Source organism: Athene noctua, chromosome 11, assembly GCF_965140245.1.
Source record: "Athene noctua chromosome 11, bAthNoc1.hap1.1, whole genome shotgun sequence".
NCBI lineage: Eukaryota > Metazoa > Chordata > Aves > Strigiformes > Strigidae > Athene > Athene noctua.
The window spans coordinates 11,721,113-11,792,639 of record NC_134047.1 but is presented as its reverse complement, the minus strand read 5'-3'; the positions used below and the strand labels follow the sequence as shown (position 1 = coordinate 11,792,639).

The 71,527-nt window shown below is 40.6% G+C and overlaps 2 protein-coding genes across 3 annotated transcripts; one reads left to right on the top strand and one right to left on the bottom strand.

Annotated features, from left to right (window-relative positions):
• Positions 1-11,585: 11,585 nt before the first annotated feature.
• LOC141964531 (ras-like protein family member 11A-like) lies at positions 11,586-22,581 on the bottom strand. The gene is made up of 4 exons (XM_074915064.1): positions 22,161-22,581; positions 20,673-20,729; positions 18,203-18,285; positions 11,586-14,269 (listed from the first exon to the last, which is right to left on the bottom strand). The coding sequence occupies exons 1-4, from the start codon at positions 22,303-22,305 to the stop codon at positions 13,802-13,804; spliced, it is 753 nt and encodes a 250-aa protein (XP_074771165.1). The 5' UTR covers positions 22,306-22,581; the 3' UTR covers positions 11,586-13,801.
• Positions 22,582-28,395: 5,814 nt separating this feature from the next.
• On the top strand, positions 28,396-61,224 carry LOC141964598 (ubiquitin carboxyl-terminal hydrolase 12-like). Of its 2 annotated transcripts, none has more exons than XM_074915188.1 (9): positions 28,396-28,516; positions 42,328-42,408; positions 46,515-46,728; positions 47,691-47,917; positions 49,171-49,247; positions 50,174-50,257; positions 50,845-51,042; positions 53,052-53,130; positions 58,241-61,224. In XM_074915188.1, the coding sequence occupies exons 1-9, from the start codon at positions 28,469-28,471 to the stop codon at positions 58,340-58,342; spliced, it is 1,110 nt and encodes a 369-aa protein (XP_074771289.1). In that variant the 5' UTR covers positions 28,396-28,468; the 3' UTR covers positions 58,343-61,224. The 2 variants fall into 2 exon arrangements, with proteins under 2 accessions (XP_074771289.1, XP_074771290.1); XM_074915189.1 differs by having other exon boundaries at positions 28,400-28,516; positions 46,655-46,728.
• Positions 61,225-71,527: the final 10,303 nt, after the last annotated feature.

The following is a 71,527-nucleotide window of genomic DNA, read 5'->3' as shown; positions in this document are numbered from 1 at the left end:
CAAGAAGAAAGAAAGGCCTTGTTCTCCTGTCTTACACATTGTGTGGTTGATCTGTCTTGAGATATGTGAGTGAAAAGTGCTGATAAACAATAGTGGCATAATTCGTACTGCATTGCAAAGGTACAAAATGGAGAGAAATGGCCAAGAATTTTTATTTGTTTAGAGAAATGTGCTGTGCTTCGCTACACATTTTACTGTATTCTGTGACAGAGATTGTTGGAACTTTTTGCTTTCTATGTGCCAGGTCCCTGTAAGGGACCTCCTTGGACACTTACAACTCTTGCAAAACTGTCTTGTACAGTCCCTAAGGGGCAAAATTCCTCTTAAAACCAGTTAAAGTATTCCCCACTGGAAGGCTCTTCCAGAACATCACCTGCTCCCATGCATAGAAACCATCTTCTAATTCCCAGACTACTGGGAATTCATGGCCACTTTCTTCAGTAATTCCTGCTCAATGTTGTTCATTAGCTCACATTTTTTTTTTTTACTGCTCTAATGGGTATGTAGCCAGTCATTTTTTCTCTTCTCAGCATACTTTCTGCAAGCCCAAATAGGGCGCCTTTGTGAAGGCCTGCCTCTACGATGAAATGCAATTTTGTTAAGATTCCCAAGTCACCATTGACTGAGAAAATCTCAGATTTCAAAGAAGTCCAGACCTATTTGACTGTCTAGAGACTTGATCTTGAAAAATGACCTTTTTATTGTTCTTTGGGGGGGATCAGTTTTCTGACTCTGTTTCCAGGTGACTGCAGAAATGTCTGTATCAGCACGATGGAGAGAAGCAGCTTTTGGGGGTAAGAACAAGATGGAGGCTCCATCAGGGGCAGAGGAACTGTGTGTGCAGCCCTACCATGAAACATCCAACCACATCTGAGCTAATATTTCTGTGTGCAATGTGCTATGCCATGTGGACATAAAAACAAATTTGTAACCTGCTCCAGGATCTTTGGAGGTCAGAGAGATAAAAGTATCATCACAGCTTCAGCCTCCTTGGGTATGTCAGGTTTCCTACACTCAGTAATTCCTCTGCCTACACCTGTCCTATAATGAGTATGGGTAGCCAGGGCTGTGCACAGTACTCAGGGGAAGGTCTCAGGCAGCAGTGTACAGTGCCACTCATACGCCCAGCCTTTGCTGTAATTATTTTGCCCAACACATCCTCAGATCACATTTCTTGTTTCATAGCTGCACATTGATATCCATAAATGCTACTGTAATATACTTCGGCCTTTCTCCTCCTGTGTTGCTTCTGACTGATTAGAGAAGTTCTTGTTCTCGGTCCCTAGGCGTTTGCTCTTGCATCCTATTACTGTGATTCAATTCTCCAGAGGAATGTCATTCTTCCTGTAGGGCACTCTGATCCTTCTGTATATTGCTGGTGCCTCCCAGCTTTACATCATCAGCAAGTTTTACTCGCATATTCTGACAGTTTGTGCCACGGTCATTCATTAAAATATTTAACAAGCCTTGTTCCAAGTCTGATTCCTCAGAAATTCTAGTATTTGGCCCACACCAGTCCAATCCTTTTCAGTTCATTCTATTATCATTTCTCTTTTAAATAGTTTTCTATTATCTACAGCGAAATCCTTATACCAAGACTTGTTTTCTGTGGTTTAACTATGAATTTCCCAGGTGATATTTTGCTGAATTCTACACTGATGTCCATATAGCCTAGGTCAATTATCTGTCCTCAGACCTCTGATGAACAGCTATTCTCTTTCATTAAATCCCCAGATACTTATTTGGATGCCTGAGTGGGAGCAGCTAAAGCACATAGTTTTGGGAACTTGGAAAATGTTGGCCCTAAATTCTGATATAAAGCATACCCCTGCACACAGCCCTTCTGTCACTCAGAAATGGTACGATATAAAACTGAGTTTTTAATGACACGTAAGTGCCTCCATAGAGTATGTAGAGAGGATGTTAAAGAAATGAGGTAGAAATGAAGAACTGAGAATAATCATTTATTCTCATATGTATACAATATATTAACTAGCTTAGTAGAATGCAAAAATACCTTGCTGTTATCCTTCCTTTAAAACCTAATCTAGCCTAAGCTACAAGTGCCCAGAACTTGTGGGGCTATAGAGTGCTGTTAGCCATAAAGAAATGGCTGCAGATTGCCATGCACCTGCCCAGCATTTTCAGTTGAAAATTTGAAAAAGACAATGTGGTTTTGTGGGGCAACTACAAGTCTTTTATCATGGCCTTGTAAACCATCAGTGATCTGGGAACCACAGCTATAGCACTAGACAGTGTTCAAGTTCCTTTTTCCTGCTTCTTAGAATTGAGGTTAAAATATCTTCCTTAAAAGAGGCTAGAATTTCAATGCAAAAAGTTATTTAACAAGCTGATTCACTGAAATCAAATGAAAAATCTCATGCATAGAGAAGTACTAGTAATAGAAAAACAGGTTTAGAGTGGCAAGGCTATTTTTTTTCCTCTACATTTGCTTAAAATATGCTGGTACTAAATTTCTGTTTAATTTTTAAAATTTTTGGACTTCATAAAACTCACATAATGGGCCTAGGCCAAGTGGCTCCTTTTATTCATTTTACTTCCTGCTCCTTACTTTACAGGTAGTGATGACATCTTCACTGAGGCATCTGGACTTACTGGAACATTGAAAGGTAAATTGGGCATTGATAGTCCGAAAAACACTCAAAGATCTTGATGCTTATGTAGCTGCCATCATCATTAGAAACAACAGTAGGGAAACAACAGGGAGGGAAACACACTGAAGAAGGAATATAACCATAAAACTGAATTTAAATAGTATGACCTAAATTTTCCATGACTGGTTTTCTCAGTATCTCTTTAATTGCTTTTATGCCCTGCTAAATAACCAGATGAGAGAGTCCTGTTTAATTTTATGTGATAGCTCTTTCTTAGACCTGGATTTCTGGGCATGCACTGCAGTGGCATAGCTACTGCCACCATTGATGTTATAATAAATTGACATGCTTTGGTGAGCTTAGATGTTTACAGAACACTGTGTCTGTCACATCTCCAGTTCACAGCACAGTAAGTGTGCAGCAATTGTAAAGGCTGCTCATACCATAGAGAATTTATTAAACACTACTTGAACTTTAAAGGCAAGGAGATGATACTGCTGATGAATTTAGGCTTTGTTTTGCTCACTGAATTCTTGTGGTAAGATTATTTACCTTTTTGTGCTATTCAAAAGCAGTGGGGAGATAATTCTTTTTCTGTGTATTTCTCCAATGATGTTGAGCAGTGCTGTATGATTATATGGGTGTGCTTTGTTAATTATGACCACTTAGAAAAAAAATCACATTGCATTGTTTCTGTGCCGAGTGGGTGAGCGTACGGGCATTTCCAGAACAAATATCCAGCTGTATAACTCTAAGGGCATGTCCACATCACACAATAGAGTGTGGGGCAGTGAGTTCTCAGTTAATGCCGACCAAACCAGCTCCAAAACTGGAAGCAGCAGGTCTGTGTTAGCATAGTGCTACATTTTTGCAGTTAAGCAGGGATTATTAGCTAGAATCCAGCTTTGTGCTAACAGAGCTATGCTGCTTTCAGGTCTGGATCTGGCATTGCTGCGGGAGCAATTGCTCTGCTATCTGGATGTACTGGCATGGCCAGTGGTAGCTCATGACCTTCTGCACCATGCTGGTACATAAATAAACAATCTATATGGTTGTTCCTGTAATATCATATTCGGTTTATGTTAGTCCAGTAACCCACAGGTGAATCAGGACTCCCACATCCATCATAGTACTCTCATGCTGCACAACAGAGTAACTGATATCCTGAAGACATCAAGCCTAGTCACTAGGAACTCTTGTGCCAGGATGAATCTCACTGAATCTCACTGGCTATTCCTGGAAAGTGAATGTCAAATATGCGTGAGGAGTTTAAAGCAAATCAGAGAGCCACTAAACACGCAGAGCTTTTGTTTACACAACTCTCAAAACTTTTTCCATGTAACTTAATGGAGACAACCAGTAAACACAACTACTACCTCGCAATTGCAGAGGGCTTTGAAAAGATAGCTGCCCTACTTTCTCTACCACCTTCCTAGCCTCAGAAATGGTTTTTGCTGTGGGTGATTTTTAGGCTGGGTTGAATCCTCAGCTAATAAAAACTGACAGCTGGATTTCTTTTGATCCGTAATACTCTCATGGTGCTATGGCAATTTACACCACTTGAAAATGTGGCTTAGGCACATATAAAAAAAAAAATCTCAGCTGCTTGATGTGGAGCCTGCACAGACCATTTGCAACAGGAAACCCTGTGTCAAAACAGTTATGTTCCAGATCCGTCCCTTGGAGAATATTCACAAGGTGAAGAGGAGGCAGGCTGCCAAGCCTGCCCTTGTTTTAATTCAGCTCCCTGTGAGACATCAATCTGGGTTTCTACTTCTGGGATTCACTTTCCTTAGAAATAGTTGTTCATTCCTAGGTTTACCCAGAAGTTACAGAGCTCTTGTAGCTTTTGTTTGTAATTAGAGAGCAAAGTTTAATCCCTATTTCCTGCTCTATTAATAACAAACCATAAACTCTTCTCCACACAAGGGAGCAGCAATAGAATATTGAAAACAGTATGACACCTGGTTTACACACAGGAGTTTTAATCAATAGATCTCAAAACACTTTACAAAGGAAGGAAGTATAATTTTAATTTTATTGGAACTGAAACACAGGGGTAAAACAACCTGAGCAACACCCTGCAGTGTTCTTGGTCCCTTAGATTACATTATGTCTTGCACTAGCAGGAAAACATGCCCAAGAGACAGGGAGTCTGAAGATATGGGACTAGAGGAACTGGTAGTGTCCCACAAAGGATGTTCCAAAATACACATAGTAGCATTAAAAAGGAGACTTAAATTAGAATCTTTCAGTTTGAAGGCTGAAACTGCATGCTGTAAACTGGTAGGTCTGACCAAGGGAATTTTCATGTGACCTGTTTTAGAAATAAAATGTTTGGAGCTGTGGGCAGGAGTTTGACCTTTTCCTAAATCATATGAAATTGTTTTCATGCAGAACTCCTAAAAAGAGTTCTAGAGTCTTCCTCCTTGGAGAAACTTGCATCTTTATCCTGAAAGCATTAGAACCCACGTTTGCCTGATAGCCTTAAAATAGGATTTGTACCTATCAGCCCACAGAAAGTCTCGCTGACCAGCTTTTCTGGCTGTATCATTCACTGGTCAAAATCTACTGTTAGCAGCTCTGTTATTTAAATCTTTCTGAATCCTGGTGACAAACTGGCCTGAGGATTTCCTGCCATGAAAGGAGTTTGTTTTCTTCATGCAGCTTAGAGGCCAGTGGTGTTGAGCAAGAGGATTTGTCAGCTGATTCCCTTCAGACATTTGTTATCATTTGGTGGGAAGATGCAGAATTTATTATTCTCAGCAGTAGGCTGATCTACCAAATCTCTTTGTGTTCCTGCCATTATTTGGGGAGGGGGGTGTCCTTATCTTTTCTACTTAGGAGGAGTAAATATAAGTTGTGGGGTTTACTGCACTGATGTGTAAGCACCCAGTTAGTGCATGCCAGGGGCTGCAGAGGTGACCCATGGAGGAGATGACCATGAAGTTCCACGAGCTTGTCTCCAGCAGCTCTGACACTCATGTAACACCCCATTGCGTGCCAAAACATCAGCCTGCCAAAGGAGCATGTGGTCCCCTTGCTCAGATATATTTAAGAGAAAGAGATATGTTTAAGAAAGGGAAGTAAGCAATTGGGGTGGACTGAGTGTAACCCAGGGTGAAAACAGGGAGGTCAAGACTGTTGTGTTTGGTTTAAGGGGGAGGGATAACAAAATGTGTTTACTTAAGTATTTGTGTAATAGTTTATGTTTTCTTTTTTTCTCATCCCTGTATCAGTGCTTAGAAGTTTATGTTAATTGGCAAGAAATTAAATAAGTAAAAATTCCCCAAATGGAAACTTTTGCCCCTGGCAAAGGAGGTGAAAACTGACAAGGGAAACAGACAAACATGTGATGCACTGAGCTGTAGAAATACATTTTGACATTGTGATAGTCATGAATGAGTGATTATTTTGTCCTTGTAGGAAGGCCTGCAAATGAAATCAAACCAGGCCAGTCTCTCTTTGTATAAGGAGTGACCTGTGATCAGGCTGGTCCAAAAAAATCAAATTAATTTGAAATCTGATGAGTTTTTAAATTAAAGTTGATGCACTGGGTAGAGCCCTTTGGTGTACAAAACAGATCTGGTAACATAGGAAAAGATCCACACAGGCAGGAAAAATAAATACAGCAAGCAGTACCCCCAAAGGAGTCCCACCTCCTGAATTTGCAGGGTGCAGGAAGGACTGGAGCTGCAGTTTGGGTCTGGGCAGAGATACTGTGAGAAACTCAAGGCGCATTTTGCAATGAAGCGTGGGAACTGTGCCCAGAGCAGAAGCACGCACACATGGGAGAAGCAGAGGCAGCCCGGAGCAGGAAGCCCTTAAAGTCATACACACTTTGCCTATGGCTCCACCACAGCTCTTCCAGATGGGTTGAAGTTGCTTGAGAAACCATCCTTCTTATTTCTCTGTGTCTGTGTGTTTGTCTGGATTTACTAGCTCACTACTCCATGCTCCCCCTCTTTTCTCCTCATCTCTCCCACACTTTGACCTCACACCATGAAACTGTCAGAGTGAGGAAACAGTTTGAGCTGAAACATTCATTCCACATTACGTGATTCTAGATTAAAGGCAAGGAAACATTTAACCCTTTGACAGCCTTCTCCCCTCATCCTGTGAAGCCTCCGTTTCAAAGCTCCTTGCAAACCATGTGTAGATAGGTGGTGAGCACTGATGCTTTCTCAATGTATGTTCTTGTCTTACCAGTGGATCTTACCAGTAGCCACAGCACAAGGATTGAGGAGTGTCTGGGATTTGCAAACTGAATGTATTCTTTCAGCCCTATTCATGAGTCTTGGTTTTTCCAATGTGGAGAAATATTTGCAGCGTGGGGAAAATGTGCATTGCCAAACATATGAAGAGATGAACATTTGGCTCCATTTGTTTCACTTCATTCCTCAGTGCGAGGTTCGTAAGTGCAAATGGCTAAAATTAAAAATACAAAAATAGATAAAATGAGGAGTCTCAATGATTAGCACTCAGGATTTAGAAACAAAACTTCTTGCTTTTTCCAAAGCTGCCTAATAAATAATGCTAGCAGAATAGCACTTACATATAAAATGTATCATTTCACAGTCCTGACACAAATATGTATTCTGGGTTTTAAAAGCTGCTCTTTTGGCAGATTATGACTCTCCTGAGAGCCAGTTACTGCTCTCCAGCACAGACTGATGAACACTAGTCAGATATATTTGGTATTTGGTACTAGCTCTTGGACTCTGGTCTTCATAGGTGGTCTTGGCAGTTAAAAGGGCAGATAAGAATGGCAACTCAAACCCTCCGTTCATTGCTGGAGCTGTACTCCAGCAATACTACTGTAGTCCTGTAGAAGTGGCTTTGACATAGGCATAATGTAACCACGTGGGCTGAAATGTGACGAAGATGTGGGGTTTTCACCAGGGCTCTGAAAGGATGTAGATGGGAAATGCTAATGACTCTTCAAGGCCTGGATTCTGGGTTTCCATTTCAGCAGAGCACCTCCAGATATGTAGTTCACAGAAATGACACTTTGGTTCTGCCTCAGAGAAGCCATGGCTTCCCAGTAATCCCTTTTTGTGCACTTGGGAGGTTCTCACAAATGTTGACCTCCCCCACTGTCCCCAAATGGAGTACTTACTCTTGAGCCAGAATTGTCATCACCGCTTTCTATTCAGCACTGCCACCAGCCTACTACCTCTCCCAGTGCTTGAAGGAGAATCAGTCTCTCTTACCGAAAATCAAATGCACACAAGAGCATAATTTAGAGATTTTGTGCCTCTTTTATTCCCCTGTCTGACTGCTTTTCACTGACAGTCACAGAACTGCTGAGGTGTACAGCAATATACCTTGTTCTGCTAGTTAAATAATGAAAAGATTTGTTCATTTGAAATGAACACCATTGCTTATAGAGCAAGAGTTCTAGCCTCCAACAAATGTAAAACCAGCTCAGACACCCATGATCTTCATCAAAAATAGGGAGGCAAGAGAACAGGCTGTTGCACTTCAGTGCAATGTTCCAAAGTTGTTTCACTATTTCATCATGGCATAGGAAAATATTGAGAGTTTTGAAGTGAAATATACAATGCAGAACACTATGAAGAGGGGTGGCTCCTGCAAGCATCTGGAAACCTGGATCACAGTCAAAAAGTGACATAATTCAACTCTCTTTGCGAGAGTTCAAAGGCTGCATCAGAAAAAGCTCAACCCCTGCTTATCTGGTGAGCTTTCTAACCAGCAGAGAAGGTACAGTGTGTCTCCAGATTCAGCAAACAAAATTAATATCTTTTCAAAATGACCAGTTGCTGATTGCTAGCATTCTGCATTATTGCCCAGAAAGAAGAAAAACATTATCCTTAGGAACAGTCTCCACAATCATCCATAATAACAGCACAAGGCATGCATACTTTCACCCATCATATTTAGAAAATGTGCAGCTTCCCCTTGACCTGCTACAGAGAAGACAGTAAGTGTCTGTGTGATGAGATCCAGAGGCTGTGTCTTGAAACCCATTTGGATAAAATGGAAAATGTAAAAAATGTATCTTCTAAAGAAAAGAAGACTGGTATGACAGCTCCTGAATGAATTGGATCCTAGGGTTTACAGAGCCTATCAACTCATCTCTCTGCTTCATATTTGGTGTTTTTTCCATCTGTAGGAACCTGTGCTGAAACACTATCATTTAGGATAAACTTTGTCCACTATGTGATGGATAAAATTATTGTCACTAAAGAAGGCTGACAGATGAAGGGAGACTAGAACTGGGTTTGCTGCATCACTTTAAATGCTCCTGTTTATACCAAAATCTTCAATAAAGGGCAAAAATCTCACAGAGCAGAAAATCACCAGCTTCACTTGCACAGCTGCTTAGAGAACTTGCTTGATTAAATGGAAGAGATTTCAGAGAAGAGCAGAAAAACTTTACAGGAACTAAACAGGTTTAAGTAAGCAATGGCTACGCAACACAAATGAGCTCAACATTGTAAGCACAAAACAAGGGAAGGGAATATTGGACTAAACCAATGAGAGCACTTGGGGAGAGATGGCATGAATTCAAAGGTTCGACTAAATACAGAGCTGTACCGACTTCATTTAGATGTGCTTTAAAATGCTTTAGGTAAATAAGGTCAAAAGGCTAAGTAGACACTCTTCTTTTTCTATAAACCATGTTTGGAAAATAAGTATTTGGAAATAAATTTTAAACTAAGCAGCAAAAAATATATTTCTAAGACTATGGAAGAACAATTGCAGGAGTTTTTGCTTGCAAAATTACATGAGAACAAGGGCATGAATTGAGAGGGATAAAAAATGGCAGAGCCAGTGAGAACAGGGGTAAAAAATTATCAAAGGAAGAGTTTTGCTTTGTCTCCAGAGGTAATAGATTGGATTGTCTTTTCTAGCACCGTTGTTCCTGCTTTTGAGATTTTTAGAGTGAAACTGGAGATCTTTTTAAACTTTTAATTGCATGGCCTTCCTGTGTTAGCCCCAAAGGAGATAAGGACAGCTCCTAAGAACTCAGAAAATACATGAAGAGATGAATGCTAGCAAATACGTCATGTTCTGCTGCTTCAGGGTCATGTGCTGGCTCTGCAAACAGCTGCAGCTCTAGCAGAGTCAGTGTGATTTTGACCCAAAGTCTTCTAGCTTGCCAGTGGGCAGGGGGAAATCCAGCAGTAACAATAAACCGGCAGCCTTCCAGTTTGCCTTGTAAAACAATTAGACAACTGTTTTCTGGTACAGATTAAGTTTCTTTCGATGTTTCAGAAAGTTACTTTTTCCTCTTCATTTGTACACCTGACGTAAATCCTGTGAGTAGCCAGGTACCCTGGATACAAATATTTCTGTCTGAGCTGTTCCTTGAAATCAAGATCAGAATTTTCCGTTTTTTTTCCTATGTTTCAGTTGTAAATATGGGATCCAAACAACTCTGAGTTTAAGGAATCCAGAATCAAGATCTAAATTCAGATGTTAAGATTTAAGCCATCCCTACTGCAAATGTGGACAATTCCTTTATTTCTCATTAGTGATTCCCTTCCCTGGATGCTGAAGTGCCTGGCAAATATGTGTGAATATCCTTCCTCTTACTTACAGACACAGTAACTTCAATTAAGAGGTCTGGCCAAGATCATCAAGCAAGTGACAGGAAAAATTAAAAATGGAGCCTGATTTTCCCATCTCCCAAGTCACACTGTATTTCCATGGGGAACCCCTGGAAAGGTGTGAGAAATGCAACTGACAGAAATACTGCAGAAAATAACCATTTACAAATATCTTCAATAACTCATAAGTCAGTCTTGGTATTACTATAATTGTGCATGGTCCCAGCATGTCAGTAATACTTTGCTCCATCAGTTCCTAACAGAGTTTGCAATTTAAGTAACTTTTTCCAACTTTTAATTACATTTTTGTGTAATACGACTCACTGTGCTTTGTGCATACCTTGAGGGAGGTAGTATGGTCTGGTAGTTGTTGTAAAGAGTTGGGAATTAATTACAAAGGACACAGTTTTTGAGTTCCTCTCAACTACTTGCTCAGCTGTGTAACCCTGGGGCAAATCACTCAACTGCTTTGTGACCAGGTAAACCCAGCTGTAAACCATCTTGAAAACCAGATGGTGCACAAGATTTAAACTGCTCAGGAGAATGAAGAGGGGGGGAAAAAAGGTGAATTCTACAGCTTGTTGCTTCCAAGTGAGTTAATCTGAATTTAACCACTATAACTGAGGATTTAACTTGATATATATATATATATAAACCAAAAAAAACCCCAACCAAACAAAGAACCAAAAAAACAACAAAACCCACTCAAATCTTTGCTTCCTTTTCTCTCTTGACTTTATGTCAAGTACCTTCTCTCTAGAAGCTTAATTTTAAACCTTCAGTAGACTATATGTTTTTCCCTGGCAGCCTGAAGATTCTAATTCAGGATCAGGTTCTACATGACTAATCTTTGATATTTTACATTATTATTTTTAGGCACTTAATTCTATAGCATGCTCTTCTCTCTGCTTTTCATGCTACTATTCTCCTTCCTTAGTCTTGCTTAGCTTCAGTGGCACAGCCATGTGTTCTGGTGCTTAAGTACTGCTAATAAAAATGCTGAGGTCTATTGTCTTCTGTAGATGGTATGTCCTGGCTTAAAACCAGTATCAAAGCTATTACAGGATTTGTATTGCTGGTCAATGAACAAAGGAAATACTGTACTCAAGTTTCTGTAGCAGAATAAATGTTTGCCACATGTTAGTATTTAGGAGAAGACTTAAATGTTTCAGTATTTTTTGGCCTTAGCTAAAATGTAGACCTTTTTTTTTCCCACGAGTGCCACAGGAATGTGAGAATACTTACGTAGGAGTACAAATGTAGGAATATTTGTGTATACTTCCAAAGCAGGGTGTATTAGGTTATAAGAAGGGAAAAAAAATATATTTTTAGTCTAGTATAAACAAGGAACATTTAAAGATGTGAGACATGAAGGAGCCATTTTATATGCTACTCAGGAAAGACCTTGCATGTTTTTATTACTCATTATTGAAAATAAAACATTGACAAGTTTGAAATTTATTGAACTTTCTTCCCAAATAAGAAAGGATTAGAGCTGAGAGAGTAAGTTACAAACAAATGTAACAAGCTAGAGCACCTAATGTCTTCAGCAAATTTAGCCCTTGTTATACAGTACTGGGATGGTAAAATATTTAACTGCTATTCACAATTGGTGATAATTTTTCCACTTTAAACAATTTTCAGTGTGTGTGTGTCTTACAAACTGTTTACTCTGTTTCATGTTGTTGAATCTTTCGACTTGGTATTTGATCTATGCTATCAGTAATTTAAGATATTGAAATTCTGTGCTAATAAGCACCATACCAAAAATGCCTGCAATGAATAATGACACTGCTCAAATACCAAACTGTTAATTAACTATAAGCTAAAGTAGAAATCCTATTACTGTTTGAGTTGCTACTTGGATGGTCTAGCTTTCCTTTTCCCTTCATACTACCACTTGAAACTAATTTAAAAAAAAAAAAAAAAAAAGAAGAAAAAGGTGCAGTTCTTGTATGCGAATAAAAGAATTTTAAATTAATCAGAACATGAGACATTCTCAGATGACCAGCTGCGGAAAATAATAAATAAAACAGAAAGTGAGCTGTAGATAGAGCAAATAGAGCAAATCCAGGTGATAAGGAAAATCATGACTAGAGTTGTCTAATATAGGGACAAGAAAAATATAAAATACATTTTCAAGTCCTGAGCTATATAAATAATCATCAGACTCAATTTACATTTTTGCTGCTCAAAATGAGTAAAAGGTTGATTTAGCTCAGTATTGCCAGCTGAAACTGCAGCTGGGAGTGTTTTTCTATATCCACTAAACTAGGGTTTTCCCCTCTGTGTTCCTGAGTGTAAATCATTTCATGGTCCTGTGACCTCATATGGTCTGTGTCAAGAAAAGATTTTTGCATCATGACTTTAACATGGTCCAACCCAGTTTCTTTCCACTCTCACTGAGAATAGAATGATGGATGCTTCTTGTTGTTGTTATTGCTACCATAAAACGGGCCGGTTTACAGCATACAGCTTCAAATCCCTTTGTACTTGCTGAGACAGAATGCAGTGAGATGCTGCCAGTGAAATACATATTGATAGACTGGTGATTTTGATGTGTTGCGAGGTATTAAGTAAAGTCTAGTCTTAAGGCAAATAATGATGAATTCCCAAAGCCAGAAATTTCAGGCATCATAAAACCTTTTCTTCTTTAAAAAAAAGGAATATAATTAATTAAATATAATTTATGTGAAGACCTTGTTTCTTTAAAACAGTATTTTGAAGTTAAAATCTAACTAGTTTGGGAAAAAAAAGTTAAATAGTTTTAGATCACCTCCTTGCTCATGATTAATAGAGTCCATTTTTTTGCAGGTTTTAAACCACACTGTGCTATTTGTCCCTCTCATTGCCATGTAGGAAACCTACAGAAAAATGAGAAGTATGCCACTGAGAAACTGACTACAAAATGTTGGTACAGGTATGTCTTTTGCCTATATAATCACTTTCAGAAACAGTTGGCATGCATTCAAAGGAAGATAATCTGAAAAAATAGTGATTTTTATAAAATCTCCTTCTAAAGAGACACTGTAAGGCTAAAGCTTGCATATGAACACATCTCTCCCCAAGTTGCTAAGAACACTTTCTAAACTGCAGTTTAAAAGCTTTCAATTACTACTTTTCACTATTTACGCTCTTCTTTTACTTTTTGCCTTTATTTTCCAGTCTTGTGACTAAGCAAATGTGGTAAATTTTGCTTGCTCAGTATAGCTCACCTCACTCTCCTCATGTCTTGCTGTAGCTTATTGCCTATGTTTGGGAATACAACCATCCCCGGGATAAGACACTTCTCTTAAAAGTAGGATTTATTATCTTTATTAATAAAATCCACATTTTAAGCCTAAACTATTTGACTGTGTCCCTTTCAAAAAGGAAATAATTTGGGACAATCTATTTTTTAAATCACAGTTTCTAAATTCTTTTGCCCCAAAGAGAAAATTCTGTAAATTCCTTTGCTGAATGAGGATGGGATTTTTAAGGAAGATGTAAAGACAAAATGAAAGACCCTCTCACACAACCTGATTGCTGAATTTCAGAGATGCCCCTTATTACCAGCTTATTTTCTTGCCTTTTTTTCAGGGCTGTGGAAAACAATTTCTGTCAGCTACATCAAAGCGTAGTGGCAGATTTCCCTTTGGAAGTCAGAGCCTGTTTCAAACGTCTCTTTAAGTCCTGCATATTTGGAGACTTCGGTCGGACAAGGTGGAGGCCTCTTCGTTTCTCTCCATTGCAGCTCCCAATCATCCTGCTGACCTCCTGGCAAAGCTGCTGGAAGGCTTCATGCACTCCCTCACAGTTCTCCCGGGCTGAGACTTCATAGTAAGTACCTCCCAGTTCACTGGCCAGCTGCAGCCCTTCTTTGGAGGACACCTGCCTGGCTCGCAGGAGGTCTCCTTTGTTCGCCATCAGGAGCAGGGGAATGTTGGCATTCGGGTGAATCTTTCGGATGTGCTGGTGTAGGGGACGGATGACTCGGTAGCTCTCGTAGTCTGTGATGGAGTAAACAAAAACGAAGCCATCTGCCCAGTAGATTGAGCGGTTTATCTGCTCTTGGCAGCATATGCTGTCAGTGTCATCCTGCCGTCAAAACCAAGAGGTGTGAGATTAGAAAACTGAGAATAGGGAGCAGACAGAGCAAACAGTCATACAGCACTGTTAGCTACTCAGAGCTTTGTTTTAATGTGTGGCTGTTTCTCAGTGTACAGGCAGAAACCTCTCTGACTGCCAGGGAATGTACCAGGGACAGGAGAAACTTCTGCTGTGTCAGTAACACGTTACAGGTAAGCAGTAATGTGGAGTGGGGAGGGGTCAGAGCAAACTGGTTGAAAACAAGAGAACAGCCAAAATACTGATACTGAAAAGTTTGTCCCGTATTCTATTGTACTAAACCAGCGTGACAGAAACCCGCTCTTTTATTGTTGGATAAAATTGTGATGGGCACAGTAAGAATGTTATCAAATTCAGCAGTCTAGTCACACTAGTGCAAGTGAGCCAGTTGTCCCCCAAGGTGTTTTTTTAGGGCTTTTTCCAATTCTGTATTCAGTGTCTCCATGGGTGAGGGTTCTCAGTAATTCTGTTTGGTGAAGCCTGATAGGTTTTTCTACCATGTAAATCTCCAGATAGTCAAAGGCAAAGTTACTTCAAAAAAGCAATTGGTTACAAATAACTAACTGCCGGAATTGAAAATGAGGTGAAACCTCACTGCTCATTTGTAGAGCAACAATGGATTTGTATTATTGCTTTGCTGGTCACACATTTGTTCAGTCCACCACCACTCCTACTCAGACAGCCGTAACAATCACCAGCATTGGGAATATAAAGCTGAATACAATACTGTGGGGCTTGAAAAGAGATCAGCTCACTTTTCAAGATGAAGCTATTTTCAGCTAATCCTCTACTCTTTGTTATCCGTGCTGGCGGGTAGCCCAACCAGATAGGAAGATCACTGCTGCAGTTACTGCCAGTGTGCTTGGTTTGTAAAAACTGACATTAATATTACAGGCTTTCTGGAACTCTGTAATTTCTTTCATATCCAACAAGCACTACGAGTATTCAGTATTCAGCTCTTGATGAAGTTGGTAGGAATTAGAGGCTTTTGTGTATTTTAGGGGGAGTTCAACATCACGAATACAAAGCCCAAACTCTTATTATTGTTATTGCTAAATTCCATTCAAGAAATCTTCATCAACTTCAGTAAGACTATTAGAGCATATGTTCCATTATCTATTTATCTATATAATATATATCTGCCATTCACATTAATTTTAACAGAGTTTACATGTGCTCAGCCGTCTCCCAAAACAGATTACTTTTGTTTAGACACCTAAATATGAATTATAAAGCCTAACTTCAGGAAGAAGAGGTGGAGAAGAACGAAAGTAGACAGTAAAAAAAGGACTAATTCTGTGAGAAGAAGGAAGCAGAATTTCTGAAGGCTCAGAGTATAAATTAGACTTACAACTTTCAACAGGAGTTCTGATAACTAATTGCCCTTTGTAAATATATCAATATTGCCAATAGAGACACTGGCTCATCATACCTAGTAGTTCTTTGCCCTTGCCAGCTCACAGTAACACTAAATCCTGTTAGCAGTGAAACTGTTTAACAGATGCTCTTACCACTCCTCTCTCCCCCCAAAATCCTCAAATCCAAAAACCCAACAGAAGTGCACATGGAATGCAGAAGGATCCTCACTAGCAGCCTTGTTTAAAAGGTCAGTGAGTGTGAACTTAGGCCAGGACAGGGCAGGCTGTGGGAAGAAGGGCAATTTTCACTGTTGGTGTCTGGTTTGTAGCCAATCTGTAGATAATTAGCCACCCTTCAAGTCCTGCTAGCCTCTTTTCACCAGCAAACTCCTTTCATGGGGAAAAAGAACTAATTGCTCTGGCAAGCGTTTGAAAATGTTTTTTGGAGAAGGTGTACATTCAGAGAGCCCTAATGAGCAGAAATTCTCAGTTACTGCAGCTAGGCCCACCCAGTAGTGAGATGGATGGATAATCCCCAACGGAATGCTTTATTCAGGAAAATCAAAGGGTAATGGGCTACTTTTTAAATGGAAATCTCTGCTCCAGAATGAATTTTGAAACACAGTCATTTGCCATGTATAGACCAAGCAGCAATGAATCACCTAACAAAACCAGTTATCTGTTTGCTTCTGTTTCTCTCTTAAACATTAACAATTCCAGTGTGGCTAGAATCCTGAGCGATTCCACGTGATTTCCTCCCAAAACACTGTACTCAGCCTGCAGAGTGCAAAAAAACTCTCTTCCTTAAGGATTTTAACAGAAAATTCAACCTATTTTCAGTCTTAACAAGTCCTGTTCAGGAACAGTCCCTTCAAATTATTTCAGATGCATCATTTGATGCAAACAGAGATACAGGCTAAGATAAGTGTGTCTGTGGGAACTGTTGAAACAGTGCAGACCTTTGACTAGAACAAAGAAAATGAAACTCCTTCCTAACTAAATCAAAATCGTTTCTGACTAAGAAACCTCAGCTGTTGGCATTACTAAATTTTGTGGAGCTCTGGCTACAGTCACAGAACTACAGGGCACAGTCTTAATAAAACAGGGAAAGTGGAAAATAAACATATATCTGGTGAAAGAGGGAATTAAATTATTTCACTCCCTCCTTTCTCCATGGGATAGAACAGAGAGGGGATTCCCTTTGTTAAGTGTTTATCGGGCAGTCCCAATTGTGCCTAATCACCACCCACAGCTTCTCTTTGCAGGTCCTCTCTAAGCAAGCTGGCATAGGGCCTTTGTACTATTAAGTCCCACTTGAATATTTGGAGAACTTCCATAGCAGCTTTTGTTTGCTTCTTAGTGTCCAGAGTAAATGAGGGGTCCTCTCCTCTGCTCTGTGCACCCCCAGCAGTAGAGGGTGTGGAACATTGTCAAGGCTTTCCACTTAAATCTACTTCCAGTGATCAGAGAAAATGGAAATGGAAACTGAGGCTGTAGGAACTTCACTTACTGTTTTCTGTAAACTCAGGATGGAACAGTTCTACAGCACAGAAATAAGCCCATGCACACATGGGTCTGTGCAGACAAAACAAGGTATATAAAGCTGTCCAGGGCTAGCCTGAAAGAGGATGAGAGAAGGTGGTCTTTCCCATGCAGAAATATATTTGGCCAAGTGTGACCTTAAACTGAGATTAAGGCCAAACCTAGAAGTTTAGGTTTGATGGTAGCAAGAGGATATGGCATTTTATCATGAAATCTCAGCTATTCCATAGGAATTATTACTCTCATGAGATTTCCATCGTTCATGTAAAAACCAGTTTCATTACATTTGCTGCTGCTTTGACACTATTTTCATCCTCTTGTTCTGCATGTGAAGCAGATCTTCAAAAAAAGGTATCTTAATCTTAAATCCTCCTTGGAAAAATATTTCTAGAAACAGGTTCCTAGTCAAATATTAAATCTAGAATATCTAAAACACCCATAGAAAGAGGGGTGTTGATAAATGTTAACACCTTAAAAATAAGGAATGAATAAAAGTAAAATTAAAAAAAACCACAGAAGTAAGGAAACCACTGAAAAGCACCAAAGTTGGAATAACTGTTGTGAGGCCTGTCCCCTTGGAAAGAAACACTTCTAGAGAAGAGCAATTCTGGGTGCGCAGAAAGATCTAAGCTGAGCCAGCTGGGCCTCCAGACAGGTGAGTTTTCTGCCACACAGGGACAGAAACCATTTTACAGGAAATAATCAAGGAGTTGGCAGGAGCAAGCCAGATTATGATTTTACTGCTATTTAGGCTTGGGATGCAGTAATGTGTTTGAAACAGATTTGTTTTAATTTCAACTTACTCTTAAAGGAGCCCAATTTAACCACTTCAAGGGCTCATTTTGGTGGGGCTTAAGGTACCCCCATTAGTTTTCATTTGGGCTTGAGACCAGGTATTTATTTTTCTGATGATTAAATGGAGTTACTTACAGATGGAAGTGCTGGCAACAAAAAAGACACAATAACTGTTGTAAACTACTAATGCACTGAGCAGATGTTTTACCTCCAATGAAACAAAGGGAGTATCCTGCACCTGTAGAGAGATCTGTTCCCCATCTATGGTGAACTTTCTTGAATATAAAGCGCCTGGTGGAAAAGTAAGATCATTAGAGTCAGTGACTGTAACAAAGAATAAAGAGTACATAAAGGCAAAATGGAACTGTTGAAATCCAGATTTTTGAGGTTTATGATATGTAGCTGCTTATAGAAAAGTGAATGGCACACGATGTGTGGCTGTTTACATAAGTAAACTGGTTTAGTGTTGGCTATGTGGTCAGATGTTTTGAATGTATACCTAGGATGGTATCTGGGAAAGCTGGCACTCTGTATTGAATCAGTCAAAGTGCGCATATAAATCCCATTCAGGTTTCCAATCCATATTGTTAACTTTTAAAAATGTGGACTGCTTATATCCGAAACCAAGATATCCAGGAGTTGTCTGTAAAAGGAGTGAGCTGTTTCCTACTGCATTTTTCTGAATTTTTTTGAAAAGGATTCTAGTTTTGGATACAGAGGAAGTGACTGTATACAAATTGCCTGGATGCTCTTTGGATTTGTATGGCTTTAGCAGTCAGTTTGGTTGGAATCCCCAAAGACTGGACACTTTGAATCTGACTTTGGTTAATCTGAATGACACATATTCAGGGCCAAATGCTAGTTCAAACCATCAGGACTGATCCAGCTCTAATAAAACCATCACCATTCTGGGCTTTAACTTGATTTTGTTACTGGAATGTGGGTTAAGTGACAATGAAAACTTAAGTTTTGATCTTACAAACTATCTGTGGTTGTGATAAGGACAGCTTCAGAGATTGATGACATTATAATTTTTCTTTAGAACTTAATACCAGTCACATGGATATGTGAAGAAATGCTATATCCACAGCTGTCGTATACAGCCTTGTCCAAATACAATTGTCACTGCTGCATCTAAAATAATGTACTTCATCTCAAACATAGAGAAAACCCGTCTATCGAAGAGTAAGGAATTCAGATTAACAGGAAGGTCAGTCAATGACAATAATGCCATCACTTCTGAAAATCATCTTTGGTTCAAGGAAAACAGGTGTTTTGATTCTGGTGGAAAAGTCTCTGAGATCATAGAAACATTTACAATATAAGGAAATTCAGTATGGCAAAGTTTGCTGCATCTGAATCCAACATTATCATATTATGTTTTAATATAGGTTGTGTGAAGTGATCTAGCCCTTCTGGGACTTTTTTTTTTTTTAAAAAAAAAAAAACAACACATTGGATTTTAAGCTGAAAAGATGTTACTGTTTTGTGGGAAGACACTGCACCCCTTAACCAATATGAGATAACATATTATTCCTACACTAATGCACTGCAGAAAAAAGAGCAGGTACTTCCAGACACTGTCTGTGTTCTGCCTTATACTCAACTGAAGGAGAAGCATGGTTGAATGATCACAAATACACTGCCACCTGTTTCTTATTTCTGGCATATTTATTTCTTCTATAGCATGGCTGTTGGGCTGGTAGCTTAATGAGAAAAGCATGTGGTTCTCAGCAATGTCTCTGGCAGCAATCCACTGCAAAGCTCAGAAGTCTATCTGAAATACAGTCTCCCATAGAAGAGATGAAGGAAAAGAAAGAGAAGTAGTGCAGCCAACCATCAAGGTTACTTAGGGTCAGTGAGAGGGAGCTGTAAGGAGGAGCTTTCAGATTGTATTTCATCAGACAGGCAGAGATCAAAGGTGCCTTGTACTGCCATCTCCTTTCCTAACTCATCATTCCAAATTCAGCATGCATCTCCAAAGTGAAGCAATCACTGCTTTGAATCCTGTCCTCCTTCACCCAAAAACTGTGAGATGGCCTCTGTGTGGGATGTGCTAGTAGGTATGAGCACGGTGTACATAGATTCTTTGTACAACATGGGCCAGTACAGTTGGCACTTTCTTAGAACAAAGGCTGTGAATTAAACAGTTCACATGAACACATCCTCTGAGGTGTCAGGATTAAACAAGAAATGCAGTAGAAACAGTTTGCATGGTGACTTTGTTTATCTTACAGAAAGAAGACTTCAATTTGGAAGTGTCCCATGGCATAAAAGCTACTGAAAAAAAGGGAGTATACAAAAAAAGTTCTGAACTGCCTTTTACGCACTTTGGAATTCCTCTGGCTTCCCTGGGGTTGTAGAGAGAGCAGCGTTGGGTTTCCGCGGTTTAGTCGATATGCAAGTTGTTCCTTAAGGCTGCATTTTAGCATAGGTATTTCCCCAAGCAAACCTTTTACTCCGATCCTTTTCCATCAAGTTGGAAAGAAAAATAGCTAAAAGGATCATAAATAATGAGCCTTTGATTTATTGCTTTCATAGCTTGAGGCTATTAACTGAAAATATGCACCTTATGGACATCTAACACTGCTTGGCTTTCCTGTAATATGCACCAGTCACAAAACAGAGAAGATTTCTTTCCAGGCTATCTGCAGTACTGCAGTAGAAAGCAGACTCACCAGTATTGGCTTCATAGTCTCCAATAAATCTCTTTGTGAGAAAGCGTACAACCAGAGCTGTAAAACAATGAAAAAAATATGGGTCTTTAATGTGAACCCAAATCAGTCTTTGCAGAACACATGGAATATCTTACTGGAAGAGTTAGTATATATGGAACCAAGTTAATCTTTGAACTGCTCACATATTATTCTGCAAATGCTTCTCTCAACACTCACAGAAAAAGATCTGGGGTCAGACTGTGATATCCATTGCAGAGTTTTTCTCAACTTGTACTGGAAATTACCCCTTAAATTCAGTGTGGCTATTCAGTGTAGGACACGGAGGTTTGCTTGTTGTGATTGCAGGTATCTGACCTTTGGTTTGAAATAATTTAGAAAAAGAGTAGTAAGCCAATAAACTGAAACTAATCCCAGTCCCACATTAAGCCCTCTGTGTCATATAAGAAGTGAGGCAGATGGATGTAATGGTTCTTCCCAGCCTTAAAAATCCTCAGTCCTTCTCATGAAACCCATTAGTGATATCTAATCACATCCACCAAACAAACTGCATGTGCTCTGCACACATGGGTCATGCTGCAGCACCCCAAGCCTTCTTATCCACCTTAACCTGTGGTGCTTTCTTACACTGTTGGATTATAACATTTGCCTTTTTCTTGATGACTTTATAATACTTACAATCCCATCATGGCAACAGTGACCTATATTCTTGTTGTGTTTTCATCTCATCAGATTCCTAATCATTTGCAAAGCCACTTAGTTAATAGTTAAATAAAAGGGTTTATTCCGCAAACAACTCTATCGCAGTTTTCATTTAAAATAATATTTTTTTCACAGTGGATACTGGCTCACCTCTTTAGTACCCTTAAATGAAACTGATTGTGTAGCTATTTTCAACAAACTACTTTTAAAAATAATAAGAAAATGTAACTGCTTCAAATCCAAAACAAACATTTTACTGAGTCCTGTGGAACTTCAGACGTAGTAAAACAGATCTGGCCTTAATAATTTCTGAAATCATGGACTCTATTTTCAAAAGCATTAATGCTTGCTTTATCCTCTTTTCTCTTTTGGCGAATAATACAGGAAGACACAACTTGTATGCTGTTATTTGTCTGCAGAGCACAAACCATTTACAGCAGGAGAATAAAAACCACTAGTCCCTGTTTTGGGGTGTGGAAATTTAGACGTGGTTAAATAATTTGCACAAGACCAGGTAGAATAATTTGTGAGTACAGAGGTACCAACACAGTGCCCTCTACTCATAACTGCCGTCTCCCGTTGGCTGCTCACACAGAGCTACCGCAAATCTGTCTCACAAATTATTCAGTGCATTTTCAAAAAAAAAAAAACAAAAAAACCAAAACAACAACTTAAAATGTTCAAGCTGCAGCAGTTAAGGCTTTTAACAGCCTTGGGTCTATCTGAGCTGCAAATGAGCTCTTAAGTGCAGCAGCAAGAAAAAGCATGGAACTACACCTGTGGACTTACCTGTCTTGCCAACGCTACTGCCACCCAGTACCACGAGCTTGATGATTTTGTTGGGCACGCAGTCTAATACAGGATACTCTGGTATGGGGAGCAAGAGAAAGTTAGTAGAATACTGTGACATAGTATCCTGAGAGATGAGACGCATGCCAGAAATGAGAGCTGTTCAACTCCGGTAGGAGTTGGGGGAGAAAAGAAGGAAAACAGCTTCTCGGCGTCTGTTGGCTGTATATCCTTGGATAGAGAAGCCTTCTCATTTCATTTAAGTAGCTTTTCTGAGGAATGTTAGAGCGACTGGCCTCCTCTTCCCGATGCCTCTGCTCAGACAGCAACTTTGGAAAGCAAAAGGGAACTTTTTGATCAGCCCCCGTGAAAACTGACTCCTCCATTCCCCAGCCAATCACAAGTGAAACCATGACATTCCTCCAGCCGGGCACCGAGCGTGTGCCTCCATCAACCACGCTCCCTCACTCGCTCGCTGCTTTATCTCTCCCCACTGCCTGTTTTATGCGCTGCCCCTTGGCTCTTTACTAAAATGAGATCCTTCTGTTTCACAGTCATCACGGCAGCATTTTCAGCAAGATACAGTCACCCTCGTGCTCTGCTCTAATTCCACTTTGAATAATCCCGTTCTGCCTGTCTGGTTTCTTTGCGTTTTCAATTGTCTCCAACTCCATGCTCTGTTGTTCTCCCTGTCCTATTGTGTCCTGCAGTTGGGCCCCTTCAGAGTGCCGAAGCTGATGGGACACTCCTCTTCAGGAAAACAAACACATTTTCCACCCACACCCACACCCCCCTAGTTTTTAGGCAGCTGTGGATTATTCCAAAATACTATCTCAATATGTATCCTCCAGGATACATTTGATCTGCTGGTTTATACACATTGTTAGTCTTAATGGCCCACTGGAATGTGGGTTAGCATTGGGTTGGGACACTGCAGTTTCTCCAAACATGGAAAAGTGAATTTCGGGCTGGCGACAGTCTTGAGAAGGCTGACGAAGGACTCGGTATCCTTCAGTGGAGAGAGCCAGAGAGAAGGAATGAAGAAAGAATGACTTCTATAGGAAAACTCAGCATAGTTTTAAGACAGCTGGCGGCTGCAAGGTCTGTTGGGATGACAGCATGTAACCGTACACTAGCTGCAATCAGCTCTCAGTTATCAAGGATAATGGGGAGGGAAGAAAAAGGGAAGAGCAGTAGGGAGGGAATGACCCAGATAAAGCAAATCTGCAAATAATATAAACCAGATATAAATTAAACTACAGAAAATATAGTTAGAGCATTCATCTTTGAAAAACTTCTCAAAAGAGGTCTGCAAGGGGCAGGAGCAGCTTTAGGCAGCAGTGGCAAGAGACAAGCCTGGTACAGGCAGCATACTTCTGAGACGTGTACTTTGTCACGCTGTGTGGGAGACATGGATATTAACGGAAAGTGGCACCACAAGCTAATCCACCCACAGATCATGGAGACCCGAGGATGCAGATTTTTCCTGTCTTCTGTACGCTCCTAGCAGGCAGAAGGTAGGCATGGCTCATTATGTAGAGACTGCAGCCACCAAAAAGACATTTTCTGCCCAGCTACTTTCACACCACTGCTTTCAATCATAGCATACACATAAGTTCTCCCCAGTAGGTTTTAGAGGCCAGGGGTACAGTTGCAAACTAGCACAAGAGAATGAGAAATCAGGTCAGGTCTCTAGATGCACTGGGGGCCAGGTTGTCAAATGATCCCAATTTCCATATTGGCATCACAGAGGACAGGCTAAGTGTGAACTGGCTTTAGAAAAATCTAGCTTTGGTGCACAGCAGTCCAGTGAAATTAAGCACAAGATTCAGAAGATTTATGGATATGTCACTTTTCTAAGGCTCTGTTTCCCCTCTAAAAGCTACTTCTGAAGCAGTATTTGTGCAGAGTTGTGTAAGCACCAAGCATTATTACTTTGACCATCATCACAGTCAGCTGATGAAGAGGTGGAACAAAATGTCTGGAGGGCTACCCAGCTCATAGTACTGGGAGAGAGCCACCAGATCATGTGTCTTTTGGGACATGGCTCCTATGTGAATGGTTTTCAAATCTTCCAGTGTAAATTTGTTTCCAGATTTTTGCAAACACCCAAACACTGAAAAGTCTTTTCTAGGAAATTTCATTACCAGGGTGCTTTAATCTCACACAAGTTTTGTAAGAACAGGCAAAATGAAAGGAGGAATAGGAAAATGCTCAAAATCTTGTGGTTAATTAACAGGACACTTTGAAATGTGTTGTTGAGCGAGACACATAATAAATTTTGGGATTAGCTAGCAGCAGTCTGTAGCTGTCCACCTCTCTAAGTGTAGGATGTTGGAACCTTTATTACCATTTGCTATTAAAAGCATATGTAGTGAGTAATATAAAAGTGTTCATCACAATAGTCCTTCTATAAAAACAAATGGTAATATATCTGTCAGCTTCTAGGTGGCCAGAAGAGCCAGGTAAATTAAGCAAGATCCAGAGAATACACCATATGAGCAAAGACATTCCTAGAAGAATACAGATCTGCTGGCTTGCTCCAAAAGAGGCAACACAATCCACAGAAACAAAAGTTAAAGTCCTTTTGAATAACTAAATGTTGTGCCAGTGATGAGGAACTCCAGAAGGTTCTCACAAAAGTGAGTGAGTGCTCATAAAGTTGGCAGGTAAGCTTTAGTCCAGATAAATGTAAGGTAATCTAGAGAAAAAGAATATAAACTATGCTTAAACAATGCTGAACTTGGATGTGGCACTCATAAATTAGAAAACATCACTGGCAGTCCACAGTTGTCAGCTCAGTGTGCAACAGCAGCAAAAGAAGCCAACCAAATGTTGAGTTTTCTTGGCAGGTGAATGGAGAAGGACACACTGGGTAGCATTTTGCTGCTTATGTACACACTCAGAGCATCCACAACGCCAGTGTGGCATGCAGTTCTCTGCATCTCAAAAACATAGTGCGGGCTGCAACGGCACAGAGCAGGGCACCAAAACTGATCATGGGCCTGGAGCAGCTGCTGTATCAGGAAAGATTGGAAAAGCTGTTTACCATGTGCCTGTATAGATGCTGGTGCTGACACGAGAGGAGATGTGTGGGGGAAAGGAGTGAAAGACCAGTGGTGGAGGAAATGTTGAACTGCTGCTTTTGGCAGCTGTGATGGCTTCTGGTTGCTTAAAACAAATGTGAAAGCAGTTTTAAAATGCATCTTGGAAGCAGACCAATCGATTTCTAGTTCCTTTGCGAATATGCTTCAATCTAAATTTCTTATGCACTAGCCCAGGCTTTGGGCACCTCAAACCAAAGCCTGTTTCCACTGTGTGCAGAAACCTTTGTCCAGAGAGAATAGTTTTGAGTAATAATAAAAAAGTAGCATATTCTCCAAAAGTTTTAAATCTATTCTCAAGCTCATTCCCCCCCACCCCAAAATTATAAATTCTAGGCTCTAATTCTGAAAGAATTCGAGTAAGATGTAGAATCAAAGCCACAGGTTTTCAAATCTGATACTTACCTGATTTTCTAGATTGTCAGAATAGCCTTTTCATTGAGTTAAACCATGCAGAAGGATTCACACTATTTGAGATTGTATAACCCTTGGCATGTAGAGTAAGTATTGTTTTTAAAAGACACTTTCATTGTTTGTGCACAATGGACTTATATTTAGCTAAGAAAGCTATGTTTTAAATTCAAATTCTCTTGGAAAAACAATAGCTTAAATTAAAGGGAGAATGTTTGCAAAACTCAGAGCAACTTTGAAAACATTTGTAAGATTCTGGAGATTTCACTAACCACTTCTTGGGTTGCTCCACGCAAAGATACGTGCCTTTACATGTTGCACAGAGATTATGTTATTTCCACACCAAATTTTTTGCAGATTTATTTATTGGTCTGTGTTGCTTTTGGCTATAGTTTTTATAAGATTTTTTATTTTTATTGTTGTTGGCACTCCCACACATCTTCAGAGATGAAGCATTCTAAAAATAAAAATATTTGCCATTACCATAGTGCTTTTCATATGAGGATGTCAAATTGCTTTTAAAACTGGACACAATTATTCCTTATACATTTTACAAAAGGAGTAACAGACGAGCAGAGCCAGAGTGATCTTGCTAAGATCCCATCATGTTGGGGAAACGATGATTGTTGTCACTCTTTGCCCTTCTGCCTTGTACTAGCAAAAATGATCTTTCTTCTAAAAGTCTAGTTGTAATGGTTAGTTACATTTGCCTCCAGTATATATCAGGTGGTTTTGTACGGTATATTGATGTTATGGTGACATGGCTGGAGAAGTACAGCTCATTTCTGAGCAGAAGTGCTAAATGTGGTTCTGGGGAAATGCCGGTTGCTTTGGCAGATGTTGTGATAAAACTCGTAGCTGGCGGCTTGTGTACACATCCCCTGCTCCTGAATGTATTCCAAACAACAACAGATTGATCTTTGCAGCTTTGTCTGACCGTCTTTGTTCTCTGTTGCAAACTTGGGCCCCAAAGGCCAGTTCTCACATCTCACTAAACAGAAGTAGTGTTTCAACCACCTTTTTGCTCCCAGTAACTAAATACTCTCATAGTTGGGAAAGGCAAATAGAAAGCATCTTTGCAGGAGTTGAGAAAGGAACAGAACTTGAATGTGATTGGGCACAGGGAGCCAGCTGTGCTTGGGATTTCACCTTGTGTGGAGCCTGATCATGGGTAAAATGTGATAAAATTTCGGCCGTCTACTTCAGCAGTAACCTCAGAAGATGTTGTTTGGGGACAAGACGGCCATTTTAGTACCATAATTGTACCCAGCACAAAGTTCTTCGGATCCTGAGGCCAAAGTGAAAGGAAGTGTCCTCAGATGCTATTGCGACAGCCGTGGTAAATCATATTTGATTCTATTTTGGGATGTAAGGGAGGCGATCATTTAAATATATAGTTCAATTTGTTTAAATATGGTACAAATTCCACTATTTTTGTATTTCCTGTCCCTAATTTTGTTGTGTTGCCGTTCATGGAAACCCTGTAAGGAGCATGTGTCCTTTTTCACTTTTAGCATATTTTGTAAGGATTTTTTTTTTTAGGTTGCCGAATACTTTCCCTTGGGAGCCTGTAGTAGATGACATGAAAAGTACAATGTGCATAAGAGAACATCGCTGCAGGCGAGCTACTCAAATAGAATGGAAACATCTTGGCCTCATAAAAGTTTGTGCTTTGGTAACAGAACCATCCTCCATTCCCCATGGATATTCCCACAAGGTCAGGGCTGGAATCGGGTGGTGTGTGGAAACAGTCCTATCATGACTGACGGTGTACTTCATGCACAGCATGAACAGAGGGCTTCCAGCCACCTCCATCAGCACTTTTCAGCAGCACTCTGTTTATAGTTAATACAAAATATGAGCCAGGCTCCTTCCAGGTTTGACACACTTCTGTAGATCTTAAGTCAGACAGATGACAAACATTTCTACCCATCCCTGGCTTCACGGGGGATGTTTCCCTCTGACGTGTATTTGCTTTTGGTAAGCACTGTGTGAAGTGCAATATGGTGACTTGGCAACATTTTTCACTCCTTTTCCTCCCGGGTTTACAATAGACACTGTTGTCATTCCTAGTGCTGTGCTCTGAAAGAACCCTTTTTGTGATTTTGCTGAAACGGGGACGCATGGTACAGAACAGCAAAGGATTACTCGGTGCAAAACCACTGTCTGATTCCATCATCGCATTGGGCATTGTCGTAAAAACCCCTTTGTGGGTGCTGACAACCACTGAAAAGACTCTCAGGAATCGCAGAGTTTGAGCATGCACCTTGGAGCCGTTTTCGGGCTCCGGGGTGGCCGTGGTTTCCCTCGCTGGGGGGTTCGGCAACATCCCCCAGCTCCACTCCTGCGGGGACGGTGCCTTCCTCCAGTCCCATCGCCATCCCACCGGCGCCTCCAGCCACCTCCCTGGGCCGAGGCAACCGAAGCACATCCCGCACCCCCAGGGCGTCCCGGGCCCCGTTTCGGCTGAGGGGGAAGCCGCAGCCTAGCCCTGCGGTGACCCCGAGGGGGGCCTTGCCGGGACGTCGGCCCGCGACACGCCGCCCTCCCGGCCCCTGGCTCCGCCGCCCGGGGGTGAGGGGAGACGAGCGGGCAAGGAAGGCGAGGGAACCCCTCGGGGCGCGGCGCGGCGCGCAGTCGGCGCCGTTTGGGCGCCGCACCGCCGGCGCCCGGCCCCGTTTGGCGGTTGCGCCACCTGCGGCTCCGGCTGCCGCTGTCAGTTGGGCGGCTGCGTCCCAACATGGCGCCGGCGGCAGCGGGGGCGGCCGCGGGGCGCGGGGCCGCGTCGGGCGGATGGAAATACTGATGACGGTCCGGAGACTCGCCTCCATCTGTACCATGGTGAGAGCCGCGGCCAGCCGGGCGCCGCTGTGCCGGGGGGCGCCGGGGGCGGCCGGCGGGGGACCCCGCTGCCGGCCCCGGCGGGCGGGAGCGGCCCCGGCCCCGCGCCGAGGGGCCGAGGAGGGCCCCGCCGCGGCCAGGCGCCATAAGAATCAGTAAAAGTAGTTAAAAAACAGGGTTGCTGGGAGGCACCGCCGCCTGTCCGAGCAGAGGGGTGTCTGTGGGAGGTGGCGGGGCGCCCCGCTGCCCGCACCCCCGCGGGAAGGCACGGCCGGGCCGCAGCGGCGGCGCTGGGAGCCGAGCGAGGCGCCGGGGGGGCCGCAGCGGGAGGGGCTGTGCCAGGGAAGGGACAAGGGAGGCGGTAGTAGCTGAGCGGGGAGTGCCAGCCTGGCTGCTCAGCGCCGCTGTTTTGACGGTTTTGGAGTAATTAGGCCCCAATGCCGGGTGGGGAAGGGTGGCCGGGGGAGCGCGGAGCCTCTGCAGAAACGACAACTCGCTCACTTGTGGTGGGTGTGTCAGCTGCCGGCCCGCTGGCAGAAATGTGTCTAGGGCAGGTGGATGCTTTCTTTCAGAGAGGGAGGAACTAAACAAACTATTGAACATCAATTCTTTCTCTGGCTCAGGTCACAGTCATTTGTTGTGATAACTAAGCTCAATTTAAAGGTGGTTATACTAGTTTATAAAAGCTCTGTAATCATTTCACATGAATGTATATAGCAGGGTATCATCCATATTACCAATGAAAATCTAGCAAGAGCCAGACTGATAATTGCATGATTATGCAGAATTTTTAATGAAGTTATGTTGCTGCGTAAATAGAGGCCAGCGAGGGGTTTGTCTAGCACTAAAACACAGCTGACTCATAATAAAATATTGCATCTTGTTAATGATATGCCATCTAAATATTTCACCAAGATTCTTACTGTAACAAGTTTAATCAGTATAAACTACAACAGGGGTTTGAATTGCCAAAATTCAATTTAGAATCAGGCTGATACTTTGTTCCAAGTGGTCGAACTTCAGTTGTATCTCATTTGAAACGGTAGCAAACCGGAGAGTCGGCTGCAGTGTCAAAAGGGGCTCTTGCATACCAGCTTGCCGAGACTGATTTCACATGTGTGTAGAGTGCAGGGTTTTTCTGTTTCTTTTCCATGCAGGTACTGACAACCGCTTTTGATTAACTTGAGATCCAACTGAACTGAACCACAGTGGTGCTGCACAGAGCTGAGTGTTTGGAGTTCCATAGTAATAGTCTCCACAAGAGAGTTTATTTTGGGGTTGTTTTGTTTGTTGTTTTTTTTTAAATTTGTGGCAATGGAGACCAGATCTTAAAGTATTAAGTACTGCAGACTTCCCAGAACTTCATACTTCACTGATCTCAACATAATTTGTATTTTTAATTGCCCATCATAAACACAGGTGAAATTAAGGTCATGAGAGGTGGCTGAATCATGACTTCTTTGTGGGGTTCTGGACCCCAAAGGCAATTGATTGACTCAATCCTATATAATATTTTGGATGCATTCCTGAGAGCAGTTGACTGAGCCTCAGATTAAGAGGGCAAATGTAAGGCAATGCATTTTTCTATGAGTATGTAGCCCAGCCTGAATACAGCCATTCCAGTGTTAGTGATTTGATTTTAGAGACTTTGGCTATACCTACTCAATCTTGAATTCATTTTTGCTCCTGCGCTTACCTTGATTCTGGTTGGGATGATAGAAGAAAGCTAAGCAGATACTTGTAGCCTACTGATGTCCCTTCTGAAGTACTGTGAGTTTTTTGAGACTTTTTACAACATTGCAGCTTTGTAGAAGCAGGTTCAACTTACTATTTTTGTTTCAAGTGGAGAACTTATTGTTTCATTTCTCTGCAGAAAATGTTGAGCAGTGCTGCTAGCACTAAATAATTGTATGAAACTTGCTTCCAAATTTCTTGTATAGCTGTTTAATCAAATGCTATGGAGTTTTTCAGCATCAGTGGTTTAGGTGCATATATGGCTTGGCTAAACTTACTGTCAGTCTCACTATCTTTTCCTTCAGCTAGCCCAGGAAAATTAAGGTCTGGGTATTTTATTTTAAAATTAAATGTTTATTTGCATCTACTTCAATGAATGTCCAGTAAGTAAAAACACTGTTTGCTTTGCTGTAATAAAGTATGAAAAAGCTAAGCTTTCTTTATAAAAACATTTAATTACATTAACAAAGTCCCTTTGGGAAACTACTTTCTTCAGGATTATGTTGCTATGTAGTGATTGTACAGTACTTTACATCTTTTTAGTAAAATATGCAGTTTTTACAAGTACTTCTAGTCATCATCTTGTGCTTCAGACTGGAAAACTGAAACATAGGTTTATGACATTCTCAGACACCTCAGTCAGTCAGCATCACAGGGACTGGTGTTTCTGACTTTCTGTCTCAGACACTTCACTCTTCAGCAATATCTCTTTAAAAATTAAAGTAAATGCCCTATCTCATTAGAAGACAGTAGTGTAGTTATAACTTTCATCATATCCCCCTCCCTAAAATAACTTTCAGATTTTTGTACTGTAGATCAGCTCTTCTGTGCTTCACCATCATTGCATTTCCTTTATGTGAGCACCATCCCTTTTTCAGTGATTGCATAACATTCATGTGGCAACTCTAGCATTGTGAAGATTGGAAACTTACAGGAAAATACTTGTCATTTGATTATGATTCACTGCTTGGTAAGGCTGCTGACACCATATGGCAAGACATATCCATAGCCAGGAGCTACTGACCAGAGCTCTGGTTCTCTGCTGTGTCCCTTTGACTTAATTTTGTTTCCTAGCCTTTATCTTTACCACAAACTTTAGGAGTTTTTGTTTTCTTTTTGCAAGGAACTGCAAAATTAACTGGGAGGGTGAATGAGGCATTTTGTTACCCTTCATGAAAAATGCATAGCTCCTGCCTCAAAAATATTTAAAATCTTTGTAGTTCTGTGGCATATGCATGGTCATGAACAGAGGAGATAGCTCAAGGATTGCTGAATTTCCATGGATCTGACTGCATCATCTAATCCAGAATATGCCTGCTGTTCTTTGAGGGGGCTGAGACAGTCAGTTGCAGAACTGAGTTTTTGAGTCAGGAGTCCGGGGTTTTTTGTTGCATTGACAATAACTTGTTTTTGTTGGAGAAGCAAAACAGAACACTAGAATGGAGCAAGGTGTGAAGCATAGATCTGATCTTTCACTCTCTGACAGCTCATTTTCTGAAAAGTCTGTGGTAAGCTCTTAGCAGAAATATTGTTGTTTCTTGGTAAGCCAATTAGGGGCACTTCCCCTAGTTCATGTCTAATTGTTTGCTAAACCAGTAAGACATGCCTGAAGAACTCAAATCCAGTATACAAATTGGTGGTAGTCTTAATTCTACTGTTCTACTCTTCTGAATCAGTACAGCGTGGATATAATTATTAACTTAAGTGCTAGAGAAGAGATGACTGAATCATTTGTAAGTAATATGTTTCCATTTGCCACCTCAATAATTTACACTGTTCAGCTCAAGCAGGGCTTTTGTGTCACTGATGTATAATGTTTGCCCTACTGCTGTTTCACCTATATTTGTAAAACTTCGTTTTAGCTTTATCAGAGAAATAGCATTTAGAGCTGGGAAGGTATCACTGAGGAAGTGGAAGCAAGGGAGAACAGAAGTAGATTGAGCTAAGCAGACTTCTGTTTCCAGAAGTGCTCTGCTTATTGATTGGCTTGTTAAGCTGAAGGAAACAAATATTCATCTTTGCATGTAAAACCCAGCTTGAGAATAATCTGCTTTGTTTTAGGGGAAGAACCTTGTGTAACCCTTTACAAATTAGTTGGTAAGTCACTTTGTGCAAGGTTCTTCCACATGCTGTTTGTACTCTGGCTTAATACTGTGAGTGTGATGGGTAGTTACTGACGCATTCTCCAGATTTTGGACTCGCAGCAGTTTGGAGCTGTAAGCCTATGCAGAGCAGCCAGCCAGCCTGTAGTTAACAACCAGCCCAGGTGGATAGTACACAGGTTTCCTTTGAATAATTTTTAGGATTTTACAGAAGTCCTGAACTACCCTGTGGATGAGTTTTTCTGCTGTTCTGGTGCCCGTTTTGATCCTAGATTGTCTATAAACTTTTAAGCTTTCATGATTTCACTGTCCCTGGGAAAGTGAGAGATCCTGACTGTGGTGTGTCATGGAGCACTGAGGAAACTATGGGCTGTATATTCATTAGTTGAAACTATATATTAATTGTACTAGAGGACCTCTACTACAGAGCTGTTAGAATTTTAAAATGACATATGAATACCTGGGAAAAAGATGTTAAAATAACAGTGTAGCTAGTTCAAGAGGTGCTCTGTATTATTGAATTTTTTCATTTTGGTCTTTAATCAGGATTTAGAGCAAATGCTTTTATACATTAAATTAATCTGTGTTTATATGCACATCATGTAGTATCTTGTTCCTATTAAAAAAAAATAAATGGCTTCCAGTGTTTGCTCTTATATATGTCAATTTGGGAGATGACTGGACTTGTAGCCAAAATAAAGGGCTGCACTGTAGATCCTGATGTCTTGTTTCTTGTCATATTTTGTATTTTCAGTTCCTTTCTTAGTGAATACTTAAAGGGAGCTTATAATAAAGATGGGGACAAATTTTTTAGTAGGGCCTGTTGCAATAGGACAAGGGGTAATGATTTTAAACCAGAAGAGGGTAGATTTAGACCAAATAGAAGGAAGAAATTTTTTATGGTGAGGGTAGTTAAGCACTGGAACAGGTTTCCCAGAAAGGTGGTGGATGCCCCATTCCTGGAAACATTCAAGGTCAGGTTGGATGGAACTCTGAGCAACCTGATCTCATTGAAGATGTCCCTTCTCTTTGCAGCAGGGGTTGGACTAGACAACCTTTAAAGGTCCCTTTCAACCCAAACCATTCTGTGATCTATCCACTTAACCTCTTGTGTACTGAGTTGTGAATATATGCACATTCAGATCAGTGGATGGGCCCAGTGTCTGAATTTTACTCCCATGCCTCTGTCACTATTTAACCTGTACGTGTGTAATATCTGAAGTTACAGCCTGTTCATAAATCTAGTGTTATGTTTTGCCTTCCATCAGCATCCACTTCCTCAGCTTTTTATAGTGTTGTTGCTCTGCTGTTTGATGTGTGAAGGTCATGAAAAAATCTTACTTTCAACTCGCAAAAAACCAATAGTGGTAAACACTGGGCCTTGAGTAAAACTGTGGATCTGTTTGTGTTTGGTTTTTTAGAGGGCCAGAAAGCTGTAAAATACTGAGAGCTAAACATTTGCTTTTATGTGTGTTACTAGGTCATTTGAGAGAAACCCAGGGTCAGGAGAAATCTTGCAGAGCTGTTCTCAGCTGGATGAACTAGCTGTGAACATTCTGGTAATCTCGGAGACAGTGGTTAAGAAGGGGGAAGTAAATTGCTTACAGTAGCATGTTACAAAGGTTGAGACTAAGCAGTAGTTTCTGTACTTGCTACCCTTAATCCAGTATCCTTTCCATATGTTCTTTTTACTAGATACTAGCTTTACTATGAAATTTTACAAAGCATAAAATCACAGAATTTCTCTAGTGTAGGTGACTTGCTTTACCTTTGTGAGGCATAGATCCTGTGGACCTTGCAAGACCAGCTCCTAATTGAATAAACATTTACATGAAACAGTTTACAAAGCATTTTGTATTAATTTCTTTTAAAACACTCTAATTAAGACTTCAGGTTTTAAATGCTTCATAGTAGTAAACTTACTTTTAAATAACAGCATTTTCAAATTTCACTGTGGTCTTCATGATACTGGGAGTAGGCCTTTCCCGTGTGCACTGAACGACTGTGCAGATTAAGAAGATTCTGTAGTATTTGGAAGCATGGAGTCTTGGAAAGTCTGTGACACTGTTATACCTGCTCCTTTCATGATTATCAGTTTGTTTTGCCTGCATAAGCATGCTAAGTGCTAGAATCCAAAGTTCAATTTATTGTAATTTGTTATGCCTCGAACGGCAGCCTTCCTGGATGCATGAAAAGGGATAATTTCAAACCCTAAATCATAGTGACTGATAGTTTAGCTGACAACTCTTTTTGTCTGACTTCAGTGCTACACAACCAGGAGGTTTTAAAAGATGGGGAAGCAACATCTAATTCTGTGTTTAGAAAATTGTGACAGTATTTTTTGTAAATTTTCAGAAATACAACCCCAGTTCAGCTCCTTTCTGCACTCCCCCACATAATAATTATAGTAGTCCTGAAGCTGGAACTATTCTCATGGCTAATACAGCAAAGTAAGTGCAGGCAAACTTTATGAAATGCTTCATGTCATTCAGATTTCTTTCCTGAAAGCTTTTAAATAGCACTGACTTGGCCTACTTGTTCTTTTTTTTCCACTTTTTTTTTTGTGTTTTGGTTTGTTTGTTCACTTTTTTAATATTACCCGTTAGTCATGCAGTGTATTTAACCAGCTTTTCTGATCTGGAGGGCTGCATGGTGTCCCTTGGAGCCTTTCTGCACAACTTGAAAGCTGCTTCCCAGCTTTTTTCAAATGCTAGATCTTATCCTACTCTATTTGTTAAAAAGAAAGAGTCAAACGACTAATTAGAGACTTTAGCAAGACTTGTGTACCAGATATGTTCTGGACACTGCAATATCTCTTAGATGTCTTTCCCTTTCTTTAAGTGAAATGTTTTTTGCAGGCAGGTGCATGCTGTGCACTCAGTGGGAATAAACTGGTTTCAATCCAGAAGCTGAGTAGTTATGGTGTTGAGCCCAAGCTAGTATATCATAAGGGATTTTTATTTCAACAGGCTGTTAGCCATGCTATGCGGCTTCTGTGTGTGCATACAGCTGTAATAAAAGTTTAGAGATATCCTAAGTTGCAGTGCTTTAATTACTTCATTTGAACTGAATGATATTAATTGCAATGAGAGAGGGATAAAAGGCGTGTGTAAAAAGCATGTAATGTGGAGATTAATATTTTGCACTGAGCTAAAAAAATAGTGATTTATCCTTGAAGAAAGGCTGTATCTTCAGATTTTCATGGATTGTGGAGAGCGTTTAACTGATTCTCTCTAGCTTGTTAAAAGTAATCTGCTGATGAGATTAGTCTTGTGTGTATTTTAGATAGGGCTAAATCAACTGAAGTATATAGGCAAGCATAAGAAACTACAGTTTAGACATTATACAATGTACAGATAGGAATTTTTCTGGAACTTTGGGAGCTGTAATGCATATACATTCAGATTTTAAGAGTTCTCCTCTGAAAGTCTCCCGCTGTCTACAAGTGCACTGTAAATGGGGCATCTAAAATGGCGAAGTGCTTCAGAATAAGCACAGCCAGGATTTACTCAGACTTCTTGTAGATTTTGTCAGAATCATTAGTATTAAAAAAAGAAACAAATTGCAAGTTTGCAGTTGTGTTTTTTGAAAAGATGAGAAGGGCTTCACAATTCTAATTACTTCCTTTTCTTGTACTTTAAGTAACTGCTTCATCCTTGTTAGCATTTAAAAACTCTGGTAGCAGTTTTTTGGCAAGCATACTGTTCGTTTAGGTGTCTCTAAATTTCCATGTCCTGAGAAACTGAACAGGTCTTTAGTATTTTGTCTCATTATGTTGAGCTAATAATGAGTGGTTATAGAATGGTTATAAATCCATTGAGAATCTGCTGTTGCATGGATTTTCCTGCATAATTTCAAAAACACTGTATAATTAGAATGTGTCAGAAATACGGCTTGCACTGTAGCCACCTTTAATGTCTATTTTAATGGTTATTATTTTTTGTATCTTCACTTAATGCCCTTCTTCTTTCTCCATAGTTTCTTCCCATTTTCTTACTGTACTTAATCTCTTCCAGCCCATTCCACAAATGTGTCACACATCCACCTCTACAGTTTAGAAAATACACCCAGTTGCTAATAGGTGGTGGATTGTGCTAATGTGAGACACTCTACCATTCAGTCAAAGCAGATGTGAAACCAGCACCCTCCCAAACATGCAGGACAGCTGCCTGAGCCCTACTCATGTGATTGTCTTAATCCTTGATCAAATTGCAGTTTAGCAACGGTAAATGCCATAAACTACTCGTCTTCCCCTCACCAAATCTCAAGCCTGTTGCAAAGAGAACAGTGGGATCTTCCCACTTGTAACCCTTTCCCACTGTCTGCTTTGTGTTTTTTTTTTTCCCTTTTTTATAGCTTCAGTGCCTCTCTGCTCACTGTTTGCTCAAGCAGCAGTACAGCACTGACCTGATTATTTTTGACAAGAGCTCTGAATAACAGCAAGGGTGCTGACCCAATGTTGTGCTAATTTTGATCTTTTTCTTACTAAAGCTATAGCAGCAGCTGCTTCATGCTCTGAAGGTCTGCTTGCATGTGTATCAAGATAGTACGACATTGCTTTTATAATCATTCCCACGTCTGCAAAGTTACCTTCATAGAAGCAAGCGGTAGATACTTGTAAATGGAAGTGTGAATTCCTTCCAAGTGTGAAAGTGCTAGTTCAGGATAAAAAATTTTGGCTGGTAATGTTGGTTAGTCTGTAATAATAGTCCACTTATTCTCAGCCAAGTTTTGCAGAGGGTCAGGATTTTACTGAAACTTGGTAGAATTCATAGTACTAAAAAGGGAAAAGGTTCTAACTTGAAGCAAGAACCATGTGGATGCCAGACATCTTCAGTTGACTGTAGTTATGTTCTGAGCTATGTAGTTGTTACTGATCACTCCCAGCAGTTTTTCTGTTTATCAGTAGCTTCAGAAAAAATCTTCAGCTTTGGGCCTTATTATAATTTCTACCTTAAAGCTTCTTAGGTATAGTGAATAAAAAAGTGATAACTTTTCTTCATCTTCCAACAATAATTTCTTCTTATGATCTTTGTTCGATGAGTGAATGCAATCTATAAATCATTTGTCTATAAGAATAATTACAAATTCAAATGAGTTTAACAGCGTAGAAGTATTTAAGCCCCTGGAAACTGTTGATACATTTCCAGTTGCTGAAATCAATTAAATCTAGGTGGAGCAAAATACTTTCTTTGTAGCTATAGTCGCAGGCTGTTTGTTGAGCTTGTAAGAGACCCTGGTGCCTAAGCATCTTTTTTTCTCATTTTGGTGATGCAATGAGTTAGCAGTGTAATCTGGCTAAGAAATAGAAGTCTATTACCGTTTCTTCCGTATGCGTGGTGTATTGAACTGGAAATATATCTTTAAGACTTCTCTACTAAGCAAAAAGGGCTCACAACTTACAAGCTGGAAGACTCAGTAGATCTCTATTCTGATTTTGGTGGGTTATTCAGTTAAAATATCAGGTGTACTGTGGGATCACTTCCATCTGTGATGACCTAGTTAGACAGCTACCTCAGGTAAGAGTTTTTGAAACTGGTCACATCCCTTTTTGCCACTGCTTTGTGCTTTACCAAACTCAGTGAAACCTGCCTTAGAGACCTTTTTGTATTCTTTGGGTGAATACTATTTTTACTCAACCCTATCTTCCATATACCCGATACATATCTAATGTTGGTGTGATGTCCCTCACTGAGTTGGTATGAAAAATGGAGGAAAACTTGAATATTAACAATATTCAAGTCCCTTTTTTTAATCAGCTAATATGCATAAAGTAAAATCACTGCAGCTATGACAGAATATATTTTATTATTGGTTTGTTGGGACTGTCCTGGCCATTGTTAGCTGCACTTATTATTCTGTACTGCTAAAATGGTTATAGTTCACATGGGCCCGGCAGCTTTTCATTTTGCTCTTTGATTAATAGTGCTGGAACTGCAGAAACCCACTGAGCTAGGCTTGCTTGCTCTTCAGATTCAAAGTTAGTTCTGCTACTGGGGGTGTGAACGGAATAGGGGAGGTCTTGAAAAGTGCAACCAACCTCTGAGACAACACTTTAAGTCACAGTAATTTCTAGAAAATTACAAATCCTGATTATAAGTTGCTGAAAGTTGCTATAAGTTGTCACCTCCCCCACCAATATGGAAGTGTTAAATTCGCATCTCTCTGAGAGTCTAATTATATAAGTAAAACAGTATTACCACTTTACTTAAACTAGGGGGATATTTTCCTTGTCAGGTAATTATGTGTTGGCTGTATAAATTTGTCTTTTGTTCCTACTCATAGAGCTGTGTACGGAAAGTTTTATCATCTCTTCCTGAACTGGAGTAGCAGAGCAGTTCCTTGAGAGCATTTTCTTGGACCTCCTAGAAGTCTCAAGGATATACTTCTGGGGTTTTTATAGGATGTATTTATTTGTCTTGCACTAGCAATGAGAAGTCAAATCTAATCTCATGCATTAAACTTTATATTTAGCTGTATTTTAGTGTCCATTATTTGCTTAGCTTTTATATGTCATGCAAACTCAATTGGTATGAGTGATTTTTTTCTTGTCATTTTTTATTACTCCCACAATGTGTGTCATAGTTTAATAAAAAACTATTGATTTTCTTATGTTTTAGATTTGTAAAGTACTGTAAGATGCAAAACAGTTTGTCTGTGGCACCCCAGAAGAGATGCATCTCTCTTGATTCCCCAAATAATCAAATATAAATTTTCATACTTTGGACACTTGCCACTTTGGTTATATTTTATTTCTAGATGAGGAATGTGACTTTTATGTTTCTGAAGTTATGAAGTGTGTATTGTTTCTTACGAGCAAATATTTATGTGATCTGAGGCCAAAGTATTTATCCAGATGTAAAAATCTTCTGGGGGGGTGGGGGTGGGGTGGGAAAATGTGTGTAACACCTATCAGTCTGAAGACAAAGCTGCTTATTAGGCTTCATTACAGCAAGACCCAGTTCATGCTGCACTAGATTTGATCTCCAGTTGATTAATTTTGTATTTGCAAATTTATTTGCAGAGATCACACATTGTGAGTAGCTGAACTTTGTCTCCAGTTATGCAGCCTTATGCACAAACATGTCATGTATTTCCATCTGAAACATGACCAAGGCCAGTTTCTGCTGTCACCATAAAGTGCTTTTTTTTTTTTCCTCTACATATTTGTTGCCTTGTCTAGTGTAGTTCTCCTGGACATTGACTCCCATGATCACTTAATACTGTTTGCAATGTAGTTATTTATTGTGGTATGCTAGGCATGTACATTTTCTAGAGTTTCTTCAGCATGTTACATATTACTTAATTTGCAAGTTAGCATCTTCAGAACTATTTATGACTAGTTTGTGGTGTTTTGATTCCTCCTACAATTACTTTGATTCCTGTTTTGTTTTTTTATGACTTTGATATGCTCATTTAAAATGTTCTCTGACAAGAAACTTCAGAAACATTGCAACTCAATGTTAGGTTAATTTAGCTTCTGCGGCTGATTTACTTTAGCATTTCATTTATTAAGGAAACCTTATTTTTTTTCATCTGCCCCTGCAGTTAATTTACCCAAATTTGCGAAGTTTGGGCAGTGGATACAAAGAAGCGCTTGAAAAAAAAAGGCACATGTAACCTGTTAGATTAAATTGGGTAGATACATGTGGAATACAGGTCGGTGGTTTAGTTGAGTCGCAGCACTGGTTTATGGTTGATTATTAGATGCTTTATAGCATACTTTTATTAAAAATTACAATTCTTATGCTTTTATTTCTTTGTTCAGATATTTATTCCATATGTTGCTTTACAGACTGGAGTATTTGGGTTGTCTGGTTTCACTAGTTTTATAAGTTGTGGTACTTGCTTTAGTTGTCTGTTTCTTCAGTGTTTCTCTAATGCGGTATTGGAGAACAATCATGGAGGAGGTGAGAAGACTGTTCAGAGAAATTTAAACTGTACTTCACAAGCTTGCAGATTTTCACACATACCCCTTAATCTCTAAACATGTGGAATGTAAAAGTAAAGGAGCCTCACTTAGCAGTCAGTTCTGATTTTAAGACTGAAAATTTTTCAAAACCAGCATCACCTCTCGTGCATTTACATTGCACATAGGTTATAATCTTCTATTCCGCTGTTACCCAAAGTTAGTGCTGATCAGAACAATGTAAGTGAAGAGTTGAAGTAGCATTTGGAGAGACCTGTATCGGCAGTTCTTCCTTACAGATCGATATTCTTATGTCTGGATTTGGTTTGGGTTTTTGAGGGGGAGATAGTGGAGGGAAAAAGAGGTACTTGGAAGCAGGGAATGGATGTAGGGAAACAAATGAGAGGAGCTGCTTGAACTGGCACTGGTGCCTCAAAAAATTTCAGTGTAATTGCTGCCTGCGAAGAGTCTTGCTTGTGAATCTGTCAGCACCTAGTGAATGTTTTTGTGTTTTTTATAGTACCCAATTTTGAGCCTTCCTAATTTTCTGTCCTTTTTTTGATATATGTAATTCACTGTAAATCTGATCTGGGAGATCCAACTGCAGAGTTTCCATTCCTTCTGTTAAACTAAATTATTTCCTGTTTCTTAGAAAATTTGTAGTTATTTCTTTGTTAAAGACAATCTAGATGGAATTGTCTGTACAGTCTTTTCTGTGGTTTATATTACTAGCAGGATGTTAAGGGAAATGATTGAAATATTTGCTCAGCAATTAAAAGACATTACTAGCTTCAGGGAAATAGATTAATTGAATTTTTCTGGACTGTAATTTTTGTTTGTTTAGTGCTTTTCTGAGGTGTTTTAAGATGGCTTACCTGTGCAGAAGGATTTCTGTTTACAGGAGGTTATATATGGAGTGACTTGAATATTTAAAACAGAAGTCAAGAATCCAAGGTGCTTGGATTCTGCACGGAATGATGGTAACTCCTTAGATAACAGCACAGATACAGCTAAGGACTGTTGGAAGATCAGCAGAAACATTAGAGAACATGATGGAGGTATGAGGGAAGGTACCAAATCCCAAGTGGCAGCTCAGCTATAAGGTATTGGTGAATTAAAAAATGAGGAAAAAATGGAAAGAGATGCATAAACCACTTTGAATTTGAAGTGGACAAAGTTAAAAATGTTGGTATGCTTTAGTTCTTGTTTTATGTGACAAGTAAGACCATATGGATGAACAGTGGTATTTTTCAGTTGTATCTAAAATAGTAAGTTCTATCCACGTTATATTGCTGGAGAATCAAGGATGTATCACAATGCACTGTAAGCTTAATACATCATCCTTAAATTAAGGATAGCAAAGCCAAAGCACCTCAAGGTGATCCAAGTTTGAGGAATGTCTGATAAAATCCTTTCCATTCTTCTTGTTTTTTGTAATCATGCTTCACTTGTCCATAGTACTTTCCAGAAATAAAGTTAAAAAATTATAGTATTTCTAATGTAAAATGTCAGTAAAGGCAAGATTTTTTTCAAGAATTCTTTCTATGAGATGCAAATAATAAACAGCCACACCAAACCTTTTGTGCTGTTCACATCACAAAGACTTTTTTTCTTTCATGGGATTTGTAGCCTGTGTGGTTTCCGTCCTCTAGGTTTAGAAGTTCTCTGTGTGTTACAAGTTTCTTTATTTTTACAATGCATTCTTGGCTAAATTTAAATTGGTGTTTCTAGGTCACTGTGACTAACCTGAAGTTTTAAGTGAGAACAAATTTCTTGCTGTTAACTTTCAAATAAATTCAAATGCAAAAAACCCTTCTCTTAGATCAGATAGTTCTAATTCCAGCTGATGAAATCAAGTTTGTAAGTGTAATCATGGGACCTTTTATAATAATAAAGCATCCTATTGATTTCATTTTGAGGAACATAGGAAACATTAAATGCTAATTCTCAATGGAAGTAACATTTTCTTAGCTTCCTTGGTTTTATAGGAGTAGTATGAATTCTGTTGGATTTTTTTTTAGGAAGGTTTTTTTTTCCTCTAACATAAACATAGTGTTTCTTTGTAGGGCGCCAATGCCTCTGCTTTGGAGAAAGAGATTGGTCCTGAACAGTTCCCTGTGAATGAGCATTATTTTGGCTTGGTCAATGTAAGTGAATTTTCTGTTATTGAAGTCATGTTTTTTTAAATTCGTATCCTAATTTTGAATTTAACAGGATTATCTTTTAAAACTTTATCTATGAGCACTTCTAATTTAAAGTGGGACACTGCATAGACATCACATCTTGCAATGTGGTGCTATGCCTTGTTAATAACCAAGATATAAATTTCATCTTAAATACAGAAAAGTAAGTATATTATAAAGAGAGAAACCTTCCTACTCTGGTATGTTTCTATTTATAGGATTTTAATATTTAACTGGAGAGGACATTATTAAAGTATATACATTGTTCATATTCTTTTCTAGAGAAGAGAGGTTTGATTTTACACTGATGCTGCAGTCTATGGGAGCCTTGAGGTTTTAACATGAAAATGTGTTGCTTTTGTAAAAACATAGTACTTGTGGGATTAGTGGAAGTTCTTCTATGCAAGGACATAGCCAGGAGATAAATGACATTGACTTGGTAAATAATTTTCTTGCATGTAGTAATACTCCTTTTTTTTAATTTTTTGACAACCTTGTGTAATAGTGAATCATTCTAAAAAGATGTAATTTTTTTTGTATCTGTCAGTTTGTATAGATCTGACTTGACGGGGATCTGTTGGACAATAAGGGTTGTCTACCTAAATTAACTATGGAGAGACTGGAGCATTGACGTTGATCTTGCCAGTGCTTCTGGAGGAGAAAGGCAGCTGTTGTGCCTATGACATCTTTTACCAATGAATATAGGAAGTTAGTTAATAGAAACAAAGATTCGGTGGCATCACATTTATGATGTGAAAACACTATTTTGGCAAAACTCACTAGAAACATAAGTATACTTCTGTTTGCTGGTCATCTAGGTACGTTTTGTTGAAAACTGAAACATGATCTGTCTTTTGACACACCAAATAAGGTTAACATAACTACTAAAGTGTTGCAGCTCCTTACAAATGCATTTCACTGACTTGTGTGGGTTTCTAGCAGTTTGTGTTCTCAGACACCAAACTATCTAAACACATTGAGTTATATTCCTTAAGTATGGTGTTAATGGCCATTCCAAAGCTGCTGAGGTTTGCACCATAATGAGAAAAATGGAAGGCATCTCCAATTGTAACATAAATAGCAGAGCCATGAATAGTGTGAAGAGGAAAAATAGCATTCTAAAAATAACCAGAATTATTATAACCACATCCATTCTCTGTTTTGAAGGACAAAATATGACTAATACTGCTGTGTTTTATTCCTTGCACCCAATTTCTTTAGGATGATCGTTTTCATGCTGTTGTTCTGCAGAGCTTTTCCTAAACTATTTCTAGTTCTTTCATGATTTGAAGTTAATTGGAGCACTTTAAAAAGGGGGCAGTTACATGGCTTCAGCATCAATACTAGTAAATGTGTGGTTGCACTGCAAATAGAATCAGGTGTTGAACCTGTGGACAATGGAGGCTTTAAAAGGTTTTTTTAATAGTTATTTTCTCTTTGGATCAGTAAGCTGAACCATCTTGCTTGCAGTCAAACTATTGCTAAAGCCACTGCAGCAAATATGGGAGAAGGGTCTGACTGCTCCTTCTGACAGCCTGTTAAAATAGATTATGTGTAACTTAGAACTGAAGTGCAAGAGGGATGGAACAATGTTCTCGTTCCAGAATTTCATCTCAGTTTTCATTTTAAGAAGCTTCTATCTTAAAAAGAGCCTTCAAATTTTATTTTTACATTGAAAGTGTAAAATTTTACAAGTGCTCATGAGGTCAGGTTTAAGCCGAAAAACCTGTTTTGGCATCTATTTAAAATATTTATGCCAGAGAAACAATGACAAAAAGATTTTAAAAGCTACGTGTTTGTACCTGTTCTTCATTTGTGTTCTAGGTGATGTTACACTTCATACAGTATCTGTGTATTTGATCTGTGCATGTAGCTCCAGGTTTGGAAATATCATCAGGCCATTGAGAACTGTCTTGTAAACCTGTTTTTTGGGGTTCTGTTGAAGACAAATGCTTAGAAGCCCCCCCCCCCCCCCCTTTTTTTTTTTCCCGCCAAAATTTCTAGCCAAGTTAAGGTCATAATTGGAAAGATCTGACTCCTGTGTACTTCTAAAAGCAAACCAACTGCAGTTCAAAAATGTGACACTGCTATGTAGTAGTGTTTATTTGTGGAGAACTCTCTCCAATACAGAGAAGTGTAGATCAATAATTGAGATATTCAGAAGTTCCCCAAGGCCCTGAATTGCTCAAAGTTGGACGGATTTAGTTCTAACATGAAAAAAGTCAGAATTGCTGAAATAAAATTCATCATGTGGTCTTTTTGTAAAGTACTTGACATGCAGGAAAGTATCTAAAATGCTAATGTGCAAGATGCTGATTTCAGGAATAAAAGTTCTTCTAAGTTATTTTATGTAAAGGTGTTAGGAAACAGAGTTGAAATACTGTTTAGAAGGACGTTTTAAAAACCTAAAGCATGTAATAAAGTGAATTTTTCACTTTGACTACTGCAAAGTGTCTTGCACTTTACTGTCAGGAATTTTTAAAGCTGTTTGAATGGAATTTTGTTTCTTCAACTCCTTTAACTCTTCCATTTAGTTTGGTTCTAATAATCTGTGTGGGTAGCATCAGAGCTGGATATGTATAACCAGGTAACTTCATGCTTTTTGACATGATTTTCTATGAATACAGTCCTGAAATCTCATTAACTACTTGCTTTGTAAACTTTTTTGACTTGAGAGGAACCATGACCTTGCATTTTTTTAAGATCACTAATTTTTAGTTTCTTCTGTCTCTAATTTTCTGGGATTATTATAGACAAACATTAACTACCTCATCTGAAAAAACAATAGTATTTGGTATTTCTGTTACCTATTTCGTCTTGTATGCAGATTTCAGTGGCATGGTGCTTATTTGTTTTCCTAGGTCACTAACATACATATGAATTAGGTGCTTTCCTAATTCACGTGTTTGTTCAGCTTGCATATTTGTCTTCCTCATGTCATAAGTTTTAAATGTTGTTCCATGCTGTTTGTATATGGTATAAATTAATGTAACTATAATGCTGGAATCTTTTTAGCTGAATTAATTAAACTGTTAATTTTCTGTTTCAGTCAGCAAACTGATTATTAACTTTGAAATCATTCTGCTACAGTAATCACACCAAATTTTAGTGAACAGTAGTGGCCGTATTCTCTGAGTACCACTTAAAAAAACAGTCTGTTCTGTAGTCAGATTTGTATGCTTGTTTTGTTTATTTAAGATATTTTTCTCTCAGTGCTCTTGAGATGTAGAATCTCATTACCAGAATATCTGGGGACTGGCACACCCAGTATTTGTTTCACTTTTTTGAAGCAATAGCATTGTACAGTACAGTTGCCCAATAAATTGCAAGGAAAAAACTCAAAAAACCCATGGTGTATTTCTTGTGGATGATATGCTAATATCTGAGTGTTTCTTCTTTTTAAGCAATGTGGAACACTGCCTCTGGAAGTTGTTGCTGTCTTCGTTTCTCTAAAATGACACTGCCTTCAGATGTGGCAGATGTAAAACAGCTGCTCTTTGAATTTGCCTGCATCATGTACTTCTCCTAATATTTCATTATAAGCAGGAAATATTTAACATGTACCTTGCTAACTATCTCTAAAAAGTACTTTGCATATCTGACACAGGCAGCTTTTGTTACTCTCATACCGTTGAGACGCAGTGGTGCTGCTGATGGATGCTGTCTCTTCCTTTTTATGTTTTCTTGTCCCTCTGTTCTGCTGTATCATTGGCACCCCTCCACATCAGTATCAGCAGGATCTCCCCAATCATCCTATGTCTCCAGAAGTTTTGATTTTATGATGAGCCCTCAACTGGATCTTTTTTGTCAGTGTTTCCCTGCTTTTTTTTGTGTACCCGGTATCACTGTGACAGTTGTCTTCTCTTCCTTTTCTTGCTGTTACCAGCTGTGATGATAGAAGGATGAGTCTCTTACAGCATGCCTACTAGTATTTCCCCAGTAAATTAACTCTGACAGATGACTTCCATTTTCAGTATGTGACATTCTTAATGAGCAACCTCTTTCTGTTATTACTTTTTAACAGACCTAATATGAAAACGTTTGTTTTCCTTTTGTTCTGTTTTAACCAGTTCGGCAATACCTGCTACTGCAACTCAGTCTTACAGGCACTTTATTTTTGTCGTCCATTTCGGGAAAAAGTTTTGGCATACAAAGTGCAGCCTCGAAAGAAGGAAAGCCTCCTGACATGCCTCTCTGATCTCTTCAACAGTATTGCAACGCAAAAGAAGAAGGTGGGAGTCATCCCACCCAAGAAATTTATTTCCCGATTGAGGAAAGAAAATGGTAAATGAAAATTTTATGCAGATTTAAGCATTGGAGATTTAAGCATACAAAATGTAAACACAACTTCCTTCTTAAGTGAGTCCAAACTGTCAAGTTTTAACAGATTTCTGGAAGATTTTTGAACTCGTGTTTGTGGTGTGAATTTCACCACCTCTGTAGCATAGGAACAGAGATTATATCAGAACCATGCTGTGTTGTAAGAGGATTATCTAGCTATCTTTGTTTCTGTACTTGCTTAGACCATGTACAGAGCATGTACTCGGTCTAAGTACTCAGTATTCCAATTTTTCCACACTGGCATCGTATTCTGTAGAGGTCTGCTGCAAGTCAGCACACTTCAGGTCGTTGCTAGAAACTGTCATAGGCTAAACAGACCTAACAGAGTTGGTTAAAATTGAACTCTCTAAGGAGGCTTAATCACTTAGCCTGCTTTTTTACATTTGCGGTGGGATAAATTCCTTATGATGAGAACTAACTAGTGGTTGTTTCCCAGGGTTACTTTGTGAGGAAAAGTTCTGTATGTTGATTTATCATCTCTGCTTGAACCTGTAAACATAACAAACTTATAGTAGGGGATTTTTGCCTCTTGATGCTGGTCTTGATGAACTAATGGCCCAAGGCAACACATCTGAATGTCTTTGTTTCTTTCCCTCTCCAAAAAAACACCAAAACAATAAAACCAATCATGGTTTTCTTCAGTTCCAATAAATGTCCAGACTAAGTTTCTTTAATGTTATTTTTCAGTTGCCTGTTTCTTACAACCTGAGGAATAGGTGAGGGTAACCTAACATCCGTTGTAAGAACAACAAAGTACAATTCTTCAAAGATACTTCACAGTGTAACCCACAATTGTATAATAGGATAGAGAAGGGGGAAGGGCACAACTGATTGCTAAAAGTGTAGTAAGTTGATATTATGAAGTATCTGTATTTTTTCTTTCTCCTTGATCTCTTCCTTTCCAGAATTATTTGATAATTATATGCAGCAGGATGCACATGAATTCCTAAACTACCTACTTAACACTATTGCTGACTTACTACAAGAAGAGAAAAAGCAGGAGAAGCAGAATGGCAAACTCCAGAATGGCAGCATTGAGAGTGAAGAAGGAGACAAGACTGATCTGACGTGGGTCCATGAAATCTTCCAAGGAACACTAACCAATGAAACCAGATGTCTTAACTGTGAGGCTGTACGTTTAAAACAAAACAAAACCTTTTAGATTTTTCACAGGTTCTGGATCGTTTTCCCTAATACTAAGCACACTTTTTCATTTATTAGGATAGATGAAATTGCACTCTCTCTATTAAAATATGGAGCATAGCCTATTTTATGACTGTATCACCTCTATGTTCAAACCAATGCTCATTAAGGTATGTTTCTCAGAAAAAGCGTAGTGTTTTTTCTGTTCCTCCTCCCTGTTTCCATCAAGGCAGTCTGCACCTGGCTGATACAAGCTGCCTTTTTGTCTTCATGTTATTTCCTGTGTCAGTGATTGATAGTTTATGTTGTGTTTCTACATGAGAGTTGCTCACTATTTATTTAACTCTGGGATTAACTGAATTTCTTGAACTGGAAGTCTGTGCTTCTTGGTGCTGGTCCATACCCACTGTATTTGAAAGCAAAAGAAGTGCCACAAGGTCTAGAATTAGAAGACCCACACCAACCTTCAGACCAGAAATTTGTAGTTAGTCACATGCTATGTCTGATTTAATATTTCTAAAAAAAATGAAAACCCAGATGGGGAGAGGAAAAAAGAGAAGTGATTACAACAGAAATTACTGTTCTTGGCATTTTAAATCTAAAATTATGGCTATGTGGTGAATAGAAGCTCTAAAAATGACATTAATAAGATTCTGTCTCAAGAATTTTGAAATTAAATGTGACTGTTCTGCAAATGGAGAGATGGTTTTCCTAACTGCTAACCCATTTAATTGAAAACCCATCTGCCTGTTTCTGCATTTCCTATAAGTATTTACTGTTAAACTCTGAAGTGCAGCAGAAAGCTGTATCAGTCTACAATGTAGAGTGGAATACAGTCAAAGCTTCTCCATCTCTGAGAGCTCCAAGTGGTTAAAAACTTGGTTTTGCCAGTGAAGTAAGCAGATGTGTCTTGAAGTCTCAGGGGGGAGAGATGATTTGCAAGAAAGATTTTTGGGTTTGTTTTTTTGTGAGTGTTTTTCTGGGTTTTGATTTTTTTCATTTTTTTGTTTGGTTGGTTTCTTTCAGTATTCCTCTCTGGATTTGTAACAACACATCAGATTATTTATTAAGTTTTAGTTTACCTCAAGAAAGGGCCTGTGTGTGTCTCTGTGTGTGTATTTATTTTTTATCACAAAGCTCTCTCTTTGCAACAAGGACATTGCACCATTCCAGAAATGAATGGTTAGAAGAAATCTGCCAGTTCTAAGCTGTTATGAAATTTTTTTTCTTATTTTTTTCAAGGTTAGTAGCAAAGATGAGGACTTTCTGGATCTATCGGTTGATGTGGAACAAAATACGTCAATTACACACTGTCTAAGGTAAATGAAATCATTTGGGAATGAGACAAATACCTGCTCTTGGTCAGAAGAAAAGAACCTAGCTTAGTTTCTCTATTGGGCAACAACTGTAGGCTTTGTCTTACAGTAAAATGTATTATTTTCAGAGTGCTGTTCATTTTATCTTTATCATGGGGTTTTGAAGCTACTAGTTTCTTAGTGGTTTTTAGTAGTTAATGAATATGATAATTTCTTAGTGGTATGTAAGATTGATTTTCACTTCCTTCTATGGGGATTTTAATTTTTTATATCATATAGGTTTTATCAAAACTAAACATGGTATGTTTGATATAGTAATAAGTTCTTGTTTATTTTAATACTGTTATTGCATTTCAGTTGTCTGGTCCTGATGTTTGTGGTCAGATTTATTTTTTTTACTCTGACAGAAATTTGTTCCATGTATTTGACTGCTAGGCCCAAGGCTTATCAGCTGCTAGGATACTGCAAGTTGCATATAGCATCTGGCTTTTTAATAGCTGATAATGGATGTATAATTGCTAGGAGCTGAAAGATAATCCAGACTTTGGCTAGTCAGTGGCTAATGGCTATAGCTCTTAACACTTAATGTCTGCCACCAAAGAAAACATGGAGTGGCTACTTCTGGAAACAAAACACAATCACCTTATCCCTGTTTATTACCTATGGTGTTTGACTCCTGCCCAGAAAGGTATAACATTAATACTTGAGGGTGTAATTTCCACATTTTTCCAGCTGAACATTGATACTACATCCCAGGACTGGGACAAATACATCTAAAACGTGTTGGGAAGGTATGAGCGATATGAATAAGAGGAATTTAATCCTCTGTGTGTATTTCTGGGCTTTTTTCAGCATTAGCAGCGGTAACTTTTAATTGGATGGTCTGACTGAATATCCCTGCTTATCTGACTTTTCTTTAATTTCCACAGAGGATTTAGTAATACTGAAACTCTGTGCAGTGAATATAAATACTATTGTGAGCAGTGCCGCAGTAAACAGGAAGCACAGAAGAGGTAAGGTTCGAATACTCAGGCTAATGTAAATATTCTTTTAAAATGGGCAGCTGTTGGAAAAACACACCTTGTGAATTCAGTGAAAAGAAAATGTAAGACTATTTTGGTCTGTGTTTGGACCAAAGAGAACTGAAGAGGTTAATTTTGTATTCCTCCCTGAAGAGCTTATATCTGGTGCTTCCAGACATTTGCATTTTCCCCAGTTAGCATTAATCAGCTTAAAGCCACTGAAAACCATCCCATCTGCTTTCAGTATGACTACTATATACAAAAATCTTATTTCTCACCTCATACTTGGTCACAGGCAGAGCAGCAAGACAGATTTATTCCATCTTTCTTCCCATTGATGTGATGAAAAATTAATATTTTCAACATAGACAGTTGTCCTGCATTCAAATGTCAGTTGTCTAGTTAATCTTTCAGAATAAATGCAATGAACATAGATGAGAAAAGCAGCCTTTTGAAAATCTTCAACATTTTAGATGCTTTTTAAGAAGCTTTTCATCTTGAATCTGTTCTTGAACAAAGCTTTGTTTTAGGTGATCTGCTAATACCTGTTCTTTGTTTAACATATTTTTGTGGTTCAGAATGCGAGTGAAAAAGTTGCCCATGATTCTAGCTCTGCACTTAAAAAGGTTCAAATACATGGACCAGCTGCATCGATACACCAAACTCTCCTACCGTGTAGTCTTTCCCTTGGAGCTCCGGCTCTTTAACACTTCAGGAGATGCTACAAATCCTGACAGAATGTATGACCTTGTGGCTGTAGTTGTTCACTGTGGCAGGTATGTTGGTTTTCTGCTTTCTGGACTTTAAATGCCTTTTTTTGAAATTTGAAAGGAGTCTGTCATCCATATGCCATTTTATAAATATATGCGATATATATATCTATACATCATGGCTGATAATATGGGAGTGTGCTAAGCAGCATCAGAACTAGAGAAAGTGTTTTGGTCTTTTACTACTTTTTTACCATTTTAAGTTTTGCTTTCTGACTACACAGTCTAAGGTTTGCTCTTTTATCAGCTTTCAAAGAAACGAGTTGTTTCTTTGAGCTGTAGCAAAGTAAGAGCAGTCTTTAAAAAACCAAAACCAACAAGAACAAAAAAAAAAACCCACCCCCAACCCTACTTTCCAGGAAAGCGAAATGAAATAAAAAGAAATCTTGGAAAAACACTTACTAAAATAGAATTAAGTCACAGTTTATATTCCTACTTGCTAAACCACTGAAGGTTTTTTAGAAGCTGGTGCCACCATGTGGAATAAACTGTGTACTGCTGATTTTTAAAAATACCCTTACCCTCTTTGTTATTTTTTTGTTGTTGTTGGAGTGGCTTTAATTCTGTTTTTAAAAGCAAAGAGGAAATATTTTTAAGCACTTTTAGGCAAAAATCAGTCATGGAAGGCAAAAACATATTTATAACTGCCTTCTGGAAGCTTGAGATTTAAATTAATAAGTTATTACAGCACATAAATGTTTGAAACATCTTTGTGAGGAGCAAGACAGTATAATCAACACACTAATATTGCAGAGATTTAGTAGAAATAAAGGACATATAGTTCTAGGTGATTTCTGTTGTGGTATAGTTGTGTTATTTTTAATTTCTTTTTATTGTTTTAAGATCTCATGCATTTTCTTCTGTAGATTCTTAATTTGCTATATCTGTAACTGCACTTACATGTTTTAAACAATGGTGATTAATAATTCAGATGTATTAAATAGCTTTGCTTTTTCTTCCCAAACCTGTTGATTTATACAGGGCTTTTAGGAGTCCTGTGACTCTCCTGGTTTCAGTTCTTACTAGGAACTTACCAAAGGCTGAAGATAAACTGTATTTTATAAAATAGTTGAGTTTTCATAATTTGTTTTAACCATTTTGCCCTTATAGTTTTACTTTTCATTTAATTGCTCTAAATGAAGACGTTTCATTTTGTGACAGGTAGTCTGTATCAGTAATTCTGGAAGGACTAGAGAATTACTTTCTTTTGCCTAAAGCTGATATAAATATATGTCATTTTAAAGCCTTGTGTAGATCCAAGTAAAATCTAAAGCCGGGGAGGAAGGTAATTTTTTTATTTTCCTCACTGCGTTCCTGGACTGTTCTCTCAGAATTTGAGCTTAGTAGCTTGATAGCTCATCGTTTTCCACCCATATAGTTTATTATCTCAAACCACTACCTTTTCAGGGCAGTCCGCCTGCCTTTACTCTGCAAATCCGCATGCCTTTACTCTGCAAATCCACCTGCCTTTGAGTTAGGTCATTTTGTTGTCCCTTCCCTTCAAGGTAAGTGTTCAGGATACAGGCATTGGAATCAGACTGGGAAACTGAAACCAGAAAAGTGGGAACAGCAGTTGCAGAAAGCCTGTCTGCAGTCAGCCATAGGCTAAACCACACTGAGAATTAAAAATAAAAATCTCCTGTGCAAATAAAATCAGACGATTATTAAAATTTTTGAACAGTGGTCATAACATTCAGGAGTGATGAATACAACAAAACAGTGATTGAAATAACTGGCTTTTAATTTTGTTTTTTGAAATATATGAATGACTGTGTGAAATATTTATGAAATTCTGTATTTTGAATATATTGTATTTGGCAAGTAGCAAAGACAGAAATTTTATTTCAAGCAATTTGGCAAAGTCTAAGAACCTAAACAATGTTACGAGTAGTGTTAGACAACATTAAGAGCCAGGAAATCTAACTCTGCCAGTAATAGTTAGAATCATGTGGAGAGCAGTGATCCTGCCTTTGTAGGCACAGGAGTAATAAGTCTTCAATCCTTTTTTCTGGCAGTGGTCCAAATCGTGGACACTATATCACCATTGTGAAGAGCCATGGCTTTTGGTTGCTGTTTGATGATGACATTGTAGAGGTGGGTATGCTATTACATGGTGAGAACAAGTGTAGACAGCATCACTCTCCAGCTCTGTTTTTATGTCTGGGATTACCTTTTGCACCTCTGAAAGTATTTCAGCAAAATCTGTGCACAGAATAATTCTGAACATTCCAAAAGTAAACATTTCAAAAGTAAATGCAAAAAAACCCAAACATTTTTGTGCGTCATTGTTGTAGAAGTAGTATGGAGAAGGGCAAATGAACATGAGGATTGTGTGGGCACCTCAGACATGCAGTGGTGTACACCTGTTCAGGCTGAAATACCACAACTGTCTTATTCAAGATCTGAAATGCTCTTATTTCAGCCCACCTTTTGAGCTCCTTTTTGTGGCTAATTTGCTTTGTGCTAGTTGCATTTCATTGCTGCATTTAAGAACTTCTAACCTTTTTTTTCTGTAGGCAGTTTTCCCCAACAAATTGAAGTGTAGAAACACTGTAAGAAAAGATTTGAGAGACTGTAATAAAGTACTGAAAGTGTACAACAATGTTTGGGCTATTTGTGTTAACATTTCAACAGTCCGCTCAAGAAAATTTTTCCTTACCTTTTCTACTAACATATTTGTAAAGACTAATATCCAAAATATATATATATCCATGTATTTCAAATAATTATTAAGCAAATATCAAACAGTAGAAATACCACAGTAGCACTGCTTTTTGTAAAGATGAAAATGTACTGTTTTCCTCTGAGATCTCATGGTCAAGGTTAAGGCCTGATGCTAAGTGTCTGAATAGGTACAGCAAAATCCTTGCTTGTGTTGAAATAAAGATGATGTAATACGTGCTTCTTTTTTTTTTTTTTTTTTTTTTTTTTTTTTAAAATCTTTGCTTAGCTTTGAGCATCAGGGGTGACTTCCTGGTGATTTGGATGGCTTGTATGACTATGAACAGTTGCCATTCCCCCGTTACTGTATTTTGAGGGTTATTTTCCTCTGTTTCTGTCATGGATGAAGTACATAATTGTGTCATCTAATTTTGGAAATAGTGTTCACTTCAATATTTTTAAATGCAAATATTCACTGTCTTTTCCATCCAGGAGATAAACTTTACATTTTAGAAGTAGATGTGAAATAACCATCTTGTTCTATATTTGTTTTCTATCAGTCACTTCTATGTTGTATCTTAGCTTTTAGGTCAAAGCAGAATTTCTTTTTATCTGCAAATGCTGTTGGCACTTTTATAGATGTGCCAAAACATAGCTTTTAAATATGCACTGTCTGTTATTGGACAATAAATTCAAGGAGCTGTCACAAGTAAGCTAGAATGTAGTTCCTCTCTCTTGGAGGGATGCTTTTTTTTCCTTTAAGTTGCTTTTCTAACTTTAATCATGGCTTTCTTTTTTTAAGTTCATCTTTTACAGAGGTTATCTAAGTGCTGTAAAAATAAAGCTCTTTGATCTGAAATTTCTACTTTTTATGTCTTCCATGGTTCTTTGTTTTCACTGTCTTGATTAGTGTTAGTAGTATAGCCCTGTCCTGTAGCACTACCTCTGTCCCAGCTGTGGATCCAGAAGTTTGACTCCTTTTCCTGCTAAAAGATTCTTCCTGGCTGGCATTTGCACGTGGTGTTTGTTTTCTGTGAAATTCAGGCTTTATTTTTTCTGCTGGTGGAGGGCATGAAAATTTGCACATGAGTTTTGCACAAGCTATTTGAGATCATTGGCCCTTTCTGATGACCTGCTTTGAGGAGTGTAGCATTAAGGATTCCAGTGGGGTTTATCCCTGAGGATCTCTTCACTGACTATCCATCGTAGCTGCTCCTGCCTTGTAAGAGTATGATGAACATGAAACTTACCTCTTACCTCCCTCTGTCTAGGAAGTACCACCCTTTCTCTTTTCTCAATCTTCTAGAACTCGCCTGCATTTCTAGTGATTCAGTGATCAAGTAGAACAGGATAGTGGAGACTGCTCTTCCTTTCATGATGCTACAGGCTGCTGGAAGAAGTAGCTGCAGTTTTACTCATCTGTTCTCTCTCCCTGCTTAGTCATCAGCTCTTGAGAGTTAATTCCTTACTAGTGCTGTAGGCTATTCACTGAAAAAGTGAAGTAAAACCGCAACCACTTTTGTTAGTTCCATTTGCTTCCTAAAGAGGTTTAAATATCTACTCTGTACTTACTGTTTTCAACCTTCTTGTGACTGGCCATAAGGTGACACTACAGCAAATATATTGCTGTGTATGACATTACAGAAGTTGTCCTCAAAAATGGAGTGGCAGAAAAACCCCAAAGCCCCAAATCCTCTAAAACATGAATTCTGCATAAGTTTCTGGATTTAGGGCTAACCACAGGAGTCTTCTACTCTTCACAGAGTCTTAAGAACCTGAAAGCAGGTGGGTTGGGTTGGTTTTTTGTTTGTTTGTTTTTGAGGTTGGAGACTTAACATTCTAGGTGTGAACAGGCTTCATAACAGAACAGGTATGTATTAGTCATTCAACTTCAGAAGATGAGTCCAAACCCACTGTACCTGTATACAGATACTCAACTGAAAGAGAACACAGGAGGAAGCTTTTGCCCTTACATTTAAAAAGCTTTGTTGCATTTTTGTCAAGGGATATGAATTAATAGCTCTGAACTGTCAGTAGGAAGTAGTTTATCCTTATTACACACTAAATGTCAGAGGTGGTGAAGTCTTATTTATTTATCTATTTAGATTTGCTTGGAAGGCCAACTTCCAATTAAATTGAAGACAGATGATAATCAAACATACTACAGCATATGTAAAAAGCAACTGCGTCAAATCCAGGAGGCAAATCAGTCCAAATAATATACTGCGCCAAGCAGAATTAATTGAGAAACCTGAGTAAATGATCTCTGGCTAATTTGACATGTTGTCATTAGAGCAGCTAAGTGATACATCATAGTGACAATGTTTATCTGAAACAGAGAGGGAGAAGTGTCCATCCAGGAAGCTCTCCAGATTGAGAAAAGGGGGAGAATGTCTTTGCTTAAATATTTGTCCAGAGATTTGCAGCATTCAGTTGAATGCTATGAATGGTATGCAAGAAAAGCATTTGGTTTGAGGAACCAGAATAGTTGTCTGGAAATGAGCAAAGGATACTTAAGCTCAATTAACAGGAAGAATCATCTTAATGCCAGGTGAGGCTGCAAAATCCTAAAAATAGTTGTGAAACCATCAACTGGTTGTTACTCTAAAGCTGCAACCGGGTAAAACTTTGCTGTCCACAATATACATGGTCAACTAAGGATGGAAAGAATAGAGTCTATATGATCATCTTTCAGTTCCACTGTTTTCTGTGGATAGTGAAATTAAAGAAGGAAGTCAGTTTTGCTGTGATAAAACTAAAAATATCTGTAGGATGAATTAATCTACATCAAATGTTTGAGTTGCATTCAAAATGAGTAGTGGAAATAGACTTGATTGCATGGCAAGTTAGTTGGCACTTAAAATAAAACATGTTTGAGTTGTCTGCTAAATATATTACAAGGAATGAAGAATGTTCTTTTGCTATTTTTCTGTTAAAATGTGTATCTAACACTTTGTAGTAGACGTTATGTTAATAAATTGTGTGAAAATGCAAAAGCCCTCAATATGGTATTTCAGCTTCTCTGAAGTCCGTAAATGGAAATGAGAGAAAGACAAAATACCTTTTTGGGGTTCCCCCACCCCATTTTTTTAAAAAAACCCTCAAACTATTCAAAGGAAAACTTATGCAGCTTTGTCCTGCAATTGATTCATCTTCTGGAAACTTACTGACTTTCTTTCTTGTACTTCAAGAAGGCTGGGAAAAGGATGGCCTAAACTTGCAGTTTGTTTGGCAGTGCCACTTAGAGAAGCCAATGCTTTTGTGTTTGCTGGTGATGCTAAAGTCTGTTCAGTGAGTGATGATTTAGCACACTGCCAAATAGATTCTGTAGCTGAGGAGGCTTCTTGATGGAGTCATAGTGTGGTCCCTTTCTTTAAGATGTAAGCACAAGCTGGTCTCTGCTACTCCCTCTCACGATCAAAAGCAAGTGTTCAGTCCAGAGTCTCGTGTATTCTGAACGTTTCTTTACTTCCTCAGTGTTATTCCTTGGGGAACCTTTGAGCTAGTCTCCCTTTGGTCCTCCATAACAAATCCAGTTTACTTTAGCCTTTCGTCTCTGTGGATCCAGAGTCCTAAAGGTATTTTCAAATACTAAACCACACAGTGGAGTGCTGAGCAACACAGTCATCGGGAGTATTTTATTTCAGTGTTTCGGTCCTTGTGCTTGCTCTCCCCTGACTTGAGAATCAAATTCAGTAATGTAAAGCCAATTGTTCTCAGGAGCGGGATCAAGATTGTAGAACTTGCATCTTTAAAAGCCCTTTAAAATGCCCTACAGGCCTTGCTGGTTGGAGTATAAAATGAAAAACTGCATTTCTGCAATAGTTCACAACTTTAAATATAAGCAGACCATTTAATTCTATTAATATAGCAAAGAATTTATTTCTTTTAAAACACAAACCTTGTGGCAGTATTTCAGTAGGCATTGTACCAGCAAATCCTAAGGAAGCAAAGCTATCATAAGACCAGAAGATCATAATCAGATGAGATCCACAGATTTCATGATATAATTACCAGTAGCACTTGCAGGACTTCTCTACGTAAGAGGGTCACAAGAACTTTAAAATCTGCAGTTATTTTAGCCGAGTGTTCAAGCTGTTCAAGATGGTCCTTCTGTACTCCCAACTGTACAGAAATCTTTGCTGATCAGTGACTGCTTTTTTTCATTTACATTACAAACATATAGTCAGGAAAGTTAACACTAGACTGAATGAGAAAACAAATATAAAAATGTTGTGTACTCTTTTTAAGGGTACATTTTCATGGATCCCCTTTTTTATAGCCCAGTTTAAGAGTGCACCACTTCTGAGAGGCTTATTATTTCATCTTGATTTTCTTTTTTTTCAATAGTGAATAAGGTATTAAGTGGAAAAAATGTTTTGTTTTATTTGATTGGATTCAATGATACTGAAATATTGCTGTATTAATACTGCGTGGCTTTCCAGCATCGTCTCCAAGAACTGAAAATAATGCTTTGTCTAGGAAAGGGATTCTTAGGATGGTATTTTGACTGAGGCTAATTATAACTGTCATTGATTTTCAGAAAATTGATGCCCAGGCCATTGAAGAATTCTATGGGTTAACATCAGACATTTCCAAAAACTCAGAATCTGGATATATCCTCTTCTACCAGTCAAGAGACTAAAACAAAAAGATACATGTATACAAATGAAAGAAAAAAGGGATCAAGATATGTCCAAATGGAACATATTTATGACAGCAGAAGCAGTTCCTCATTGTTGCTGTAGGACCAGGACAGATCCAGCACAGCGAATAAAGGTTTCTCCCTGCCATTTCGTGGAGGATTAGTGCTGACTGCCGAAACAAGAAGAGCTTTTGTTCCAGTTTTCTTTCTGGGCTTTTTTTACGTGCTATCTTCCAAAATCTGTGTTACCTCTACTTGAAACCTGGCTGCTTATTTGTTCATGAACTGAAGAAGAGATTTAAAAGTAGCATTGTAGAATTTTACCATTTAATGTTGGCCTGAGGCTATACCTTGGTTTCTACCATCGTCGTTTTTCTGTATTTTAGCAGAATGATTTCAATATTCAGTGTCAGCTGAAGGCATATTTTAGGATATGAACAGCAGCTGGTTGCTGGATATTTTTGGTGACTCAGACTTGAGAAGCAGTACAAAGCTAAGACATATTGGAAATGTCAAGTCTGTAATTTTTATAAAAAAAAAAAAAAAACAGACAAAAAACTGCAGCATTGTAAATTTCCCCATTATGCATTATCTTGGGTTTAGATAACACTAACAGTACTGCTTCTTTTTATATTTTTGTTTTTACTGTTCTGTTTCTTCTTCAGAAGGTATAGAACTTTATCCGTATTCAGCCTAGTCTATTGTGCATTTTTATTTTGAAGCAGAAGTTTTGACTCATAGCCACATTGCTGCAAATTTAAGGGGAGCAGAAAAGCAGTTACCTTTTGAAGAATATTTCTGGCAACCAGTTGCTGTAGAAAGTTTGAAGTTACAGCATTTCTTGGAGCTATTGTGTAAACCAAAAGTGCCCTCATTCTGAAACAGGATCTGTTCAACGTTTCATTCAATACATAGTAAACTGATGCAACTAGCGTTTTGAATCTATGCTAATACACAGAAACAGCACTAATTGTGAAGGGTTAACCAAGGGAAGCATTATTTATGTAACTAATCCAGTTGTTCTTAGTCTTCAAGATAATGTAAGAAGGAAAACAAACCAACCAACCCAGACATCACCTTGCTAAGTGTTCCTCACCATCTGTTGGTAATGTTTGTAGTGATCTGGGAATCGTAACTCCCGCCTAAAAATGCTTCTGATTGTTTTACCTCTATAGGCCTTGCTTAACAGGGGAAATTGTTAGTCTTTTAAAGACTGAAACGAAGTAATTATCCGTTACGTGTGTATATATTATAATCTCAAGGATAACTAGAAAGAAAAGACTGAGGAAGTTTGTAAGAAATCTCAGAAAATCTTCTGTAATTTTCTTTTTGAAAAGTCCTGTTGCCGTGCCAAAGCTTGTCACAGCTGGCTCTAAACTACCAGTGGAAATGAGTATTCTCCTTTCTTCATCTTGTTAGGTAACACAAGAGCTGTCCTCTGTGTGGTTGTTCCCAGCACAGCCGTTCGTGGTATATACCAGTAATTGTTGTTCTTGAGGACATTAACTTATGCAATTCTGTGGTGTGTACAGGATATAAAATATTTTACCAAAATATCGTCCTCAGGTAAACATCATCTCACGAACAGTTTCTTGTGGTGGCTGTATGTATCTGTTTCTTCTTACCATGACCAGAAACTTAATGTTAGCAATTAACTCCTGTCTTCAAAATGCAAATTAATCATTACCACTGTATTACACCTGGGTACAGGTTCCATTCTCCTGGCACATCTCCTCTTCCAGAAGATAAAATATGGACATTGGGTTTTTTAATTATTTTTTATTATACGGAGTACTGTCATTTTAAGAGACATATTCAATAACAACAAACCTTGTCATCTTGTTCCTATTGTGTGAAAATTGTTCCTGGCTAAGAGTCTTCTCCCCTTGTTCACACACAAGCTGTGAGTCCTTTCCTGGTGGCACTACCAGAAGACTGTCATCACTAATTCTTGCAAAAAATGAAAAAAAAAGAGAGCACTGAGTTAAAAATAATCTTAAACAGTAAATACAAAAGTTAATGTAGTACACTAGACATGTATTTTGTATATCTGGTGATACATTTTTACAAATAAAATACCTGACTGAGAGATAATATTGAAAGATATATACTATAGATTAAAAACTGTTAAAAGTGCACTTTTGCTACAGATTTATAAGGAGACTAAAAGGAATTAAATTGGAAGAGAATGGTGTGATGTTACTTCTGTATAATAAATGACCCCACCTGTCTCCAATAAAGGTCATGTATGATCAAATGCACATGGCCCAAATGCTTTTCCTTCAATTTCAACCCAAGGCAGAAATAAAAGTAATTGGTTAGTTGCTTGCTCTCCTTAGCTTCTCCCTCCATGCTGGCTGGCTGAGGGATTGTGACCCCTCTGTATTTGCATGCATATAACCTGTGCATAAGGGGTTGAAACCGAGAGAAATGAGTAATTCAGTGTCATAGATTGTAAGTGGTGTGCTGGTAAACTGAGGAGAGGTTACCCAGGGCCTTTTCCCCTGACACTCAGCCCACTGCTGGTATTCCTTGATCTCTTCCATCATCCCCTGTAGCTCTGCCGTTGCCTTTCTCTGTGATTTCTTTTTCTTTCTCCTTCTTTTACCCCTTGCTGTCGGACTCTGTAAGACTTTGTTGCAAATATTATCCGACTGATCTAGAACACAGACATTTAAAAGCAAAAATAGTACCATATGCTTGGAGCTTTGCAGGTTCATTGCAGGACAGGTCTTCATTTCTGTGTGGTTCACTGGAGTTCACTTCTGTATGGAGAAAAATTGATCAAAGGCTGCTCCTGTGAGTAGGAATTCATGGGACTAGGTCAGAACACATTTGAAGCAAATGAGATTCAAAAATGACAGCTGCTCTGTAAAAACACGTATTAAATCCAAAATACTCTCTGGTCCTTGTCCTGCTGGGTCACACATTAGCAATAAATAAATAGAGCTAATTTTAACTCTAGTGAATGTGAGTTTGACTTTCAGTCACTTTAGAAAGTATTACCCAGAATTAATTTTGTTGAGGGCAAACAATTAAGATCAGAATGTCTGAAAGCAATGTGGTTTTAGCTTTGAATACCAGTAAGGCAGGATTGATATTAGGATTTGGGGGCTGGTCTTGTCATTTCACGTCTTCTCCAGAATTTAGCACTGGCGTCGGGGTGCAGACCATCCCATGATTATTCTTTGTCTCTTCTAATCGCCAGTTGAAGCAAAATGCACCTGTGTTAATATTTTGCTTCACGTTCAGCAGATCATACAGTTCCTTTGTGAAGAGGCTCTGCATTAAAGACTTCAGAAATGGAGGTTGTTTATGAATTGGTGTTTGTGCTTGGCATGTTCTAGTTACCAGCAGGAGCTTTTAAAGTCACCATGCCAGCTCAGTTTAGGGTATGTTTAAAACAAATCATATTTGATTGGTACAAAAAGGAAAATAGACTAACAAAGGTCCCTGAGACAAGTAAAACCTTCCCATTGTAGTCTTCGGCATTCATCAAAAGGAAACAATCTCCTGAAATAATTGATTCTTAACATGTAAAGTCCTGCTAGCATTTGCTGTTGTTGCACTAATTAACCTTCAGGCTACTTCTGTCTGCTTCCCTCTCGCTCCTGCAAAATCAGTCTTATCCACAGAGTTTGTTTCCACCTACCCAGCAGCAGCCAGCTGGGCGGGCTAGGGTGTCTGTAAGTGATAGCTCAGAGTACATAAGGTTAAAAATGAAGCAGTATTGGTGGGATAGCCTGAGTGTCATCTTGTCCTTTTGTTCTGAAGACAGCCCTTTATGAAGGGAAATGGTTTGGTCCTTTCTACTATCTGGCTGTTCATTTTAACTAGCTTGCCTTTGTGTCAGCACATGTTTGGAGGGGATGCGTGCCGGCTCTGTCGCATCTGGGAAGCTGCGCTTGAGTTAAAGCAGAACTGAGCAGCCCTAGGCCAGGGTGAGGGTCTTGCTGCTAGAGGTTGTAGATACAACACAGCCTGTAGCAGCGTTGGACCTGATGCTGTGGACTGCAGAGCGTTGTGGTCCCAGGCAGCCTGAGCTCCTGCCTCTGGTCAGGCTGTTGTATGAACCTGTTGAAGCGTGCGCAGTCTTTCTGCCCTGCACCTGCAGGAGGCAGAAAGCCCTGAAAGGGAAGGGTGAATTACACAGTGGCAGTGCGTTATTTGAGTTGCTAATAATGAGCACATTTAGTGGTTGTCGGTTGTTTTAAAAGCTCCTTAATACGAATAAACACAAACCACTGCAGTGGTTATCAGCACTTCAGCAATGTACTTACTGTTTTCCCCCTTTGTCTTTATCAATACAGTACAGTCTTCTGGATTTTTGTCCAGAAACTACTAAAAACTGCATAAGATTATGAAAGTCTTGACTTTAGGACCTTGCAGTAGGAGAACTGGTTACCTCCTGCAAAGATTTTTCTTGACAAGAAAGTGTAATGAGATCAGCTGGGCCTGGAGAGGTGGAACATGGCACTTGAGGAGGTGAGAGGTGGCCAGTTTCCTGTTGAGGTCCCCAAAAGGCAAGGGGTGACAGAGGGAGCAGCAGAATTGCCGAGCACCGTTTGGAGACTGGTGTGTTAGCGGCATCCTGAAGGAGAGGAAGAGTGAGCTGCCAGCAAGGGAGAGCATGAGGCTGCTGCACTGCATTGATGTGGAACTTGCCAGTTCTGGATGAAAAGAGTCTCCAGCAGCTGGGGTTGGTAACTCGACCCTTCTTCAGGGCACCTCATGTTTGTCTGGGGAGGTGAATCTGGAACATGGGAGATGATGTGTGCAGGAACAGATGCTCTCTGAGACCCACGTGGCATGATGGAGGCCGGACCCATGGGCCAGTGTCAGCTTGGGCAGGGAGTGAAGCCTGGAAATAGAGGGTGGCTTAGAAACCCCAAGGAGTTGGACCTGAAGGGCAAAGCTAAGAAAGGATGTATGAAGGCCTTAAAATATCAGAGCCCCCAAAGTATTACTCTAGATACATTGGCCCAGATTTATTGAGGGCAAAATGCTTTTGGTGCCATGATGCTGAGAAGTGTCCTCTGCACCTGGATCCAGCCCCAGGGAGCTGCACCAAAGCTGGGGCATGCAGTGGAGGCACAGATTACACAGCCATTTGTGTAGAAAATTCAGATAGTCCCAACCGGGTCTTCCCTGGTGATTTCTAAATCACAGGCAATGTTCAAGAGAAAGTCTGCAAAGGAAAGGGAGAAAGGGCTCAGACCTGTGTTTGGACTTGGGAACATCCCCAGATCTACCCAGAGTTCATTTCCTTTTCAATACGGTTTTTATCTGGAGTGTAGCTGCTTTAGCAAAATATATTGTGTGAGGAATATAGAGGTGGAAAGAGACATTTACTTGGCTTTAGGGCCTGGACTTAGAAGGGACAAGCTAACAGGAGCTCCAGCTGACCAGCTAGAGTGAACCTCAGACTGCAACTGAACCACCAGACCACAGCCATGACCAGCACAAATGCAGCTGAAGCTATTTCTTCTGTCTAGCCCTACGTGTAGACACAAAAGAAAATAGCAGGTGGTTTTCAGCAGGACCTAAATAACTTTTTAATTAAGTATCCTAATTAGCACTCTATTAGTGTATTTGTTTCCTTCCCTGAGAAGCAGTTTGCTTCCACTGCAACAAGTCACTGCAGAGCTGTAAAGCAGAAAGCAGGGACTGTGCCGTGAAGAAACAGAGGGAGGGATGGCCTGAAAGAAGAGAAATTGTATCTGGAAGCTTGGCTATTTGGGGCTGTCTGTAGTTGGGAGCCGGGGGTTGGTATCTCAGAGGTTTTTGTGTGATAGACCCTTGTCAAAGTCAGCAGGAAAGGTGTATTTGGCCAGGAGCTTCACACTGGCATCAGCACAGATTTCAGACCTTGTGAGATCTCCTTGTCTTGACTCATCTGCACGCCCTACATTTTGGGTCTGTTGTTCCTTTTCCTTTTAGCCATGGGAAATTTGAAATATGCTTGATATTTTGAAAGCATCAGGTCTGCAGCAGTGTCTTTGAAGGTCTTGGGGACTCTGTGTGTTCAGGGGGCTGTGGCAGGTGGAAAGTCTCATCTCAGCAGCACGTCTCTGCATCATGGACAGTCCCTGGGTGGTGAAACCCATGTGGGTGGATGTTTGGCTGTAACTGGGACAGCATCAAGTTGCTACGTGTTTTGCAAGTCCAAGCCACATCTGTAGGCACCCCTTTCCCATCACTTGGACAGGCTGAGGTAAAATACATCAGTGCCAAAAGATTGCTCCATTATGAAACTTCTCCAGATCCCTTTGCTTCTGCCCTTGCACCAGCAAACCCTCAGCTCCTCCCCATCAAGGGTGCAGTGAACTGCATGAGAGAGAACGTGGTGGTGATGGAGAAAAAGTGTTATTCTTGGCAATCCCTTCCAAGTCCTCTTTTAATTATTTTTTTTTTTTATGTTAAACTGTTCATTTTCAGATTTTGAGTCACAATATTTCTCCAAGTGAAAGGCCACGAGTTTGGAAAAAATCCAGTTTATTCCTTCAAAATTCTTTGCCATCACTTCAGTATAAGTGAGCCAAATCACGTTGGTACCTGCTGCTGATGTGGATGGAGGAACATCCCTGAGACCTCCATGTCCCCATGCTGAGGGCACTCACTGGCATCTTTCAAAGCCTCCTGCCAGGCACTTGGGGTGTCCCCTGAAATGTGGGGACAAGTATGAGGTGGTCAGGATCAGACAGTGAGTCTTCAGACCAGGAAGGGGCATTAAAGGATGTCTGAAGCCACTAAACAGGGTGAAACAGAAGTATTTTCATTAACTTGTACCTAAGGTACAGTTAAGTGAAGAGCTGAAAGAAGATTTTACCCTTATTTGCCTGGTTTCTTATGGGTGGTATAAAACTGAATATAAACCTAGGTGTAAATTTTCAGGGCCTCTTAGTTTCTTGAGCCTCAGACCCAGCAGAAAGGGCAAAAGCTTTGGTTTTGCCAAATTTTCCCATTCATCCCCCAACAGGAAGATGTTACTGGATTTGGGAAAACCAGTTTCTCCACGCTGTTTCTCCACAGTTTGTGGAGTGCTTCAACAGCAATGACTCGGGGACAGGATTCCCGTGAGAGCTGTCAACCAACTTTATCTTCTTCTAAAAATATCACACAACAAAACATAAAACCTCTGCAAAATAACCCATCTGAAAGAGTGGGATCCAATTTTGGGCTCTCCGGAGGCCGCAGCTGGGCTCTCGGCTGCAGTGCAGGCTGTGAGTCGCAGCTAAAGGGTGGTAATTAGAGCGGTGCTGCCTTCGTCCCAGGGAGAGGCATCCTTCCTCGAAGCAAGGCTGGCGAGGAGATGAGCTTCGAGAAACCTGCTGTGTTAAAAGGGCTTTGCTGGGAGGGAGTGCAAACGAGAGCATCCTCTGCAGCACCACGTGTAGGTGCAAGCCATAGGGGAAACAGGAAGGGAAAAATAGGAGGTTGTGAGGAAGGTGGCCTGACTTTTTGTTATGATTGTGTCCCTGCAGAGCAGCTGTGGTTACGAGCATCTTGGTGACTCCCACCACACCAGCCATGGCTCTGAGCATCCTTGTGCTGGGAGGAGCTGCAGGGCCACCCAGTGTGACTCTCCTCAGCCGCTGTCAAAGTTTATTCTGCTCTCTGGGACTGCAAAGTGGCCCCTGAAGTTTTTTTTTTTTTCTTCCCAGGGAGGAAAAAAAAAATTAATTTCCCTCTCCTCCTTCCCCGAGCGTGTTTAATCATTTGCCAGTTAGTCATATTCCTAAGAAAAGCAAACGTTGCATGATGGTGAGTGACAGCTTCTGAAGAACTGGCACTAATTATATCTCGGCACTGAAAAAAATAACATGCCGGGCTGGCAAATCTTGCTGGAAGGGAGCTGGCTCTCCTCCAAGCGCTCGTGTGAGCGGCTGAGATGCCCCCAAATCACCTAACAGCCACTCTCCTGGCCCACGGACCCCTTCTCCATCTCTCTGCTGTAGGTTTAGGGATGGTTAACACCATCCTGCTTTGGATTTTATCCCATCCTTTTCCACGCTGATTTTCCTCCGAGCCCAGTGGGAAGCATTTAGGGAGATCTCCCTTCGACTTGTGTGTCTTTGATGGATTCAAACTGCCGCTCGCCCCCTCGGCAGCCAACGCTCCCCAAGTTGGCACCGTCAGCTGCTGCCTTCCCCAGCGCTGCTTGAGCGGCATCGCCTCTTCCTCGGGTGCTGGGAGAAGTTGGGCATTTTTTTTTTCTCCTGTTGCCCTCACTGCAGTGTTACTCGGGGCTCACTCAAAAGATGTCAGCAGCTGCTGTGGAGCTGCAGATGAGTCAGGAGCAGGAGATGGAGGGATGAGACGGATGGTCTGGCTGAGGGATGTTCAGCCAGCTCTTATTGTGTATTAACTCTATTTATCCTGATGAGTGGGTTTTTTACCTTGCTGGGGCATCTGCGGCAGCCAAAATGCCCTGTTTTGGGGACTGTTCTCCTAAGACATTTCCTCCTGTCCCCCATGGCTGGCAGGGACTAGGGGCCAACAACCATCTCACTGCAGGACACAGGGAAGATGAAGACTTGGCACCAGGACTGTGTCACACTTGATGTGCTGCTGTGGATACCAGGGTCATGCTCACCTTGAAAGGTTTTGAGGACGAAAATACTGTAATTCAAGGGAAAAATATGCCTCTTGTTTTGCCTCGTCATAAGTGCAGTGGCAGGGAGGAAGGTGCTCACACATGGCCTGGTGGTGGGATGCCTTGGGGTGCCTCTGCTGTGACTGCCAGACCAGCACAGGCACGGGCCTGAGCTGCCAGGTGGGTGTCCAGCCAGTGAGGGATGGCTCCAAATCTGAAACAACCGCAAAGGGCTGAGCCAAGCTTCTGTGATGAGGCTCCTGCCGTGCCCTTCCATGGGTGCTCTGCAAACAAACCCTTGCTGCCATCCACTTCCCCTTCCCTTCCACACTTGCTCAAGGTTAGAGCTGAGGCACCAGTTAGTGCCACAGCATCCATCTAGCATCCAGACTGTGCACCAAGTAACAGCTCTGACCCTGGTCAGGGCATTCACCTCCCTATTTCCAGTTAAATAGAGACAGGCGATCCAAACAGTCTGTGCCTTGGGGCAAAACCCCCTATATTTCTCTAAATGTGCAGTGAGCCAGGGCTGGGAGTCTGGTCCCCAACCCCCGTGAAGCACCTGTGACCACAGGAGGGTGCAGGATGCTCCCCAGAGGGCACAGGATGCTCCCAAGGACCAGGATCAGGGCTGGGTTTATTTTTCCCAGTGTATCAGCAGTGGTTTTCCTGGATGGGTTTTGTTTTCTTAAAAAGCCAAGGAGCTAAAAATAGCCCTCTGCTCGCTCACCCGCGGTATCCCGGCGTGAAGCCGGCGCAGGCTGTGTGCGGAGCCGACCTTCAGAGCCGCAGCTCCCGCAGCAGGAGCACGGCTGCCTCCTGCTTCCACCTCTGTGAGCTGCCTCCTGTGCTTGGCTATTTAAAGAAGCTATTTTGCCTCTTGTGTGTCTCAAGAAACACCTGATGGGGAAAGCAGAGGGATTTTTTCCTTGCTGAAATAGCCACCTGGCCACAGATTATCCCAAGCTCGGCAGTTTTGGATCAGATTTAATTACGCACTGGGCTGTAATGACCATTCAGTTGCATGGGGATATAGCACCTCCCCCTCCCCACAGATAGGGAGGATGTGGGCACGGCTGTCCCCTCTGGGATCATGGGCCTTGGGGGTTTAGGGGTCCAGAAAAACAGGCTTTGAGAGTCAGGGACTCAGTGAGGCAGGATCTGGGGGGTTAGGATTTGGAAGCCAGAGACTCAACAAGGCAGGATTTGGGATGCAGGGAACTAACAGGGCAGGATTTGGGGGACTCAGCCTGGCAGTGAGATCTGGGGACAGATACCCCATGAAGCAGATAGGGAACTGCTGATCCCTTCTCAAAGGACAGAGGGTTGGGTTCTCCAGGGTCTTTTCGCCACAGCAGCCCTCCTGGCCCTGGGAAGAGCAGGATCTGCTGCGGTGGAGCAAAGACACAGGAGCAGCACTGCACCGGGCTGGGTTAAGGGGATTCACTTATATCCTCCCTGAGGCATCTGAAACATTGCAGGGGAATTGTGTGTATCACTAAGGCACATAATAGTGCACAAAACTTAAAAATGACCTTGACACTGGTTTCTGCAGTTGAGACAGCAGGTAGCTGCTCTGGCATGTGGCCACCCTGCAATGCCCAGTGTGGGCTTCATGAGGACAAACCCCACTGGAGCTGCCGGCACCGGGTGCTGGGTGCTGCGAGGTGCCCGGTGCTGCTGCCTGTGGCTCTGCAGCTTGCCCCCAGCCCTTGCTCTCCGCTGTCATCTCTGCAGCAGTTTTCACCTGTGTAAACTGCCTGGAAAAAAGTAAATAGTGGGCTCCAGGCTGCTGCACAGCTGTGACCTCAGCTGAGCTTCTTCCTGTCTTCTTAATACCTCCTGATTCTTTCTGCTGGGTCAGAGGCAGCAAGTGTGGGATGAAAGGGGTGTCTCCCCACAAAGGGGATGTCCCAGGTTTGCCCCTTGTACCCCTATCACTTGGTGCAGGTGGTATGGGTGACCCTTGTGCAGGCCTGGGCATTGTGGGCAGGGACAGCCAGACCCAGCTCCCCTCTGAGCCCTGGAGCGAGCGGAGCAGCACCCATCCCTGCTCCCAGGCACTCGCAGCCGTATCGCACCAGCAGCACCACTGGGTCCCCAAGGCACGGAGCCACGCGTGAGTCACGCTGCAGCTCAGCACATGCTGCCGTCCCCATCAGCCTGTTTGCAAACAAACAGAGAGGCTGAGAGCTGCTGCTTGGGAAGCAGCACGACGGGACCCAGCAAGGGTGGGGGCCCCAGCAAGGCCCTGCGGTGACTGTGCAGGGTTTGGGGTCTCTGCCCACAGCCAGACCCTGTGCCACCATGGACTGATGTGCTGAGGACAGCAGCAAAATGTGGGGGACTGCACTGATCCCTGTGTTGTACCCAGGGGTGACATGGGTCGGGCAGAGAGGGCTGGAGCACTTGATGTGCAGAGCCACATTGCTGTGCCCGTGAGGCCATGGCTTTACCAAATGTGGGGTTTTCACCTGTTGCATCTCCTCTAGTGACAGCTGCTCCCCCCGATGTCCCTGTCCCTGGAGCTGCTCTGGGACCAGCTATGTTAAAGGTTTTCTTGCGTGGAGGGAAGCTGTGGGACCCAGAAGACTTGTGGCAAGCGGTCAATGGAGTGGAGGGGGCAGTGGCCCAGTAATTCCCCTTCCAAGGGCATGCTGTTGCCCAAAATGTTTGGGGAGCTTGTGGGGTCAGGCTTGATGGGGCCACAGCTGCTTAGAGAGCACAGAGATGGTGGGAGAGAGACTTCCCCAGAGCTGTCAATGTAACTGTGGCATCAGAGCACCCAAAAACATGCTCTTCTGCAATGTCTCGAGCGTTGCCTGTCCAAGAGGCAACAGGCTGGCTGGTACCCAGGAGGTTCTGGTCTCCTGCAGTACCATCCTCCTTTTATCTTTCCCATCTTTTATTTTTCATGGTGGGATTTGTGAAGGGGAAAGAATGCTCCTTTCTGAAACCTAGCACTGCTCGGAGGCCATTAAGGAGCTCTTCAAACCCCACTCATGTGGGAGAGAACAAGTACAAACCTTTTTGGAGAGTATGTCTAAAGGCTGGAGGTTTCTCCCCACTCTTCTTCCCACCATAAAGAGGCACCAAATTATCTTGATTTGGAGGAAGAAGTGTGAGCGGGCAAGCTGCATCGCCGGCAGGAGCAGTGGAGCTAAATATAGCCCATTTACACAAAACGAGAGCATTGCGGTGAAACGACATTGATGGTCGTAATTAGCGGTTCCCTAATGAAGAGCTGGGAAAGCAGGGGTGTCCCAGGGGAGAGTGGCGCCTCTACTGATCATCATGCAGATGGTGGCTGTTTTGGCAGCAGTGAGGGTCTGCAAGGATGGAGCTGGCAGAAATCCCCACCATGTCCCCTGTAGAAGTGGCCAGGAGCCTCCTCTGGGATCAAAGCAGGGAATAAATCCCCCAGTGTGGCACAGGAGAGAAGAAGATGGAGCGAAGGGCAAAGAGACCGAGCAGGCAACCCTGGGAGGTGCCCACCCGACTGTGAGGTTGTGATGCCCCAAGGCAATGAAACTGAGCAGGGAGAAAGGCTGGCAAACACCTGGCCGGGAGGACATGGGTCCCTACGAACTTGGTGGCTGGTCTCAGTGACCCAGTGGCCTCATTTCCAAAGGTGACAAACAGCTGCAGCTCCCCCAGTGCTGCCAATATCTCACCTCTTCAAATCAGGGCCCTGGCTGTGATGCAAAGGGATCAGTCTTGGCATTCCCAGGAGCCACATGCTTTCCTAGGATATAGAGAAACAGCTTAAGGAGGGATGGGTATTCAATAAGTTGGTGGCGGGGAGCTCATCAGCGTCTCCTTCCATCACCCTAAAGCCACTGCAGCCCCTGCACCTCCTGGTTTCCCCATGGTACCCAAGCCTAACATTAAGCACCACACTCATCCATATCCCACCCTGGTCCCCACCACCTCTCAGCTCTGTGATGTCCCCAGACTCAAGCTTGTCCCATGCTCAGAGACCTGCCTGGGTATCCCTGCAGCTCCAAGACTGGGGAAAGAACCCAGCATATCAAACTCTGTCAAAAAAAGTGAGTGAAGGGGAGTTTGGCCTGGTATTGTCTGGAGTTGTGTTTTCTCCATCACAAGCAGTGATTAGGGTAATGAAGGGATCCTCTCCCCTCTGCTACCATCCCTATAGCAACCAGCAGCCTCTTCCCATTAAACAAGTGACTCATCAAACACGATTACACTGATATCAGGGAAGATGATTGTGACTTCTAGCTCTGACAAGGGAGCTGACCTTTCAGGAGAAAAAAAAAAAATAAATAAGGGAAATAGCTCAAAACTGGATGGGAATGTGCAGTTCCGTGTCTCATCCTCCCCATGTGTCCCGCTGTTCTTGCCCTGCTTGGGGACTCCCAGGTGGTAAATAAAGGCAGATCAGATGCAAACAGCCTCTGCGCTGTGAAGTGTAAATCCCCCGCTGCTCCGTGCCGGTGGTGGGAGGCAGGATCTGCAGTGGGCAGCCAGCCAGCACCGATGCCAGCACTCCCTGAGGTGTGCATGACCTCTGTCCTGGAGTGACGTGGCCCTGGGACCAGGCATGACGTCTGCCATGCACCCTGCTT

Excerpts from the sequence above, each read along its gene's own strand:
- LOC141964531 (XM_074915064.1), bottom strand. The coding sequence starts at position 22,305 with ATGCGTCTCATCTCTCAGGATACTATGTCACAGTATTCTACTAACTTT. Across the intron at positions 20,730-22,160 it reads CAGTAGCGTTGGCAAGACAG|CTCTGGTTGTACGCTTTCTC; the intron begins GTAAGTCCACAG and ends ATTGTTTTACAG. Across the intron at positions 14,270-18,202 it reads CTCCCTTTGTTTCATTGGAG|GATGACACTGACAGCATATG; the intron begins GTAAAACATCTG and ends TTTTGACGGCAG.
- LOC141964598 (XM_074915188.1), top strand. The coding sequence starts at position 28,469 with ATGGAAATACTGATGACGGTCCGGAGACTCGCCTCCATCTGTACCATG. Across the intron at positions 49,248-50,173 it reads TCAATTACACACTGTCTAAG|AGGATTTAGTAATACTGAAA; the intron begins GTAAATGAAATC and ends TAATTTCCACAG. Across the intron at positions 53,131-58,240 it reads TTGATGATGACATTGTAGAG|AAAATTGATGCCCAGGCCAT; the intron begins GTGGGTATGCTA and ends ATTGATTTTCAG.